We start from the raw sequence: 72,089 nt of genomic DNA, 5'->3' as shown, positions 1-72,089 counted from the left end.
AGGATCATGGCTAGATTAAATGATGGGATACTACACAATAAAAAAAAATTAAAAAAATTAATTATAGAATAAGTTCCTGTGCCCGAAACTGGAGGAACAATAATGAATATGTTGAGTTCCTGTGCCCGAAACTGGAGGAACAAATGCTGTGTAGGGTGCTCTATTCGGAGTAACAGGTTGGACTCATTACAAGTGAGATCCCGTCAGGTGAAAAGGTAGAGTAGCACCTAAAGCATAACTAAAATGAACTTAAGTAGTATCCTTGCATATAAAAATCAAAAAGCCTGTGAGAACAAGAAAAGCGTAGCTTCCCCTCAAGCTGAAATCCGAACTCAAACTCTGAGTTGTAGGAAAGAAAAGACAGCTTAGTATCCTGACTGTGTAGTTTTCAAGAAGGATCATGTCATGACTCTGGTTGACAGTAATAGGCAGTACACACACACACGCAGGGTTATCGTTGACAGCTGATATACAAGAGTTATGTCAATCTTTGAAATACAGTCCACGGTTGGAAGCTTGAATCCTAGAATTTGTTGATTGCTTGTGATGATTGTAGCATGCTTTGGTCTTGAGTTTTGCTCAGGAGAGCAAAAGAATAAGTGTAGGGGAATTTGATCAGTGCATTTTGGCACATATTTTCTAGTATTATAATTTAGCATATTAGTAGTCTTTCTACAATAATATCGAGTTTTTATTATGTTTCTAAGTTTTGGGTCACAATTGAGCCTTAATGAATTTATTTGACCAATTTTCGTATTTAATGACATATTGATCCTTCTCAGTCTGCAGGTCATAACTTGAGCTACGAGTATCAGATTGAGGTGTGCGAATATGCGTTGGAAAGACAAGAGAAAGAGCTACAACTTTCATGTTAAGGCCAGAACCCAGTTCGGAGCGCAACGCAGTCAAATATTTACGTTTATGTTCCAGACTTTATGAAAATAATGTAATTTCGGGTCAAACTTATGTTTTTCGACCCGTAGCTTTTTAAGCCCAATTTTCTCTGAGTACTTAAGCAAAAACACAGCTAGGGTTTTAGGGAATTCTGATTTCATGCAAAAAAATAGAAAAGAAAGGCTGCTACATTCTCATGGAGAACTAGCAACCCTAGGTTGATCCATTGGTATACGGGAACATCGTTCATGACTTCTTGAGGTTCAATTCTTAATAGTAATTCAGTTTATTTATTTATTGTCTTCTCTTATCAATTCATGCTCTTTATTTATTTATGAAACTCGAATATAGTGATGCTTAATCTCTATTTTGAGTTATATATTGTGAGACTTTTCGGATTGATTCATCGCTTGTATGACTAGTTCGAATAGGAATTGATATAGGTTTTTTCGCGCTTAGCAAAAAAGGGTTGGTCGAAATCTGTCATGATACAAACCGTGTTCTAAGTGACGCTTGTTCACTACTCATGGTTAGTTGAACACATTCTTTGCTTAATCGAATGAATTCGTATAAACTGTTTATCGCTTGTATAATCGGTCTTATAAACCAACCAAGGCATGAATATATAAACAATATTTTATGTGAACCGAGGATAGAATCATAACGAAGTTTTCCTAAAACCAATGGATTGATCGTCTTTTTATCAATTGAATTTCTAATACTACTCTTTCGATCTAAACAAACCAAAAACCCCATATTTAATTGTGTTATTCATTGTTCTTATTTTTACTAATTATTAAATTAGAGGTCCTTGTGAGACGACCAAGGTTAACTACCTTGTTACTACTTTTCTTAATTAAAACTTATTTTGATCACGAAACGACAGCGATCAAACACTGATGCATGCTTCAACGAATACAAATTTTACAAATTACACCGGTGTAACATTTGAGTAATGTTACACCGCTCAATAACGCTTCAACGAATACAAATTTTACAAAATCCATCGTTGGATTGAAAGTTTATATCATTTAGATCATCCATGTTCAATTTTACAAAAATCTAAAATCGTTTGATATGTTATTGAGATCGATCAAGATTAACGTTTTATGTGTTTTTATTGAATACTGTTAAGCTTGATCAATCTCAATAGCATATTAAATGATTTTAAATTTTTATAGAATTGAACATGAATGATCTATATGATATAAACTTTCAATCCAACGGTGGATTTTGTAAAATTTGTATTCGTTGAAGCGTTATTGAGCGGTATATATATATAATGTCAAATAACCGATTATCCCAAAACCTTAAGGTGTTAGGATAGAGCCATATCAATGGTTTTATATTATTTCTAACACGCCCCCTCACGCAAGAGCCTACTTAGGCTTGAAGCGTGGATAATGTATAGGCCCACCTACCATATACTTAAATTCCACTTTTTAATTAGAAAGTGAGGGGAGCGGGGATCGAACTCTAGACCACTTAGTCATAGAGGCTCTGATACCATGTAGAAAATAATAAGTGAATACTGTTATATGTTATTCCTCAGCTCAAGGCTGGTTTAAATAGGAAGAGTACAAACATAAAAGGAAATAATAGATAAGCTTAGAATCTCCTAGAAATAACAAACTAGGAAACTAAATATTTTCCAACATATATATATGGGGAGGGATCAAATTACACCGGTGTAACATTTGAGTAATGTTACACCGCTCAATAACGCTTTAACGAATAATTTTTTTACAAAATCCACCGTTGGATTGAAAGCTTATATCGTATATATCATATATGTTGAATTGTATAAAAATCTAAAATCGTTTGATATGTTTTTGAGATAGATCAAGATTAACGGTATTAAATAAAAACGCATAAACCATTAATCTTCATCGGTCTCAATAACATATCAAACGATTTTAGATTTTTGTAAAATTCAACATGGATGATCTATACGATATAAGCTTTCAATCCAACGGTGGATTTTGTAAAATTTGAATTCGTTAAAGCGTTATTGAGCAGTGTAACATCACTCAAATGTTACACCGGTGTAATTTGATCTCTCCCCTATATATATATATATATATATATATATATATATATATATATATATGTGTGTGTGAGTGTATCAGGTGAGAACTGATAATTATGTGAGAAACGAGAACTATTAATAATAATTATCGGATTTAATAGACGCATCAGATTAAAATCTTTTCATTCACTTAAAATCTCATGTGATTATATTTCTGGAGATTGAAAAAATCTTCCTATATATAATCTTTCCTAATTTATTGCAACTCCTCCAAAATTTACTGGAATAAATTTTTACCTCTCTCTTTTCAATTTTTAATACAGCAATGCTATATGTTGCGATACAATTTTCTGGTGAGTTCACAAATATAGTTTTTTTCTTTAAACCAAAAGCATTGTGGTTATTATATACTTCTAGTTCATTTACCAAAATGTATTTAAAATTCATATTTAAAACAAGTTTTATTTTTTTTTCCATGAACGAGGGGATTTTCAATTCGTTTGCATGTATCATTGGAACATATGGTACTAGAGATTCAGTCGCTGGAAACGCAGCTACCTGCGTTTTTGTCTGGTTATAATTTTTGATGCTGAAGTTTGATAAATGATAAGCATTTGTGATGTTTAGCTTTGCACAGTCTCTTCACTTTGAATGCATTTATCATTAGCTGTGTTTGTGTGACAATGGGTTTTGTGACATCTTTTGTATCTTCAGGCATGTGTTATGCCTATATCAATTTAATTTTCCTTTCCAGAAAAACAAAAACAAAAACAAAAGCTTCAACGATATAATAACCGTATTGCCTCTAATCTCTGTTCATTTCTTTATTTAATTTAATTTTTAAATAATTTTTAGTAAAACAATCAATTGTTATAAATTAGGAAAGATTATATATAAGAAGATTTTTCAATCTCCACAAATATAATCACATGAGATTTTAAGTGAGTAGAGAGATTTAATCTGATGCGTCAATTAAATATGATGATTATTAATAGTTCTCGCAATGTTTTAAAAACCGAACCGGACCGGCCGGTCCGACCGGTTCGACCACGAACCGGTGCCCTCGGCGGTCCGGACGACTAGCAAGAACCGCTAGTCAGTGGAACCGGTCAAAAACCGGTGTGAACCGGTATGAACCGGTGTGAACCGGAAAACCGGCCGGTTTTTCTCTCACTTAAAAAAAAAAAAAAAACTGATTTTTTAATTAAAAAAAAGCGATGGATTGAAATTGAAAGGTTAAAAAATCAAAAATCTTTCCTTTCCAACCATAGACTCAAACACGTGAAAAAATTATATGAACGGTTCAATATAAACGGTTCAATAACGGTTGAACCGATCCGACCGGTTGACCCTTGAACCAGTTGTCACAACGGTTCGACCTCCGGTCCGGTTCTTAAAACATTGAGTTCTCGTTTCTCATTAAATGGCGGTTTTTTATTTCGCTGAAAAGTTCGTGGTCGACAATTTATTCCGTGGCAATTTGTTCTTGAAATTTCTAATGAGAATATTTTGATTTTGAGCATTCCGATTGTATAGGATGGAATGTCTTATTGCATTAATTTAAATGATTTAATTTTATTGTATTCAATTAATTAGCACAACAGCTAGTTTTTATGTAGAGAAATAAACAGACGAAAGTAAGCCAAACCACAACTAAGACAATGTTAGTGACAAACTGCAAATGAGACACAACCTTATTTCATATAACCTCTTAGTTTAAATGTTTATTTTGTGAGAGTGTGATTGTACTGTGATATTGAGGTGAGAGTGAGAGAGATCTATATTTTGTAAAAAAATTCAGATGGTAATATTCTTTGGTTGTCGGTTTAAATAACGGTAGTAATTTTTTATCTTGTTTTAGAGTTTTCATGCTATATTCATATATTGTGATTGTATTTTTTTCTTCTTCCGCTCTGTTATTTACTAATTAACAAATTTATCATCCACAAACCTAAAAATATAATTTATAACAATAACAACCTTGTATAAGCCACAGTATGTAAAAAAAATAGTGTTTGTAAGTTTTACCCATAGAAAAGCCACCAAACCAACTTTGAAGAACACAAGATGCAAAGGATACCAATAATGGTTCATAGTATATTTACTATTTATCTTTAAAGATTTACATAAGAGTCCATGCAATAATGGTATAATCAATAGATGACATTTTAGTCAACATTGTTTTTAAAAAATCCTGATCAACAAAGAAATTTAATTTAAAATATAAAAATAAATGAGCCTAAGCACCTTGAATGCCCTTCAAAAGGAGAACCAATATCACCAAAACCCAAAAATGCCCAAAAGAAGAAAAAAAAAAAAACACTTTTTTTATGCTTCATTCCCTTAGGGACATTTCACATTTCTTCCTGGTCCACCATAATAAAAATAATTCCCCCAAACATTATTAATTCCTCCTTGTATGTCATAGCAATTTGGATGATCAGCTAGAACCCTAAGATTTGACAAGGGTATCAAATTATTATCCCAATCCACAACTTGCATATTTCTAAAATATGATGCTTTTCCAAAACCTTCTCTAGCAAAATGGCCACTACCCATTTGAGTTGAAGTATGTGACCCTTCTCTTGAATTCACAATTTCACCACCAAATTGTACCATACTTGCATGATCCCTTAAATGTGTGAACAAAAAAGATGGCCAATATCCGACCAAGATCCCGGATCCGAACTCCAGCCACCAGTTCCCGTGCTTTGGATCCTACACAAAAATAAATAAAGTATAACAAAACATTCAATGACACTCCTTTTGGTACTTTTTTTTTTTTTGTACCAAAGCAAAATAATTCAATTAAAGATAGACATAATTATGAATAGCAACATGCTAGCTTGGTTGGCAAGTGAAAATGAGTCAAAAAGAGGAGTAAAGAAAAATGGTGAATGTGTGAAGGGTATGTAGTACAAAATAATGGGAAATTTTGTTAAAATAATAATAAAAATGATGAACAAAAGAGTGAAGATCGTTCAGAATTAGAAATTCTTTGTTGGGAAAAAGGAAGAGAATCTTTAAAAGAAAGAAAGCATATATAAGAGAAATACAGTTTCATTCATTATTCGAATTCACTAGGCATGCGTGTAATGTCCCAAAGTATATAGTATATATATTAAAGTGAAAAAAGTGGTGCATGTTAATTACGACTAGACATTGTACAACACTATTTACATTTTTGTCTTTTTTCAAAATTACATAGATATAACAAAAAATAAAATAACTTCCCCTATGCTTCTTCTAATATTCTATAGATATCACAAAATTCAATGGTATTTTTTGTTAATTCCAAAATAGTGGAGACCCTACCATTGAGCTTTTTTAATCATTTTTATTTGTTTATTACTACTATTTGTTTTTGAGTTTGAGTTCCTTTAAAGCTTTTGACCATGAAATTTGAAGACTTTTGTGAACATAGTGAAGTATTCAAATCAAAGGGCAGGGATCAATCTTCTAAAATGAAAAACATTTTGTCCTTTAGGTGGGACCATATATGCTTAAAAAGGATTATATAGCAAACTATAGTATGACATAAATGGATTAAGTATTATATATGAACCCTTAATCCCTTTTATAAGAGTTGTGTGACAAAGTTTAACTTTTCTAATCAACAGTAAAAACTGAGATTACCCACCAAAAAGAAAAAGTTAAAAGTAAAAGTAAGCCTTAAAAATATTGAACATTTATTTATAATATAAATTTTCAATAGTTTTCTTATGTCAATTTTGTGATAGAATGGAGAGAAAAAAAATTACCTTCCAAATGAGCAAACTAATATCAAATTGTCCCCCAGTATATGAAGAAGTTGGAGAGATTGCAGCCCCAATTGCAATTTTATTGTTAGTTTGAACAAAGCCTGAACAAAGTAAATTGTAGCATCCAGTTGCTTGATATGCATCACTCTGAAAATAATAAACAATATTATTTTTTTATTGTGTCAATTTTTTTATATTTTTTTTATTATTAATATTTATTTTCATTATTGAAAGTCTTCTTAGTAGCTATTATATTATCTTACACTTCAAGCAAAGGTTCATAATAATAGTATATAATTCCACTACTTTTTCTTTATAGAGTTTACTTACCGTCCAATAAGTAAAGAATCTAGGGTAACTGTCCCCATAGAGCTCAGGGCTGACCTGAAAAAAATTTAATTTAAATTAGTTTTTTGGCTAAGATACAAAAATTAAATACATGAATAAAATTTGTATGGTAGGTAGTTGAGCATGTTAACTGTCTTTGAATGCTAACCAAATATAGTGCATTTAAGAGAATCATTGAAATATAGAGAAAAAAAGTGGAAATCAGGTAACATCTACGCGTAATCGTAAAGACTAAACTCTCGAGTTTTGTAGGACTCAAATGAGCGGTATTAAAGTTGTTGTATACCCAAACCAAAAATCAAACTCAAAACCTTAATTAAATTAAAAGAGATCTGACTCAGCTCATCTAAGCGATTTTAGGTGGAAAAGTGTATTTTAACAAATGAAGAATCAATTAAGATGAAGTAATGGCTGAAATTGAAACTTGCCTGCCAACCAGCTTCAATGGTGTTGAGATCATCTCCAAATGAACCAGAAATGACCCACATTTGGGACAAGCTGAATTCATATTGGTTTGCTACTCGTGGGGCCCACACGTTTATGCTAGCTTTTGCTCCATAATATTGATTTCCAGTCACATACCCAACTGCATGCTGTGAAGCAATTAAAATTTGTCAAGCCATATCTACAAAAGATAACGACAACACACCAGACACAACATTGATACGTATGCGCAGATAGAAGTGATTTAATAAGATTATATGTGAATATATGTTGAATACCGACGCGTCTCATATTCTAGACACACATTCGATCTAAAGTATTCATGCAATATATGGCCATTTTGAATATAACATAAGGTTACTATTGGAAGTTAAATTTCTAAGTTAGATTTATTTTGTAAAACTTTTCCTTACAAGCTTATGATAGTTTAAATTTAAGTAGGATATTTTAGGTTAAATTTTCTTACACAGAGTAATGTGACAGTTGCACCACACAAGAATAGAAGGATCATTTACTTTGGAATAAGTGAAACATTAACTAGCTGAAGAACCATGAATTTCTGCAATCATTATTAATAGGAAAAAAGGTTGAAGTTTCACCATCAATGAAATTCCAACTACTCAAAATTTATTGTTCTTGCTTTCATAAGTACTCATTTTCATACCAAACAAGACAAATGTACATTTAAAACATGAAAGAAGAAAAACATATGCATAGAATGAAAACTAAAACACTAGATTAATTTGTTAATGTGCTTCTTTGATCAACCAAAAGAAAATTGATAAAATTGAAAAATAAACAAGAGCTTAATTTTCTTGGTGTAAATTTTTAGAAGTTCAATTTTACATACCTCATGTCCATTGCTGTTTGTATCCCTTCGAACGCGTTTTCCTAATTTTCTTCCAAATGTATTAATAGAACTAGCTCGTAACATGTCTTGTTCCGTTGTTCTTCTAATTGGAATTGTTCCTTCAGGACACGATTCTCCGGACAAACTCCATAACTGAAAATTCTCGCTCAACACATCCATTTTGTTATGATTCGTCGGCCTTTCCGGAGGATCCTGCACACATGCAAAAAAAAATTAATGTCAACGTTTTAATATAAAAATTTCATTCATAGATTAATTTCAAATAACAAAAATATTGAGATTGTTTTCGACTTAATAAGAATTTACAAGGGGTTTTTGTCCTTTTAATAGAGGATGATCAAAAGCTGGTTGATTATGAGATTCAACACATTGTATGATATCGCCATCAGGACTCTACAAAAAAATGCATTATTACAACAAATATATCAACAACTTATGGTCCAAAAACAGAGCACAAAACAGAGCAAAAACAGAGTAAAAACAGGGGAATTGGAAAAAAAAGAAAAGAATGAAACTTTGACATACCTGAATTGTCTTTATAGAAGGTTTATTGATCTGTTGAAGACGATTTCTTATGATATTCAATTTATGCAACTCATCAATAGGTTTAAAAGTGTTATTAACAACTGGGTTGTTGTCAATTTTTGAGGAAGAAAAAACAGGACAAAGAAAATAAAAAACAAGAAGAAAATGTACAAGATTGTAAATGATTGGAGAAGTCAAACACAAGCTAAAATCCATGGTTGAGAATTTTCCTTTCTTTGTTTCTATTGAAGAATCCGTTTGAATTTGTTTACATTGATCTTGTCTTCTTCTTCTTCCATCAACAAAAACAAAATTGTTTGTTCCTAGATTATGATTATGCCAAGAAAGGAAACACATCTTCCACCAAAACTATACTATACAATATACATAAAATGAGTATTCTAAGAAAGGTTAATTACTTCTTCACTATTTTCAATGCCTTGGAAGCATAGTATAGAAGTGTATAACGTGCTTCTATTCTTTCTTTATCTCTCTCTCTATCTCTCTCTCTCTCTCTCTCTCTCTCTCTCTCTCTCTCAAAATTGGGTTATGTTACTGACAACTTGAGGTTTCAGGCGTTGGCTGGATGATGTATTGAAGTTTTGGCCATGTGGGTTGGAGCCTTATAAATGCCTTGATTAGTGATGAAATCGTGCTAAATTTAAAAATTTCTAGGAGTGTGTACAAGGGGACATGAATTATAGCTTATAAATAATTAGTACTCATGAATTTCAATGGTATCTTTCTGATTGATTATTTAAAGGCCATTATGTCAAAATAAATTATTTAAGGTTATTGATGTAAATCTATAATAAAGGTGGGGGTATTAGCTAAATAAATCACCTCTTTTACATGGATCAGAATTCTCTCATGTCTTTCTTCTCTAGTTTTATCTTCGGTGCAATTCTCAGTTATTGGATTTGATTCAATGGTTGACCGACAAAAAATGGTTTGACATAATTCTCAATTATAGATTAATTGAAAGGTTGAGATTGCATATAATAGAAAACAGGAGACAACAAATTGGAGAAGATCTTAATCCATTTTATATATCTAAAATTTTGCTCACTTATAAACGATGTAACATTAACTATTCACACTTAAATGAGAGATTATTGGATTCAAGTGTATAGTCTCGCATCTCTTATGAAAGCGCAAAATGTTAAATATATAAGTGAGGTGTCCATTTGTCTAATGTCTTACGGTTTTAAATGCATGTGTGGTATTTTACCCTCTTGTGGTTATAGAAAATTGACTCTTTCTTGCTCTTGATGCTCTACCGAACTCCCCAACACCATCGAGGATTGAATCTATGAAAAACGACTAATTTCTCTTAACCGAGAATGATGTTACATTTAGTGTCGAACACTTTATCTAGTGGAGAAACCTATAGAAAAATTAAGATTTTTACTTTTGTCTAAGATAAATATTATTCAAAGGGTTATAATGAGAAAGCAACCATTTGTTTTTCTTAAGCATAATTTAATGATATACTTTTTGTTTACATTGTTTTTCTAATTGTTTATCATCATACTTTTCTTTCAATACATAATTTTATTTGTTGGTGTTTTAACTAAATAAAAATTGGATGTGTAACTATCAATTTATGAAAAGGATTATATATTTTGGACATATATATGTACTTTAAACCATCAATTTAAGGTGTGAAGAAAGAGAAGAAAGAAACAAAAGAGATGGAGAGAGATAACAAAACATGTTTCCAGTCTAGAATACAAAGACTGTAACTTTATTAGCTTTTGTGTCTTTTTTTAGTTTATTATGGCAAAATGAGACTGATGATTTCTGGTAGTATTATTTACTTTGTGTCTGAGGACAGAAAGGAATGAAAATTACTAAAATTGATTCTGGGTTTCCAAAGTTCTATCTATCTTTGCTTTGAGACTCTCTTCCTTTCTCATTTCCCAATATGTTCTATCATGAGTCATCAAAACACATAGCACTCCACTATTTGTTTTTGTATTAATCCTCATTCGGGAAAAATAAGGTTCCGATAATTTAGAGTTCAGATGCGAGATAAGTAAAATTTGATAAAAAATTGTTTTGATTAGGAATCAAACTCGGAATTTTCTAATCAATTAATCTTAGAGAGACCTTATTAACCAATTAAGCTGAATATCCTAGTTTATATTTCTCAAAGCGTTATGTATTTCCTATATTTTTTATATTTCTTGGTCTAGTGGTTAAAAACTTCAATTTTAAGGTGGATAAGTAGAGGGTCTGAATTTTAGCTCCCTACATATATAATGTCTCAGTCAACCGAGCTAAGCCCACGATACTCCTATACTTTTTCTATAATCTTTGGAGGATTTGGATAAGTTAATTACAACTACAAACTTAATAGTACATAATCTTATGCAAAAATAATAGCAATTAAGTGCAAGATTAATTAATTTGTACGTTAATGAACTAGTTAAGATGATAAATTTACGGAGTCATTAAAGTGTCAAATACTCTAATTACAATGATTTCCTAGCCAAATTGTATTGTATTAGTGCCCCCCAATCCAACCTTTTTAATATGCCCATGCTCTATGCACCCTCCATGCGTATCATAGTTGTCTATTGTTTTCTTTAAAGGACACCAATGGAGCTAGAACATGAGACCTCTCTGTTCAAAACTTGTCATTTTACAAACTACTAGATCAAACCCTTAGAGTTTGAGGGGATTAGAATCGGAAGATCGTCTTTTTGTGGGGGGTACATCGTTGGTTAGGTGTTGCCAGAGCGTTTATTTCCCACGTTCAAAGTTTTCTCTCCTCAATTTCAAGGGGGGAGAAGTTTTATAAGGGTGTATTGTTGGTATGACATGCGGTGATTTGGGTCTTGCAACAGATTAGGAACGATAAGGTATTCTCAAATAATCTAATTTCCACTTATCTTAATCTTAATGTGAATAATGATAATACCAACCTCAGTATCTTGATTATGATGTTTACACAAACACCATAAGAAGGCATGCATTGCACTTGAATGCAATTACAAATCAAATCTATTATTTGAATAAAACTTACTTAGGCATCACTATTTTTACATGTATAATACCTATATATATCTACAATCAAAATGATTAGTACCAGCAAATGAGCAATACATTTTGGTAGTCAAAAAAAGCAATACATTGTGAATATGAATAAATATACATAGTACACATAGGAAGGCTTAATTATGAGAGCACCAAAACTAAAGTTGCCTTTATTTCACAGTTGTTCTCTTTTTTGGGTTCAGGCAATGATGCCTACCATTTTGACAGAAGACCCTTTAATTTCTAGCTCAGAATTTTTTAATATAGGTAATTATTTTTCTCACTTCTTATAGGACTAAAAATAGAAACATGTAGAGAATCTGGTCCCCTGTGAGTCACCCTCATTACAGCTAATTGGCCAGCATAAATAAATAAATAAATCAAAAAATCTTGGTGAAACCAGAAATTCATGTATCTTACAATATTCAGAAAGATTCAGCAATGTACTTTTATGTACAAGTAAGTTTGAATGTCAAGGATCATATTCATGGTATGCTTGGATAGCATGCAATAGAAAACAAACACAAAAGGCCAAAAAAACATGTTTTCTTGTTTAATCATCTTATGTTGTTGGAATGAAAATTTGAAAACAAACCAACTAACCAACTCTAGGTTAACTACTTAATTTTAATGTTGGCAGGATGAATGAACAAAACACTCCAAGTGGTTGGCCTCGAGGTAGACCTGCCCCCTTGATTGTGTTTTCAGTTGGGTTGTCGCCTGTCGGAGTACATTTCATAAAAACAAGGTAGTTATTCTCTCTTGCTAGAGCGAAAGGGATACAGATTCTCTCCAACTCATTCTCTCTTGTTGCTTGTGCTGCCATCTTCTCAGCCGTCCATTCATGTTTCTCTCTCTCTCAAACTGTTTCTTTTAATTAATTTATATTTTATAAACCATCAGACAATAAATGAAGAGCAGGAGGGATGGCTAAGCAACTCTCATCATCGAGTCTGTTTTTAAAGGTCATGACAATGTTTAGAATCTCATATTAAATAAATAAAAATATTTAATATAATACTTAAGTCGTGAAACTCTATAGCCTAATAGACCAGTCTTTTGGATTTCATATGCTTAAATCCTAGTAACATCCATCTAATTTTTTTCTTGGTCCTAGATGAAGTGGTAATTCACTGAAATTAAACTCACATATAATTGTGAGGGATCCCGGGTTCGAACCCGAGTCACGACATTCGGCCTAACAATTTTGGCATTTTTACCAATTGAGCTAGGACTTATGGGACAACATCTATCTAATTTTATCTAAGTAAAAAAAAATCCATCTAATTTTATCAACATTGACCCTTTCACAACTAAATTTATTGTGATAGTTTCCCAATTGATAATGCCTTAAAGTTGTCATTTGTCACTCACTATAACTATGGTTTTCATGAATTAAGATGTTACAGTCACTTAATTCTCATCTTTTTTTTTACACAACTTAATTCTTATCTTGACAGGTGGAATATTGAAGTGATGGATGATAGTGCAAAACTTAATTTGACATAAATTTAAGAAAACTATAGTTTAACAACCATGATGTATGTAGCCAATGGTTTAATTGCTAATCATTGTTTTGTTGTGTGTGTATGAAAGAGAAATTTGTGATTTTAAAGCCGTGAGAAAAGGGTGGTCACTATAAAGGCTGTCATATGTCAGCAGTGTTAGGAAACAAAGGAAAGATTTATTGAAAATTTAACAGAATGATACAATTAGATAAATAGAACAATTTTTAAATTAGGATTAGGAGTAAATACTAAATTTCTAGTTGAATTTAAGTTACAAATGTTAATAAGTAGGAAGTAATAGCAATGGTTGGACTTAAGATATAATATGTCTTAATCACGGGTTGAGATTCGCTGCTGTAGCATTTTTACACGATTTAATGCAGTAAATAGTAATCAATTTTTGTCATTAATTTATGATAGAATGATTTATATTTCAACTTAGTTTTATAAAGTGAATTAATCTCAGCCACTTATTTTAATGGGACAGCTAACGGTTATAACAAAGTTATCCCTAATCACGCAATGGTTGAAAGAGTGGAATATAAAATAATTATTAGGACTTAATTAATTCAAGAATGATAGATTGAATAGCAATGAGGAGAGCTGAATATGATTCTATAAGAATGATTGATTACACATTTTGTCAGAGAAGAACGTGTGTGTCTTTGTTTATGATGAAATTTCATTACATTAGTAGTATTTCATACCAACTTCATGTGAGACCACTGAAGAAAAAAAAGAAGGCCTGAATAGCTATAAATTTGAGAAAAATATTGGATACTAAAATTTTGTTCTAAAATACATTGTCAAGTGTTTTTTTTTCTTTTGAAGCAATTTTATGTGTGATTTTAAAATGTGTGTAGGAGAAAAAAAAAATAGAGATAAATATATTCTTTGTCGGTATTTTGATGTTCAAATAATACAGCTAAAGAAATTAAGATTTATATTCATGAATCATGATAATATTTAGAAAATGAATTATTTATTATAACTATGGAAGCAATTACAGTTGTAGACCGTCTGATCTAAATCGACGGATGAGATCATTTGACTGTGTTAATAATTTAGATCATCCAATTTAAAATCAATGACTAAATCAATAACTATAACAAGCTCTTTTTTTCTTGTCAAGTTGTTTAGTGGTTAGAAATTTCACCATTCAGGTGAATTATAAGTAGAGTGTTTGGAATTAAAACTTCAACCCCTACATATATATATATATATATATATATATATATATATATATATATATATATATATATAATGTGATGTCTATACCAACTAAATTTAGTTGGTATAACTATTACAAGGCTTCAAATAATAACATCTTGTACTATTAATTAATTGATGGTCTCTTCTCTTCATCTATATAGGAAAACTATTTCCTTAATTTTTTTATTGTTGATAATATATACATGTTAGTATATCATGCAGCCATTGACATTTCAATAAGCTAACTAACTATAAGAAAATTCTTTTTATTTTGTTTTTTTCTTAACCTCTTGATTCGTCGTTATCCCTCATAGATTTGAAGTCTCAGTTATATGTTACATCAAAATTCTTTCTTCAATATTCATTCCATATAAGGTGCTACATAAGTGGACTTTTCAATCCATTATGTAGTCGGTGACTTATATTCTTCTGACTTTTTTCCTTTAATAGATTCTAATTGGAAATAACAAATTCTTCTATGATCACGAGATTTAGTCACTCTCACAAAATTATATGGGTCATGCTAACACTACAACATTTATTGTCTCTGGCAACACTTTTTTACGCAACACGTTAAAATTGTTGCCTAAATGTGGTTTCTGGCAACGCTTTATACTTGTTGTCAATTACGTTTTTGCAACTCGTCATAATCGTTCCCTAAAATCTATATGGGACGGTTATAAAGTGTACATATGGTATATTGTTTTGGCGATATTTGTTAAACGTCCCCATAGACACTTTAGGGTACGATTTTGAATTGATGCACTATTTCTGATAAAAGGCTACGCTTGTCATATGTTGTCTAAAACACAGAATTAAAGACACAACTTGCAAATTACGCAATTATCCTTACATTATTTTGAAAACACGAATTTGCCCTCCTATAGGTTTCTTTCCTTACACCATCTCCTACATCTTCTCACTCTGATTTCACGAGTCACGACGACGACCCTCATCTTACGCCTTTTCTCTTCAAACAACAGAAAAATCTGAAATCAACAATTTCATCTACTTCGATTGTGACTCACGTTGCTTAGTTTCACTGCTTATATAGTGATTCATGATCCACAATTTCATCTCGCTTCAACTCGTGAGTCAGAGTCACGATCCACAATGTCGTCTTCTTCGTGAGTCACGATTCTCAGTTTCCCCTAAGAACACGTTTCCTCCTCTTTCTACATGCTTCGAATCTTTTAATCGTCGAACCCTAATCCCAAATCTCGAATCTGGCATTAAACTTACAATCGAAACAGAACGTGACCTAGATGAACCCTAATTTGGTTTTTCAGCTTCCAATCGAAGGTTCGTGTTCTTCTTTCAACTCCAACTTTCTTATTCAGTTGATTTGTTTCTACCAAATTGATATATTTTACCTTATTAGCTTATTTAGTTGATTTATTTCTTTATTTCCCTTTTCCATCTCTCTCACCTAATGTGATTCAATTTTGTATATAGCTAATAGGATCAAAAAAGTGTTACAAAAAGGATGAAGAATGTTGCAGCAAAAGGAATTGCTTGATTAATGAAGCTACAGAGATCTATAAATTGAAGTATAAATTTAAGGAGGAGGCAAAGAAGATTGAATATTGAAGCAGCAATGAAAACCAAGACAAATGAGGTAACATGCTGATATTGTGGTGATGTTCCTTTATTTTAAGCCTTTTACAACCGTAAATGTAAGTAATGACCAAGCCCCTATTTGTGAAATCACTAGAGTTGAGCTTTTGATTTTGGTGATTGGTCATATATGTTTATTAGGCATGGAATGGTATTGTGGATGTAATTGATGATTGAGTTCATATTTGTAACAGTGTTGGTATTGGTTTGCAGACATATTATAAATTGTTTGAATTATGAATGATAAAGAATGCTAATTTGCATGATAATTATGAAGGATTTGACAGTGTTGGTATTATTACCCTTATTGGCAAGACTAGGTCAATCTGGTGCTTCAAATAGAATTTCCTAATGACTGTTTTTGGTTATAGTATGATATCATTGAAAAATTAAATTGGGGGTCAAGAAAGTGTAAGGTTGTTCTAAGTGTAATGCAGCCTAATTTGGTGTTATCTTAGGGTAATGTGAAAAGTTTTTATCATGAGCATTTCAGTTAGATTTGTGTGGTGTAGAGAGGTTAAATGCAAATGTCGATATAGACAATTAACCAAAGTTGATTATGCAGGTTCGGCTTATGTGCTGTGTAGAGGCTTATTATATGATGTGAATTATTTTGATTCAAGGAGAATTTACATATGGTGTGTGATGCTGCAAGATGTTTTATGCAGGTTCCAGGGTGAAAATGGTCTTCAGTGGCACAACCTGAATCACCGTTGAGATTGAGAGGTAATCACAGTTAAATAAGTTTATCGTTGTTGGATTGTTTTCTAGATGACTTTGATGTTTTTTACACTTACCATTTTAATATTCAATTACTTTAATATGCTTGACTTGGGTTATCCAAGAGTACTATTCGTGTCCTGCTCACTGTAAATATGCATGTACAAGAAATTAAGAAATTTGTTTTATCCATGAGGTACTAATTGTATTATGCTCACTATTCGTTCCAATCTCTTTTTACTTCTAAGCATTTTACTTTTTTAATGGGCGAGTCCTCTTTTAGGAATGTTTTTGTTTTGTGTAGGCCATAGCCATTTGATGTCATCATGTTGTAGTTATGACCCTGAGATGCAATGTGGGTAACTTTTAAGTTCATCCTGTAAAGAAAAAGAAGTAAAACATGTATAGTGTTTACTTCAAAAATTATCAATTAGTGTTTTCATAAAATTATTACATGGTTTGTAGATTTTAAATGAAGCTATCATAAATTTGAGTACACTATAGTTAATTCATACACATATTATGCTATTTCCTAACATTTGATTTTGAAATTATTTCAGAGAGTTGCATAAACTTTAGTAGAGCCAGAGGAATAGCTAAGAGTTGCTTCACTATATGATGAGGAGAGGGGTCAACATAAACGTTGGTAGAACTGGAAGAATATACAAAAGCTGATACTACTTAATGAAAGAGGGAGGATCAACCCCTTTGCGGCACTTTCATTTTAGAAGAACTGGTAACAATTTTCAGCTGTTGTCAGAGGCAATAAATGTTGTAGTGATAATTGGATTTCTATGACAGTATTCTTGGATGCTCTGCTATTTTGTGTTTGAGTTCAAGTTCCCCTTGGTTTAATTTGGTTTTATGCTATTTTGTATTTTGTGTGGATGCCATTAGCTTCTGTTTCTCTCTGGTGTGCGCCCTTTGTGGCCTTGTGTGGGTGTTGGTAGGTATAATTGGATTGGTTTTAGCGATGTGCTCCCTTCCCCCTTACAATGCTATAAAACCTTGGTTTTAGCGATCAATAAAATTTATAGTTTAAAGAAAAAATAGTAGATTGGCAATTATATTTTAACATATACTAGTTTATTGTTCTTGTGAATATGATCGTTTGTTGTTCTTGTATAGTTAAGAATAAGAGCAAATGCATCAATTATTCGAGAACTCAATTCAATTGGGTTTGAAACGTTCAAAAATAGTTTATAAGTAGGTTTGTGGTAGTATGCTATCTTTGATTGATGTAGTTTTGGGTCTTCATTATGTTTTTGTTCAGCTATTGATCAATTAAGTTGGTGTAGCAGGTTTTGCATTGGAGAAATACGATGAAAAGAAATTACGATCAAAGAGAGGTTGGAATTGATAATGATCATTTAAAGAAAGTAACATAAGGCATGTTGTAGGTGATTCTTCATATGATTAAGTAGCCAAGATTGTGGGGGTATTGAAAGGAAATTTACTATTTTACAGTTTGCTCAATTTTAGTTGTATTTATAGTTTTGAGAAAATATTGTTTTAGTTTGTATTAAAAAGTCATGGGAGCATTAACCATGACTTTAGGTGTTTTATAGTTTTTTATTTGAATAAGTCTTCAGGTGTTTTATAGTAGCAGTACATGTTTGCTACTTTTTAGTACTCATACCATAGAGTGGAGGTACTGCTTGCATATGTAATATACTATACAAATATTTGAATAAAGGAGTTCATGTATTTTTGCCTCATTTTTATTTCAAATGTATAATTTGAATATTAAATTTAGTCAAAATATTTTTAAAAGTATTGTTTATATTAATGCATATTTAAAAATATGTTGCCTTTGTACCCAAAAAAAATAAAAAAAATAAAAAAATATGTTGCCTATATGTAACAGGAACACTTGAAAATTGTTCCCTTTGCTTAATCTTTTGGTAACAGTTGTGAACTGTAAATAAAATCGGCAACGGGTAAAAATTGTTGCCTAAAGTTTGCTGAACAACTGTTCCCTATTTCCGATACCTTTGGCGACGGTTTCTAAAAGTGTGCCCAAAACGCGAAAAAACTGTAACCATAGATAATAGGTAACGCTCGCTTATAAAACGGGTGGAAACTGTTCCCTATACTTTTAGGCAACAATTTTCATGGTTTAGGCTACAATTTTGAACTGTTGTCTAAAAGCGTAAATGTTGTAGTGTAACTAGTGCCCAAGCAATTTTTGTATTGAAAATGACACTTTTTATACTTTACAAACATTGACTACACAAGTTTCAATGTAATTTTACTATAATTAGTATCCTTAACTAGTGCCCCGGGGGCACTAGTTAGCATTTTCCATAATATATTGAAATTTGTGCATTTAACTTCTTAAACATTAAATTTTTTTCGAACATTAAATGCAATTTTCTATATTTAGAAGCTTAACATGTGCCCTTTGTGCACATGTTAACATGACCCTTAAATAATATATATTTTTATGTATATGTGACTAAATTTTATGACCAATTTGTTTGTATCCATTTAAATATTTTTCTTTGGGTACCTAAGTATATAATGATGATGTCTTCTACTTGATATTGGATTCTCTCTCTCCAGTTAATTTTTCACCGGAGGCAGTGCAGTATACATCTCAACCATCCAACTTATTTTTGTTCAATAAACAGTGGTAAGAAAAATGAAATGTGTGGCTGTAACGTAACTGGAGGAAATTTACGCATGAGAGGTCCTTCTACTCATAGTTGAAGATGTGAGATTAACATTGAGGCATATGGAAAAAGAGAAATTTGAGAGCCACTTGTGTGGTATTTTAGTGTGGGAGCCCAATTTCTCTTTTTTGAAATTATTATCAGCTAGGGTGGAATGCATTGACTCTAGATTATATAATATATATGGTTAAATGAGTTTCACATCACTGTTTATTTGTACCAAGAAAGTTAAGGTCACCCAATTAGAGCCTTTTTAGTTGCTAAAGTAATAATCGCATTCCTACATACTAGTTTTTTTTAATCGGTATTTTGATTAGAATGTAACTTTAAAATTGAATAAGTGGATATATTATGGTATATATATATATATATATATATATATATATATATATATATATATATAATGTTCCTATTAATTGAGTTATGTTCATGAGATCATGTCTATGTAATATTTTATTATATCATATAAGTTGTATGTAATAAATAATTTATATCACTTGAATCATATCACTTGATTAGTTGCATGTATCATTTATGACATAAGTAAAATATAAATTGTTTTGTCTCTAAGACTTATCACTCGACAAACTCAATATTGCTAGTCTAAACAGTTTTACCAACTTACATTTATACATATGACTTTTAGGTGTTGTTTGTCACTTCTACGTGTGCACACACACTTTTGCGCGCACACATTTGTAAATAATTTATCAAAAAATTGTACTATTATTAAAATTAGGTGATAAACGGTAAAAAAAAAAAACAGTTACTAATAAAGATCCAAAATGGTGATAGAACTGAAAAAGTAAAACAACAAAAGAGATTATTTGAGAGAATTATTTGTCGCCAATGACCCGACCTTTGAGACACTTTTGTCTAAACAAAGGACTCCATATGGGCTTGACAAGTAGCTATTAAGGGTCATGCATTGTTCAGTTCATTCCAAAAAGTTCAACAGAATTTCAGGTCAGCTAAGACCCATAACCCCTAAAGAGTAAGGCCATTTGACCATATTTTGCAAACAATAATAATGAATCAATTTATATGTAACATTGACTATGACGTCCCCTTCTGTTTGTTCTTATGATCATCCAGCCAATTACTTCAATCTAACACCACAACTAAGAATGAACTTTTCATGACTCTCGTTTCCTATATAACTCAAAAAGGGATTGACACATTTATATTTATATAATGTGAATATATTTGTGATAGTGAATTAATATTTTGGGATTATGTTTATGTGAGTACATACAACTCAGTTGATTATAGAAACATTGCACGTAATATATGACGATAAAGTGTGATGTCCCTACCAATTAAGTTAAACTCACAGAAACAATTAATCATGATTTTGATGGTCAATAATAACGATTTTCAAATGTTTAAATATACATATATTTATTGTGTTATTTAATTATTAAGAAATATGTTCTTATACCATAATCAATTGGTTCAAATAATAAAAAAAATTAGACCTCTTAAACAAGTTCATTCTTTGACTATTACCTATTGAAAAAATCGTTTAGATGGAGATAACCCACCTTGGTACATATATCATAATTTTAAAAATTTCCTTATAAGGTGCTAGACGTAGTTAATTAGCTTGTGGGACTTATTCAATTCAAAGTCTAAAAGAACTTACACATTCTTCAACATAATTATATCTGATGCACCAAAAATATAAAATGCTTTAAGATAGGTTAGGGAGTGTAATATTTTAGAACAAGTTGCATAGATTTCAACGAAAGATTTTCTTTATCCTTTACTTACTTTGCCGTCAAAATTATTAGAATAATCCACTTCTTAATTACCTTTAAATTATTGTAAAAAAAAAAAGTTCCTTTGAATTGAAGTGGTATACTACTATATAATGATAGACAAGAAATTTCAGCATTTAATTTCTTCCATACTCTAAGCTACCAAGCAAATCAGTCACCAAATTGTATATGAACCTAAAACAAAGAATACATCTTAGACCTATATATCTTATACATGAAAGTAACATTTTATTATATGTTCTCTCATTCCTTTCAATATAGCAATTATATTCCATGCATGCTAGATTAGTAGCATCAAATTAAGGCATCTAATTACTTTAGGAATTTAAAAAGTGGGATATTGGCAAAGTGGTTATAAAAAGAAGAGAATAGAATCATGAGAAAGTAGGTGCTAGAATTTAAATGATGGATCTCTCCCAAAAATAAAGCTACTTAATCTATTCTCTACATGTTTGTGTATAGTATAATATTTAAACGCCAAAAGCTTAATGAAGTGAGGCCCAAAGAAACATATATTAAGATTTTAGAAGCATGGAATGGTGATGCTAAGCAATGATTTTGTCTCTAATGAGCTTAAGTGTCATGACCAACTTTCCATATATTCAAAATGAAAACACAAGTAAATCCTAAAAGGGTATGAAATAATGAAACATGTCAATTGAAAATGTTGTGAACTATTTCCTAAACATTGTTTGCATAAATTAACATGATTTAGGAGAGTGGAAATTTTAGGAAAGAATGTTTCTTTGTCCTTCGATTTAAACTTGTGGTACATGTATTGCATGCTAGCATCATCTCTTGGGCCATGCCTTTCTAATACTGTATACATCATCATTTACATCATCATGATGTTTCTTCAACCATTTACATGATTTATAGGGTAAGGTCTTTATATTGTTAGTTATGGGAACAAATAATTATGATTACTGATGTGTTTTTATAATCCAGACACATGCACACATAGGTAAACCTAATGTTTTTGCAAAATGTTGTTCCGAGATGTTGGATAAAAAAGATTTTAGATGGCAATATATAAAAATAAATGAAATCAAATTCTACTATTTTCTTCTTTTTGTTGTTGAAAATTCTATTATTTTCTCAACCAACAGAATATATTAAATTTTATATTTCAATAATTTGTAAGATTTACTAATGATTGATCAAATTAAATTTTGACGAATCGAATTGTTGGCCGATGGTATTCTGACTACTAGCGGTGCTGTCGTAGTCAACACTAAATCACTATATTACATAGGTAAAATTACAATACTTAGAATTTTTTTTTCGATAAAATTTTACACTATCAAACAATATCTTACATTAGAATTTATAATATTGAAAAAATATATTTTGATGAATTTGGGAGATTCAAAACAATTACCAATTGTTATTGAATGGTAACGCCAATGATCCCAGATGAGTAGCAGATGTTTGTGAATATAATAATTAATAAAAAAAAGAAAGAGCATTTGAAACTTTTATAGTAAGTGTTTGTTTAATTACCATAACATAATATTATTTTTCAATGATAATTGGTAAATATTATATAATGATTGACGTTGAATGAAAAATTTAGAAATTAATCAACTAAATTAAAGAAATTAAAATATTATATATTTTAATAAGTAATTAAAGAAAAAAATTATTTATTTAATTCGATGGAAAAATCATAAATATAAATCATAAAATGATGAGAACATAAAGATAAATATATATATGTCAGCTAAACAGTGAGGCCCTCAGGCCCATATTGGAAATCCTGTCTGACCATGGAGTGGGTAGGCTGGGAATAGGAAAAATCCTCTGCCCATTCCCTGAATTTTTGTTTTCGCACGGAAAAATTCGAAAAAAGTTTTCTGAAATTTTTTAGTGTAAATTTCAGTAAAAAAATTATACTAGAAAAATACTTCAAAACGTATTTTCCAAAATTTTTTGCATGCTAGAGGGTGAAAAAGAAACCTGAGAAGTGGATTGAGAATTTTTCCAGAATAGTGCTTAGGTATTGCTGGCCCAATGGACGAAATAATAGAGATTAGATTAGGCTTTAATATAAAATTTACCGATAGTTTCTCTTCCGGCCCCCATGTTTTTTTTATACCTCAAAAATCTCATTTTGCCCTTAAAAATATTCGGAACGCAGAAATCAAAAAATTTTCGAGTGCAAATTCAAGAAAAAAATCCGGAAAACAAAAACCGAAGTTTTTTTTTCAAGGCAAACAAAATTCGGTAAATAGAAACCGAAGTTTTTATTGAAGAGCAGAAAAGGAAATCTAGGGGGAAAGAAACATGGGGCCGAAAGAAAAGCCTCTAAAGAAGACTCGTCAATTGACTTTTTAAATTATTGAATGGATCCTAAACAAATTTTGTTTCCCTTTGTTATAGTAAGTTAGGTTAGAATTTATTTGAATGGGTAGGATTATTTGAGTGCGAATGAACCAAACACGTCAATTTATATAAGTTTTGGTGCATTGTAGACCACAAAAATCATCGGTATATATATTCTAAACCACACAAATTGTCGGCACATTCTAAACCACATATAAAAAATTCAAGTGATTTACATATTCGGATTCTATAATTCAGACATGTAATTCATTTATCATCGAGTTTATATTGTGACAGACTCTTTAATTTCAAATGTGTTCGAACTTTATATTGTAGGGTAGAATTAAATTCAACTCAAATTCTAAAATTGTATTAGAGCTTCCTCTAAGATCTTGACCATCTAATAAAATGTTTCCGCGATTACCCATGCAATCAGTTACCCACCATGTATATTCGGCACAAAACCTAATGGTATTGGATGTGAGAGTGTGAAAAATCTTACATTGAATGAGAAACAACTTAAAAAATATGCTTATAACTTATAAATACAAACACTTCTCACCTTACAAATACTTGAGTTTTATAGAACTTGGTTAAGTTGAACCCAAACTCTAAACCAATAAAAAGGGAAAATAAAATTAACTAAAATTTACACCACCATCACCTCCACAAAGTTAAAAAGCATATGGAGAAGGGAAGCTACTTAACAAAAACACAAAACTAGTTGAAAATATCATTTAAAACAATTTATAACACACACTATCATGTGACTTTGCTATCTTCTTTATTAATCCACCACCACTTCTCAAACAATAATCAATACTTGAAGGTACCAATTGACCTTGTGATTTTCCATAAGAATTCCAACACATAGCTTGTTGGTAACCTCTATATTTAAGGGAAGGCCTTAACTGAATGTCAGTTAAATCAACATCTGTACATGGTATGGAATTGCTGCAAGCTAGGTGGACTGGCTGCACTGAATAACTACCACTTATTTGATCAAATTTAACACCAGAAATTACCACTGTTCCTGTTTGGTTCTTGCAGATTTGTTTGTCACAATAGTATTGGTCTATCATTATTGGAAACATAACATCATACACTTTAATTCTTGAAAATGTTACATTTTTTACCATACCATTGCCTCCCTATATAAAGATCAAAATTACTCAAGTTAATGTCCATGAAATTGTATACTACTCCGGTTACTATTGTAAGAAGAAAAACAGATGTATTTGACCTATATAATAGTGACTGGAGGAAGTACTACTTTAAAAAATAACACCTAAAACAAAAAATTTGACACCTAAAACTTTTTGTCCAAGTCAAATTTAAAAAATTTCAAATGACATCTAAAACCAGAAATTTGACATTCCTTTCTCAAATTGACCCTATAAATTTTCAAAAATATTACAAATTGATCCCTAAAATATTTCGAAAATTGCAAATTGGCCCTAAAATTTTCCAAAAAATACAAATTGGTCCCTTTAAATATCCAAAATTTGCAAACTGGCCTCTATTTTTCAAATTCAAAATTACGTTCATATACCTGCCATGTTATGATCATAAAATTAACTTAAATGTATTAAACAGGATTAGTTGTAGAAGTAATTAGGTTCATATACCTGCCATGTTTTGATCCTTGCTCCATACAGAGTATTTTTCATAGAAATGTCCTCAACAATGATGTCAGATACGCATGCCACACTCTTGTCTTTTCCTAATCCTCCTAAACTATATATTCACCAAATTAATTTTGTATAATGATCAGTGATTTTGTATAATGAGTAATGCAACTTGTACTGCTAGGATTTAGTATTATTTTTTTATTACCTTATGCCATGACCAGGGCCACATTTAATGTGGTGGACATGAATATTAGAACAACCAGTTTGGATGGACACACAGTCATCTCCTGATAATAATAGTATAAAATAACAATATTATAAGCTTCTCATAAGAAAATAACTTTAATATATGTAATATGATGCGCATAATGTTATAAAAGTTGAAGTTATTTTAACTTTATAAACTGCACGTTTCAAAAGTTAGTTGCTGTGACAGTTTACCGTTTAAACTTGAAAAATGGTATTTCAACCAATCATTTTTTGTCAATTTTAAGGTCTACAATTCTAAGTGGACAATGCACCACTATATTGGCTATGATTTAACAATTTACTAGATTCTACTTTTTCAGGTACAAATGGAATGTACATAAATCTTTGAATCGGACACGGACATGACATGATATTGACCTATTGATATCAGTAATAATTTGAGAAAATAGAAGCAATTGAATGTAACTATATATGTTAGTGTCGTGTTGATGTTGGAAACCAGATACGTTTTCAATCTGAAATGTTGGTGTTACATAGACAGAAATATAAAATAAATTACTTTAATTTAATGCATGTCTTACCAGTTCCAATATTAGAATGTTGAATTTCTACATCATGTGTGTTTTGCAAGTGAATTCCATCAGTGTTTGGGCTATTTTCAGGGGAAGATATTGTAATATTATCAACTTTGATTCCCTTTGAATTGTCAAATTTAAGATGACATAGAGGACTGTTTATGATTTTGATATCTATAATCTTTATAAGGTTGCTAGAGTAGAATCTTATAGCCTGGATATAGAAAGTGCCAAACAAGAGTAATGAGAAATTGTTAGACTAGAGTTTGGATAAACAGCTTATCATATAAATAAGTGATTGTGTATACGCTATTTTTCTTGGAAAAAAAAATCAAATTGTTTTCATGAGCTATTCTAGAGAGCCTATGGAAATAAGTTAAAAATAGTTTAAAGACATCATTAGTTATTTTCATAAGCTCTCCTCATGAAGCACGGCCACAACACTAACACCGACACCAATAATACTATGAGAAAATGTCATAATTAAAATGTAAATATATGTGTTTGTGTAGGACCGGGGAATGTTTGTGCTTCATAAAACTCACAAGTGGTCATGTCAGTTGATAATAAGCTCAAATAAGCCATCCAAACAAGCCTCAAAATAAAACTACACAAGAATTATGTTACTCCGTAATGGGAAAAAGGAAAATCTTACGGTTGGCTTCATGCTTGGAATTTGCTTAGAGTGAGTTTTTTTCTGCAAGAATTTATGATTATAAAATGAGACTTTTGTACTGAAAATTCTAAGAACTTTGTCTAAGATATATTTGAATATGTTTTCAGTAGTCTTACTTTTACCTGTATATCATAAAGTTCTGAGGAGGTCCACCAATTAGAGCCTTGACCATTAATAGTGCCATAACCTTTGATAGTAAAGTTCTGCAACCATTTGAAATTTATCCACTGAAACAAACTGGATTTTGGCCATGAAGATACTTCTGAAGGAGCCAATATTGTTCCATCTATCTGTCATAATTCAGTTTGCATTAGACAATATTGTTCCTTTGATAGTAAAGTTCTGCACCCATTAGACATTTCACATTGAAAATGTCACATAATATCAATTTTACAAAAAATAATGACATGTATTTCTGTTTAGTCATGTTGCTAAAAATACAGATTTCTGAAAATTTCAATGATGATTTTCTTTTTAGAGACTAAAAGCATAAATTCATTTTCAGGGGTTAAAAACATATTTAATCATATTAATATTAATATATTATGTTATACAAAAATAAAATAGCTCTGTAATTATTGTAAACTAGTGTTTCAAAAACCGCACCAGACGGTCAACCAGTTGCACCTTAAACTATTTGATTATTTTCGCAATTCAATTGTGATTTTGTCTTGGTTTAGTGGTATAAGGCGTTTGAACCATGACCTTGATGTCTTGCTAGTTCGATGTCTGATTCGGTTTTTAAAACATTGTTGTAAACTTGTAATTGTAAACTACTATACTGAGACCAATTTAAAAAAAAGGGTAAATGAAAGTAAATTACCTGAAGTGTAAGATCAGGCATACAAGGGCCTTGTAAAGTAATAGGCTTAATGAGGAAGTTGAATTTTGCTGGAACTTTGATTGTTGCACCAGAAACTTTGCATGCACATTTCCATGCAGCTAGAAATGCCTGCTCAATGAACATTATCAACTTTATGTTATATTAAATGCTTTTGAAGCTCATCTTTATATGAAGAACATTAATACTACTTCCGATCATTTTTATAAGAGTCAACTCACTCAACAAAAGTTGACGTATCTGGTTCATAATATTGTCCAGATAAGATACATCAATTTTTATTGACCAAATTGTCTCCTATATATAAAAAGGACCGGAGGGAGTACATTACAGTAGTTGAGAATAATTTTAATCTTTAAATTCTGAATGCTTTTGATTACCTCTGAATCATCAGAAACGCCATTGCCTTTTGCACCAAAAGACATAACATCAAAAGTGTTTAGTTGTGTTGGATGAGGATCAAAATGAGGAAGAGGATGTGATTCTTTGGGATGTTTGTGAAGTTTTTTCTTCATGTTAGTCTTCCTTGCATCCACATAAACCATAAGCATTAATAAGGACATGAAAAAGAGTTGAGAAAAACTTTTGTTTTGCTTCATTGTTTAAGTAGAGTATTTGTTTTGACACTTTTTGCAATAGTGTTAGCAAAGAAAATTCTAGGAATTTCAGGTGGTTTTGAAGTTATATGGAAGTTATAGATAGCTTATATAGTGGAAGTATGGTGTAAACAATGTTGTAATCTCTAAATTTTTAAGGGCTTGCTTTTAATTAAAAAATTGTTATATCACTAGTGCATAAAATTAGGTCCATTTAGAGGAGGTGGATTCCCTTATTACATGGTATGGAGATTCCTATATAAGTTTGTGATGGGGCTGTGAACTTTACAAAAGTTGTAATTTTTTTTATGAATTTGCTGCTTTTGGCTGCTTTTTGCAATAAGTTGATGAAGCTTTATCAAGTATTTTTGTACTTATGTGGTGAATATTCATATGCTGGTTGACCGTGAAAAATAACTTAAAAAGGAACAAGTATTAGAATAAATTACGAGGCTCAAATTTACCTTGGTTAATATTCATAATAGTAAATCGATTTAGTCGTTGAACATAAATCAGATGACTGGCTTGCAGGGACGGAGGCACCTTAAGCACTATGGGGGCACTAGCCTACACAAAGTTTTGAGGATTTTTTTTATAGTATATATATATATATATATATATATATATATATATATGTGTGTGTGTGTGTGTGTGTTGCCACTTTTACCAGTTACTCACATTCATATGATCCATTTATCAACGTTACTAATAAAACTATCAATGGAGGATATGGTTTTTTCTGCAAGTGGACACAAAGATTTCCATTACCCACCACGTAAACCACCAGATGAGACAAAAGATACCATGCCTGGATCTACTAGTCACGTTTCGTTTCGTGATAAGTTGATGGGGGAAGGACAGCAAGCTCCCATGATTCGAGAGAAAAGAGATCTGATTCAGCAGAAGCTTGTGCGGATTGAGCATGAAGACGGTAACCGTCTTCTGCCGAAGGTTTACCTTGATGACAGTGTGTTTGAAGGCTTATGTTCTTCTTGGAAGGATGCTTTGGTGGTTAGTCTACTAGGAAAGCGCATAGGCTACAGAGTCATGATGGATCGCCTCCAAAAAATTTGGAGACCATCCGGAGGCTTTCAAATTCGAGATGTTGATAATGGATTCTTTATAGTTAAGTTCGATTTGGCGGTTGATAAAGAAAAAGTAACATCTCAGGGACCGTGGATGATCTATGATCGCTACTTGGCGGTGTCTCATTGGAGTCCGGAATTTTTATCGCCAGAGGCTAAAATCAATCGTACTTTGGTATGGATACGCTTTCCGGGTTTGAATTTGGTTTACTATGATGAAAGCTTCCTTCTAGCTATGGCCTCAGCAGTGGGTAAACCAATTAAGGTGGATACCAACACCTTAAATGTTGAACGTGGTAAGTTTGCCCGCGTTTGCATTGAAATTGATCTTAATGAACCAGTGGTTGGAAAGGTCTGGCTCAAAGGCTATTGGTATAAAGTAGAGTATGAAGGACTTCATATTATTTGTGCTTCTTGTGGACGTTACGGTCACCATGCAAGAAACTGCACGATCAAGCCGTTGCAAATTCCAGCCGCGGCGGACATGAGACATGACAGACCTACGACAACAAAAGAAGGTGCAATTAATATGGTGGCAGATACGGTGGCGAAAATCAAGGTTGCTGAAAATATTCAACAAGGTAATAATAATGAACAATTATTGAAAATTGATGGAAAAATTAAGGAGCATAACGTTCAATCAGATATTCATGGGAAATGGATGGTGGTGACTAGGAAAAAACGGAACACACCAGCCAATAAGGGGATGAGTCAGATGAATATAAATGGTAATAACAATAAAGAACCATCAATGAGTAATAAAGAGCAGTTAATGGATCCTTTTAAGTCAAAGGGAAAGGAAGTTGTTATTGGGTCTTCTCAACATGGAGAAGCCCAATTCCAGATGGGCTTGGAACATAAGCCACCAAGACTTTGGAGGAAGCCAAAGAAAAGAAAGCATGACGTGGGCCAAACTTCAAAATTAAGAGTTCCAGCCCAAGGCAATTCAAGTGGCAGGAACACAGACTCTCCTCCCGTAACAATAATGTCACGCCAAGCTTTGCCTAATTCGACCCCTTCTCCGACGCCGGGGAACTCAACGGCTAAAGGAAATTCGGCGACGGTAATAGGTGGCCCTATTCTTATGGTGGTGAATACCAATTCTGGTGGGAAGGGCAAGGTCCAAGAGGATGCTAATGGCCAAGATGGAATTAACAGAGAAATTCAAATTTCATCTAATGAAGAGGAAGAAACAATGGTACCAGAAACCCAACTATTGGAGGATGATTCCATGGACAATTAGCTTCTATAAGGCTAAGAATTTTCACTTCTGCATAGTTTAAATGATTATGTTCCAAGATGTAAGTATTCTTTCCTGGAATGTGAGGGGTGCCAATAACCCCAAGACTAAAAGGTACTTGAAAGAATTGATAAGTAAGTATCACCCTACTTTTTTTATTGTTATAGAAACCCATTCACCCTACTGTAATATGAAGTCTTTCTGGAATTCCCAAAATTATAGTGAGGTGGCTGTGGTTGATGCTCAAGGTCAGTCTGGAGGGGTTTGGATTCTTAAACAGATTGGGGTTAATTTTGATGTTCATGTTGTGGATGTTTATTTGAACACTATTACTATTAGCATAGCTACAGGTAACAATAAATGGTTTTTCACCGGCATTTACGCCAGTCCTACGCCATCCAGTAGAATGAACTATTGGAATTATCTGTGTAATTTGAATAATGATATTTTAGGTCCCTGGTGCATTATGGGGGATTTTAATGAGATTATAGCGCCGGGGGAACAAAGAGGTGGTAATTTCCATCCAAATAGGGCTGCTGGCTTGAGTTCGGTTATGAATCACTGCAATCTTTTAGACCTCAACAGTGTTGGAGGAAAATTTACATGGCATAGAAATTGTAGAGGGCAGAGAAGTATCTCTAAAAAATTAGATAGAGGCATGGCTAATGTTACTTGGAGACTTAATTTTCCTGAAGCCTTCTTGGAAACTTTATGTAGAGTTAATTCTGACCATAATCCTATTCTTTTACGGTGTGGCGGGTTACCTATTGCTAGAGGAGCTAGACCTTTTCGATTTGAAGCGGCGTGGATAAGTCACTCTGACTATGAACAACTGGTTAAAAATGCTTGGACTAGAGAGCGAGGTCTTCCAATTGCTGGCCTCAACACTATTAGGGAAGACTCCATCCTTTTTAATAAAGAAGTTTTTGGTAATATCTTTAAGAAGAAGAGGAAACTTGAAAATAGGCTGAATGGTATTCAACGAGTCATGGAGAGAGTGGATTCTACTCGCCTTATTCTCCTAGAGCAGCAACTTCAGAAGGAACTGGATGACGTCCTTTATCAGGAAGAATTACTTTGGTTCCAAAAATCACGAGAAAAATGGATTAAATTTGGAGACAGAAACACCAAGTTCTTTCATGCTCAAACAGTCATTCGACGGAAACGAAATAAAATTCATGGTATCACACTCCCATGCGGCGCTTGGTGCACAGATGATACAATCCTCCAAGAAGAGGCCAAAAAATTTTTCAAAAATTTATTCGCCCCTCCCAATAATTCTCCGCATTGCTCCTTTGATGTGGCTGTTGTACCTAAGTTAGATGCGGAACAGGTGCAGACCTTACTCCATCATGTTTCTAAAGAGGAGGTGTTCATTGCTTTAAATCAAATGCATCCTCTTAAAGCTCCCGGACCAGATGGGTTTCAAGGTGTTTTCTTCCGTCAATATTGGCATATTCTAGGAAACGATATTTGTGATATGGTCAGCGAGGCTTTTGCTACAGGTCAGTTTAATCCCTCTTTGGCTGAAACTCTCATTTGTTTGATCCCGAAAGAGGACTGTCCGAAACACTTTAAGGACTTTAGACCGATAAGCCTGTGTAACACTCTTTATAAACTTATTACTAAGATTTTAGTAAATAGATTGAGACCTATGCTGGATAGTATTGTTGGCCCATTTCAAAGTAGTTTTCTCCCTGGTAGGGGGACGAGTGATAATGCCATCATTCTTCAAGAAGTTATTTATAATATGAACAAGTCCAAATCTAAGAAAGGAGATGTTGCTTATAAGATCGACCTTGAGAAAGCATATGATAATGTGGATTGGAATTATCTTAGGTCTTGCTTACATGATTTCGGTTTCCCACCTTTGACTATAAAGTTGATTATGCATTGCGTGTGTTCATCTACCTTATCTTTGATTTGGAATGGTCAGAGACTTCCCAGTTTCTCTCCAACTAGAGGTTTAAGGCAGGGCGATCCCCTCTCCCCATACCTCTTTGTTCTTTGTATGGAGAAGTTGTCTTTGGCTATCTCTGAGGCTGTGCAAAATAATTCTTGGAAACCCATTCAAATTTCTAAAAATGGGCCTAGATTTTCTCACCTCTTTTTCGCAGATGACGTTCTTCTCTTCTCTAAGGCTACGTGTAGTCAAGGAAGGATTATGGCTAACTTGTTCAACAACTTTAGCAAAGCTTCGGGACTAAAGATCAATTGTGCTAAATCTCGGGCTCTTTTTTCTAAGGGTGTGCCTAGAAGGAAAATGGATAAGCTTACTTCTCTCTCCGGTATTCGTAGTACTAATGCATTAGGTAAATACCTAGGCTTCCCAATGATCACTGGTAGAGTTCGGAAGGATGATTATCATTTTATTTTGGACAAGTTGAACAGTAGATTAGCTTCTTGGAAGAACAAATTCCTCAACAAACCAGGCCGTGTTACTTTAGCCAAATCGGTGTTGAATTCCATCCCTACTTATTACATGCAAATCAGTTGGCTCCCCTCATCAATTTGCTCTCAAATTGATCAATTGACCAGGAACTTCATTTGGAAGGGTAACTCTAATAATGGAATTCATTTGGTTGGTTGGCAGTCGATTACACAAACTAAGAAAGATGGAGGGCTTGGTGTGAGACTTGCTAGGGAAACTAATACCGCTATGTTGGGCAAGCTTGTTTGGGATATCCAACAGAATTCCAATAAACCTTGGGTTCTTATGATTCAAGATAAATATCTCAGCAACAAGATTTTTTTCAGCACTCCAAGAAGTTATGGTTCCCCCATTTGGAACTCTATCTCAAAAGCTAAACTCGCTCTTCAAGACGGGTATCAATATCGTATCGGCGATGGTAATTCTTCTCTTTGGTATTCTCCTTGGCTGTTGAAGGAACCTTTGTGTAGAAAAGTGAATTATGTGGCAATACAAGATAGCCATCTCCGAGTCAGAGATATTTTCATAAATGATGGCTGGAATTTAAATATTTTATACACAATTTTGCCGCCTAACATTATTGATCTAGTTATGAATAATCATCTTACTCTTAATAATGGCACAACAGATTGTTTTATTTGGAACCATGATTTGAATGGTGTTTATTCTGTGGCATCTGGTTATAACTGGCTGCGCCAACAACGAGGATCTGATCATAACAATGCTTCTTGGTCTTGGATTTGGAAACTTGCTGCTCCTGAGAAAATTAAGTTTTTCATCTGGTGTGTTTGCCATCATGCGATTCCCACCCTATCTTTGCTTCGTCGTCGGAATCTAGCACCTTATGATATCTGCCCGAGATGTTCTACTAGTGAGGAAACCATTCTACATTGCATGCGAGATTGTAATACTGCTAAAAGAATTTGGAATTCCTTGGGTTTTCAATCTGCTGCTTTCTTTCATTCTTCTGACCCAGAGGTTTGGATGCGTAATTATTCTAGTGGAAATGAAGCTCCCATTTTTCTGGCTGGTCTTTGGTGGAATTGGAGGGCTAGAAATATTGTTTGTGTTGGTAATGAAAATATTCAGTTGTTCCGCATTGTGGCTGAATCTCATAAACTTGCTAACCTTATTAGGGCGTGTTTGCATAAGACTCTTATTAATATCCCTCCTAAACTGACTTCATGGCACCCTTGTCGGACCAATTGCATGGTCCTAAATGTGGATGGTAGTTGTCTAGGTAGTCCGGGAAGGGCCGGCTTTGGTGGCCTTATCCGAAAAGGAAGTGGTGAATGGATAATTGGTTTTAGTGGTTTCTTGGGTATTGCTAATGTGATTTTAGCTGAGCTTATGGCTCTTTATCATGGGCTCAAGATTGCGAGAGCATCCGGCTACAACCATCTTTTTTGCTATTCTGACTCACAAACTGTGTTGGATCTAGTTCTCAAAGGGTATAATAGCTACCACTGCTATGCTGCTGTTATAGCTAACATACAAGATCTTCTTAAATTACATTGGGAAGTTTCTTTATCTCACACTTTGAGGGAAGGAAATGCTTGTGCTGACTTTTTCGCTAAGTTGGGCTCGACTAATGACTCGAAGCTTACCATGTGGGAAGCTCCGCCCAATGATTTGAAAGATCTACTCTTGTCTGATGCTCTAAGGGTGGCTTACCCTAGAGCCTAATTTTCTTGCTTTTTCTTTTTTTTTCTTTTGTTCCCTTCTATTTTATCTATTGTACCAAAAAAAATATGATCCATTTATCATCTAATAAAAAGTTGCTATGTGAGTCTAAAGTTACAATCCACTCCAGCAAGTATCAACTACACAAACACACACGTGATAGTAGTACCTCTTTAAAATACAATTAAAAGAATCTTTTATTAAAACAAACAACAATTTAACAAAGGAAAATGTTAAATAGTCTCTATGTGACACTAATAAGGAACAATATATGATAAATTTATTTTAGAATATATGTAGTTAGTTTTTTCAAAATAAAAAAATGTTATTTCCAATAAAAAAATCAACTTTTTTATTCTGTTTAGAATTTCAGTAACACTTATTAGCATGAACCTTTAACAAATTCACTCTAGAATGATACAAACACCCCCTTGAAAATTAAAGGGGAGGGGTGTATGCTCTCAAGATGTATTTTCAGAATTATAGGAGATTAGTGATCTTTGAATAAAATTAGTTGAGACAAAAAAACATATTGTGGCAACTATAATAGTTGAAAGAGTTTTCTCTGCTACGAAGATTATCAAGAATGAGTTGTGAAATTGCATAAGGGATCATTTGAGAGAGATGTTTTTTTGTCAAGCAGTCTAATGACTAAAATTTCGCCTATTAAGGTGAATAATTGGGGCGTTCATGGTTCGAACTCTGACCCTTGCATATTACAATATTCCTATCAAATGGACTATGTTCAAGGGAACATAGAGATGTTTTTTATTGAGATTGAAAATGAGAAAGTCATGCATTATTTTTAAAATATGGCGGTAGAGAACATTTATGTTGTATTTTTATACTATAAAAATGAAATATAGTATATATAGTGCCCCCTCTATTCAAAATTTCTGGCTCCGTCACTGCTGGCTTGTGTTGTAATTTTTACAAATGAAATATTGAAATCTTAATTGTTTGATTTTCATCAACGGTCGAGATCATTTACCAGTCAAATTTATTTCCATGTACATTGAGGAAGATGTGACTTTGCCGTTTCAAGCAAGGCAATGGATCTTAGTGTATACTAGGTATGTTCGGAACTAGACCTCGACCTACAAAGCTGGTGGCTTTCACCTCCGTTCGGAGCATTGTCTCCATCTTTGTTTTGGTGCCGATATTGAATGTCATTCAATATGAAATTATGTGTTAAGTTTTATTCGTGTCCGAAGTAGGCACGCTAAAAATGTTTGATGATGGATTCATTATTGGGTTGAATGATCCTTTCAATGTGAGCTTCCTTGTTGGGATGCTTATGAGGTAAGTGGACTAGGCCTTTTTAGCCGTTATGGTAACATTTTATATATTCCCTCCGTTTCAAATTACTTATCTTTTTAAAAGAAAAAAAAATAAGAAATTAAGAAAGTGTATTTTTGCACCTTATTTTTTTGTTATATCCTTATTTTAATTCACCAATGTTTTTTTTTTGCACACGCTTTCTCTTTCCAATAAATTTAATATGTTATATATTAATTTTTTTTTAAAAAAAAACAAACTTTTTTTTAAAGCAAAACAAAAACAATAAAAAAATTATACAAAGAAGTTTAGTAAAAAAATACAATAAAAAGATTTAAAATAAAAAGATTTAACATAAGAAGAGTATAATAGACAAAATATAACATAAATTATCAAAAAGACAAGTAATTTGAAAAAAATAAAATTTTCTAAAAAATCAAGTATTTTGAAACGGAGGAAGTTTAATTTAAAAGATTATTTTAATTAGTTTGAAGATCGACTATGGTTAACAAAATTGAATTGTGGTTTTTATTGTCCCTTATATGTTTATAATTCCTTATAAACATGAATATATAATGGTATATTAGCATGGGAAGTCTCTTTGTTGTGCCAACAATGATTAGTGTATGATTGATGGTAAATCGGTAATGTTATAGAGATTCTAAAATTTAACTGACTTGCTGTGATTAATGTAAGATTATTAATGGAATAAACATATGGTTAGACTTAATTAGATTCTTGTCTTATATATTCTGTTTTGGTGGGCGTTGATGGGGAAAAAAAAATCGTTTCAAGGATAACATAATTTAACATTAGCTTTATAGTTTTTAATCCGCAAACTCCTTTTCCAGCAATTGCATAATCTAGCCGTAATTATAAGTTTGATAATTAAGGATAAGGTCGATCATTTTAATAAGGTTAAACATAAACATACTAAAATATTAATAATTTATGAAGAAAACACTTGTAATATAAAACAGAAAAAGTAGTTAACTAACTGAAAATACACAAAGGTGATTGTTATTACACCATTTATTATGTAACTATTATCTATGTTACAGACAAATAACAGTGTGCCACCAAAGCACTCACTATTAGAAGTACTAATCAGACAATTATTCTAACAAAAATTATAGGGATAGTTTATGTGGTTATGAAGAAAGCAAGGCCCTATCAGAAAATTAAAGATATCTTTATTTGTGGTATTATAAGTGAGAAGGTGGTTTACACGTGCTAGATTTAATTTTCTTTTTTATTGTTAACCCTAATCTTCTCAATTTCGAGAGGAATTAGGCTCTATAACTCAGAATTTTGCTACGAGATAAATAAATTTTGATTATAAATTATTTTTACCAAAAATTAAACTTGCATTATTTCGAATGATTTGTCTTTAGTGAAATCATTAACGACTTAAATTTAATATCATGATTACACTTACTATATTTTAGTTATGGCTGAAAATTTCAGAATTAGAATAACCCTAAATTGGAGACATATTTAGGCACTGTTTGGTAAGTCCAATAAGCTAGCTTATAGTTATAGCTTATTGGACTAGCTTATAAGCTTATTTGATAAAAATGTAAAGTGTTTGACAACGAGCTTCTCTAACTAGCTTATAACATTTTTTGAGATGTTATTTCAAGTAGCATATGAGCTTATAGCTTTTTACATTTTATTTCATATTTACCCATATTATTTTATTTTTTAAAAAAATATTATAATAACTACCCACTAACACTTACCAAAAAAAAAAACTCACTAACCCTATACTTTTATGTCATTTTAAACTTACGACAACTAAATTTGTTAAACACTTTAATTTTATTCTACTAGCTTTTCAGCTATAAACTACCAACTATCAACTATTAATTATCGGCTAGCTTATAGCTTAATTTTATCGAATAGAATTAAGTTTACTAAGACCGTGTTTGTTGTATTGTATTGTAGCACGCGGGTGGGGTTGGCATAATGGGACAGGTCACAGGTCGGTGCAACTCTGGCGGAATGTGCTCTTTATGTTATCCACCTTATTGGAGGGCAAGTGCCACTTCCGGTAGTCAAAGAGGTGTTATAAATTTTCTTAAAATATACTAGTACTAGATTCTAGGAATTAATCAGAGATTCAAGTTTCACATTTTGTTTCAAATTACTCTCTCATATTCAATTAAGATTACTCCTTCTATCTCATAAAACATTGTTAGCTTAACTTTCACATGGGTTGATTTAGTCGTGAAAGTTTGAATATTTCCGGTTTCATTTTTTATGTTGAGTCAGTCTATATTTCCACTAATGGATAATGAAATTTGTGTCGGTCGGATTAGTCTGTTATTATATCGGATATTGAGTCCTAGTTGCTTTGATCTGCAGAAAATTTAGGGACTTGTTGACATTGGTGTAATTTTTCGCTCCAACATAATGAATCCAATGGATAATCTAGGACATGGATTAGATCTTACATAGATTCTTCGGTTAAGATGCTTACGATTGATCAAATGTGTTATTTTTAGTGCCCTTCAAACATCAATCGAGATTTATAGCCATATAAGAAATGTATCATTGTGTGTTTTGTGTGTTAGCGTCAGGGACGGAGCCATGTATATGGCTGTGTGGGCTGGAGCCCCCACTTCAGTTTGAATTTGCTACTACTACTATGTAATATGTGCATGTGCCTGGGACTTGCAATGCTTAGATTTGTCAAAAAAAATTAATTATTACCACAACAACGTACTTGTGTAAAATTTAATATCTAAAAGTTGATATTTTTGCACAATTTTCTTTTTTACATTTTAAATAAGGGTATTGCTAACAAGTATCCATTATTAAGAATCTAAAAAAGAAAATAGAAGAGGATTTTCTCTTGAAAAGATTTTTTTTTTACTTTTAAGGTGTTAGAATACACACTTTTTTAAAGGATTTTTTTTATATTTAGTTTCTTAATAAATATCTCTATGGCACTTATTAGCATTTGCCTTCAAATAATAACAATAAAATAAAAAATGGCGGAACAATTATTAGTCAGACTTTAGTTACATCGCAACCGAATGACTCCTTCTCCCGAGAATCAAAGGATTAATTAAAAAAAATTATTGTTAATATATTTTTGAAACACTTATTTAATTTTGGTAATGTTTGGAATAATAAAACTAAAAAAGATATTTACGATACATATTAGTGTATACATATTAAAAATAATAGGTTATATTTTTAATATTGTATTTTTATTTTGTTAAGTATTGCCCCCACTTCTCAAAGTTTCTGGCTCCATCACTGGTTAGCGTGCGAATGTATTTCTGTTTTAGGCAGTGTTTTTCTCAATTGAAAATTGACTCCCTAAAACAGCCCAAGATTCTCCTATATAAGAGAAATGTGAAAACTGAATATCCAATCTTTGTTTGTTGTTTAAATTTGAATTTTTTTGTGGGAAATTCCTTCTTTGCCACTTTTTCTCTTATGTCTTTTGTATCCCCTTGATGTATTTCTAACTCACCCAATTAAGTTATATAACTTTTGAAACTCAGCTAGTTTTCGAAACTTGTTAAAATTATTATACATATAATAGGACTAGTCGACTAAAAACTCAGCTAGTTTTCGAAACTTATTAAAATTATACATATAATAGGACTAGACAAACAACTTCAGTTGTATTGTGTTTGATTTTAAAACTATTTATAGGATTGGACAACTTAAGGGCCAAGAAACTAGACAAACAATAAAAATTTTGTTCCTCATTAAATCACAATACAATTTTTTGTCCCTACACAAATTGTCTAAAATATCAAAATAACTCATTGTCAACGAAACATCGTATATGATAACATTTGTTTAATATCTTAAATTTTGTTGTGTTGTTCTATCTTGAATTGTTCTTTTCAATACTTGCATATCAAAGAGACTTTCAATAGACCATTACACTTTTTTTTTGAAATTGTACCCTCAATTTTAATTTATTATTCTTCAAAATACCCATATATATTATTCTCTTTCTTTTATTTATCTTTCTTTTTCAAATACAGCAATTATTGTGGGACAAAAGAAGGGCTATTTTGGAATAGTGTGCAATATCTCATATCATCTCAATCAAATCTAACCTTCAATTGAATCACAGATAATATGATCTAGTTGAGTGATTTGTAGTTTAAGAAATTAGAAGAAAACTAGTTGTATATAGTTGTTTATGATCTAGTTGAGTGTTTTTGCATGTTGTTTCTACACCGTAAATCTAATCAAAAGAGTTATGATCTTAGGTCTTGTAGCTTTGTAAAAAATGATAACCTTCTTAAATGTGTCGCCGCTTTTTATATGAGAAAGTTATCATCTTAGGTCTTGTAGGTTTCATGCCTTAGATTTTTCAGACTTCCTCATTTTGAGATTTTAAAATGAGTTAAAACCACCATTTATCAAGATACTTACGAACTAGTAGGTGCAGTCGTGCAGAGTACTTCTTGTATCTTCTGAAAGTTACTTAATTGAATATTTAATTTTGGGTTCATAGAAACATTTTGAATCCAAAACAACTCAATCTCATAGCAAATTCAAAGCTCTTTTAAAAGTTTCTTCAGACAAAAGTATCAAATTCTATGAATGTATAAATAGAACAGACTGTTTCACACAAAACCGGTTACTATTGTAAATGCCTCCAACATTGTAATAGATTTGATGATAAAAAAAATCCATGAAAATGCAAAGTAATAAGCAAATTATAGACAATTACTATTTCACCTGGACAAGCAAAATGGCAGTTAATATTAGTTTTGATACAGTGCTAAGTGGAAGGAGAAGTCGTTATAAGCATGTTGTTTCCCTAACTACCATGTGTCTCACAAACAAGGAAGCCAACCAAATAAGAATGTGGTCGATCCATCTGATGTTGGGGCTTCTCTATTTTGTAAAACATATGTTAACATAATTTCATAGAAAAAACATACTTATAAATTAATCCAAACCATTAGTTGTATTAATAGACATACTACTTGGCATAAAAGTAACAGCTGTTGTAAATTCCTTCGAAATTGTAATAGATGCAAAAAGTACCTATAAAAGACACCATGAAAATGCAAGCAATAAGCAATTAATAGACAACAATTATTTCAGTGATAAAAAAAAAAAAATGACTGTAAATATCAATATAGTGCTCAGTGGAAGGAGAAGTCGTTTATAAAAAAGGCTCACGGCAAAACCTGATGGTAATGTCCACTGCCCAAAAACACTTATGTGTTTTCATCACATCATTGCACCAATTAACATAAAAATTGACAAAGTAAAAACTTAGTAATCAACACAACTAGAACATAAAACATACAATGAAAAATTAAACATTGGCCTCAGTGTGTGTAACAATAAGATCATTGATAGAAATCTCACTGAAATCCGCTAAGATAATTCAATTATCATCATAAGCCAACAAGATTATAAACAACTAGCAGAACAAGTAAAAATCAATGAGAAAAAACCAGAAGTTAAAAAGATAATTTTTTAGGTAATCAAAACTCTGATTTTCATAGAATTGAGGTAATTAATTGTGCTCAGACAGCCAAGGGTTTGTAATCAACTTCTGAGAGAACTCAGATCAGAAACTTAAACCACAAATTGTATCGTCACAGCAAACAAACAAAAAAAAATCAAAAGAAAACATTCATAGCACAAATATCAAATCAAAGTGCAGAAAAAACACTTCAAAAAGGACGCAAACTTGTTGAATATAGATTTTCTTCATTTTTTTCCCTCGTGTTCATTCACTTTTCTTCTCTCTTAGTTATTATGACACAAGAGGACAAAAATGAAGAGAATCTAAATCCAAACTTGTTAAGCTTTCAGGCTTTATAGCGTCAAACTGTAAGAACCCTAAAACTGAATTTGACTGAAGACTAAGCAAAGGGGGTGAAAGAAAAGTTGTTGCTTAGAAAGAGAGGCAATAGATTTGGATTTATAGTGAACACCGAATTAGGGTTTATGGAGGTTGGGCTTACACGAATGGTCATGGCCCAACTACTTTTGCAAAGCAAATAGGAATTCTTCTTTTTCTCCCTTCCAGAAAAATTCGGTGCGCAGAAATCAAATTTTTTCTAGTGCAAATTCAAAGTAAATTTTGGTTTTTAGAAACCGAGATTTGTTTTCAAGGCAAAAGAAAACTTCGGTTTCTACAAATCGAAATTTTTTTGCAAGGGCAAAATTAGAAATTCATGCGGTATAAAAGAAACATGAGGTCGGAAGAGAAAACATCTTTTTTCCTCCTTGAGTTGTCAATTTTACTCTCCTGGTTGGTTGTCAATTTTACTCTCCTGGTTGGTTAGATAGAGATGGTTGAAGGGTGCAAAATTTTAAAAAAAAGCTTAAATGCATGACTTCGCACTTTAATTAGTGAATCTTATAAAAATACTTTCATATGGGTGAAAGAAAGGTGGAGAGAGCAAAAATATTACTTTTTATAAGGTTCGGTACTTAGGTAGCAAATTGTGTTTTTCCAGATTTGGCACCCCCTGAATTCGCTACTTAAGTAGCAAACTATGTGTTTTCAAATTTTTACTCCCTTTTAGCACTCACTACTTAAGTAGCGAAAGAGGTATTTTTCGAATTTCTGGGGGCTCAAAAAGAAGACTTGGCATATAGAAAATATGATTTTTTTTCTCGTATTGCTCACTCTGAAGAAAAAATTATAGGAAGTTTTTTTTGTTAAAATGTATGAATATTACTTTTGGCGTCCTCTGTGCTTCTCGTGTGCTCTACTACTTTCTATTTTTTCTCTTCTGCTACTTAAGCAGCAAACGTTAGACAAATGAGAAATTTAAAATCCGCTACTTAAATCGTGATCGGTCGATATTCAAGTTTGTTGCATCAGTCAAAGGTTTGTCAAGTGGTCACTTGTGCGATCATGACATTGCACTTTCCAATGGGTAGCTAACATAAAATCTATATAAACCCCCCTCACTCACTTGTTCCTCACTCACTCGGCTTCTCTTGTCTTCTTCTGTTTGTTTTCATTGTTATTTTGTTTAGTTTTTTTTAGTTTTTGTCATTTCGTACGTAAACGGACGCATAGTCCGTTGTCGGTTAGTTATAAATATATCTTTGATGTTCGTGAGAGACTTTTGAGGTCAATTTGGAAACAAGATTTTCGTGGAAATTGATGTTTTTGAAAGGGTTTGGAGTAGAAGCAAAAAGTTGGTGGAGATGAAAAGTGTTTGTGTTTGACTGTCATTGTCTATACATAGACATATTTTGTTACTTAAGTAGTGAACTGGGTCTAACAGTACACCACCAGTTAGGCGCCTAAATAACGGATGACAAAAATTCAAAAAATTTCCAAGGAATCTCTGGGAGGCATAGAATCTTAAAACGTTGATTAAATTGAAGAAAAATAAAACTTCATCCGCTACCTAACTAGCAAATATCATCCGTTGCCTAAGTAACGGACAGTGGTATGTTGGAAATTTAACAAGGCACGCAAAAACAAAACAAGGGATATTAAAAGAAGTTCTCAAAATTTATACAATTAAAATATATTTTTTGGTAGATGACAGACATTTTTAAACAATGCATAGAAAAGAAGAGCAACTATCAATAGAAAAAAAAATGAATTAGATATGTTTTGTATCCCTGTAAAATTAACAAATTTTGTTTTATAAGAAAAAATAATAGGCATTAGATGGTAGAGACCAAAACGATGCACAAAGCTAATGTTCAATAAAATATACCATTAACCTGTATATAATCTTGTGTAAATTAAAATATATATAAAGCTCAAAGCTCAATAAAGTTAATGAAAAAATATTTACTAATGAAATAGTCATGGAAAATTCAGTAAATGTTTAATGATATTGAGAGTATTAAATACATGATATGAACTCACACCACAGGCCAGTTGAACAGAAACAAAGGAAGAGAAACACTTCTCTACCACATGTATATTATGTGGATTAAATTTTGTAACAAGTATCCATTACACACTTACAGTGGCGTCCCTGAGTTTTTTGGGGCTCTGTGCGAAATATGAAAGTGGGCCTTTAATAAAAAAAAAACGTAACTTTTTTTTATAAAAAAATCATCATCGATTTAAATTGCAAATAACATAAAATTATAATCATTCTTGTAATAACATAAAAAAGATCCATAGTCTAACAATAACAACAAAATACATTATAGTTACTTTGCTTATAAAAAAAAATTCTCTTGCTACTTAAATCGACTCATTCTTGCTGCATTTTTTGAAGCAAATTCATCAATCAAGTCTTCATATTGTATGTCATCCAAGAGATTATTCTCAATTGCTATCAATGCTAAGCCGTTAAGTCTTTCTTGTAACATGGTATCATTACTAGAATAGCAAAATTAACTTTGGGAGAAAAAGAATGATGGGAATTGGGAATTGGGAATTGAGAAACACAATTAAAATAGCAAAATTGTGATTTTACATTGCAAATTTTAGAAACCCTAACTTGTAAAATTTAGTTTTTACCTTTGAGAATAGAAGGAAGGAGGTTAAGTGGTTAACCGTCGCCTGGTGATGGTGGCAGGAGGCAGGTCGACGCCGGCCTGGTGGTGAATTAATGGAGGCAGGTCGTAGGTTCTGAAAGTGAAAGAACTTGCGAACGCAGAACGCAGAAAGAAGGCAAAAACACATAACGCAAAAAGCTGGCTTCTTCTATTGCTGCTTTTTTTTTTTTGTTAGGAAAACATTGTTGGGTTGGGCCTTTACAACAGTTTCTAACATACATAATTAATTTTTACACCCCCTAACTTACTAATACTACTACCCTATAAATTTTTTTTTGAGGCCCTCGATTTTAAGAGACCTTGTGCCACGGCCCATGTCGCACATGGGCCTAGGCCGCCCCTGCACACTTATTGAAAATGCTCTTAGCATGCCAAATATTCAACAGTAGGGTCTGGTGTCTTTAATAGGTTTATTGAAGTCAAGGATAAATCGGTGATCCAACTACACAACCATAATCTGCATTCATACTATCATGAAAAAAGTTATTTTGGAAATTTCATGGATTGCAACAAAAAATATACTAGTTAGTGTACTTGGATTATAGATATTGTAAACAATAGATAGAATCATAAATAAGAGAATAACCATTTTATATGTTGTAAAATCTGAGATACCGAGTTCGATTTTTACTGATAAAATTCACCCAGAGATTCTAAATTCTCCTCTTTTTTCAACAGTTCCTTGTGAATAGTCAGCCAACCAAAGAAACTGATTCAGATTGGATCATTCAGAAAATGAAGAAAGCAGTCCCTCTCATCTTTTCTCAATGTCTCAAACTTCTTCTCATCAAGTTTGTATTACTATCAGAAACTATAATGGCAGAACCAAGAACCAAGACAGTTATGATCACATGTGGCCATCAAATAGAGCACAACACAAGCATCTTTGTTTCAAATTTTGTTGCAACCATGGAGAAGATTAGCGAGCAGATGCGCAGTACTGGCTTCGGCACAGCAGTTACAGGGACAGGACCTGATGATAACTATGGCCTAGCACAATGCTATGGAGATCTTTCGTTACTTGACTGTGTGTTGTGTTATGCTGAGGCGCGCACGGTTCTTCCTCAGTGCTTCCCTTATAATTCTGGTCGGATTTACCTTGACGGTTGTTTCATGAGGTCTGGGAATTATAGTTTCTTTAATGAGTATAAAGGACCTGAAGATAGAGCTGTATGTGCAAACACAACTAAGAAGAACTCAGATTTTCAAGCAGCGGCAAAACAAGCAGTGTTGAGAGTAGTTCAAGATGCGTCGAACAATAAAGGGTATGCTAGGGGGGAAGTTTCTGTATCAGGAACAGCAAATGAATCTGCTTATGTTCTGGCTGATTGTTGGAGGACCTTGGATTCTAGGTCTTGCAAAGCATGTCTTGAGCATGCATCTTCTTCTATATTGGGATGCTTGCCCTTCTCAGAAGGACGAGCGCTCAACACCGGATGCTTCATGAGGTACTCTGACACTGATTTTCTTAACAAGGAAGTAGAAACTGAGAGTTCAAGAGGTAAATAAATTGCAGTTTTTAACCATTTTTAGTGGACTACAATAATTATAGTAGCATGCATCTTCCTGCATTGATAAATATTAACAAACTTAGCAGTGGTAAATCTTGTGTATGAATCCAATTTGTTGATTTGTGCAGGTAATGTGGTAGTGGTAGTGGTTGCAGTAGTCAGTTCGGTGGTCGTTGCAGTGGTTGGAGTGGTCATTGGAGCATATATCTGGAAACAGAGATACATTCAAAAGAAAAGAAGAGGTACTTGAATTTATAGCTTATCTCTATTTGTTCATGATCAATAGTTATATCATAGATATAAATGCCAAAAAAATTTAAAGAGCTAAACCTTGTCTTGCAAACAAATTATGGAATCATTAGCAGTCATAAAACAAGTACATTAAGAATGTTTACTGATCCAAATGGTCATTCTGGTTGACAGGATCAAATGATGCAGAAAAGTTAGCAAAGACTCTTGAACAAAAAAGCTTGAACTTCAAGTACTCTACATTGGAAAAAGCTACTGAGTCTTTTAATGACAATAACAAGTTAGGCCATGGAGGATTTGGCACGGTTTATAGAGTATTTCTCTTACCTGAAAAGACCTATAACCTCGCCATTTTATATATCATGCAATTCTTAACAATTTTGTTGTTGTAGGGAGTTCTACTTGATGGAAGAGAGATTGCTATCAAGAGGTTATATTACAATAACAGACATAGAGCAGCAGATTTCTACAACGAAGTTAACATGATTAGTGGCGTTGAACACAAGAATCTAGTTAGACTATTAGGTTGCTGTTGTTCAGGACCTGAAAGCCTGCTTGTTTACGAATATATGCACAACAGAAGTCTCGATCACTTCATTTTTGGTAATTTTCTGAACCCATGTAGTAATGTAGACAATTAATTCATGCTTGTTTAAGCTATTACATATCATGCCTCACTTTGACCATTAAGGGATTATTAATTCAAAATCATCTGAACTAAATATAATGTTTCTTATGCATGACAGATAAAAACAAGGGCAGAGAACTAAATTGGGAAAAGAGTGTTGGGAAAATTGTTGGAGTCGCAGCGGAAATTTGACTTCTAATAATGATATGAAATATCACCCTCACTAAAGTTGAACATAAAATAATGTAGCTAGAACAATAAACTTGTATAAAGAAATATGTCTAAGAAGAAAAGATTGAACTTATGAGATAATACTACTTTGTATATATGTTGTTACTCTTTGTTGTTATAACAAAACAATATAGGCTTAGTTTAAATAGTAGACTACATGCTATAAATTGATAGAACAGAATTAAACGTAAACATAAGCCTCAACTTTCTTTCCTTCCTATTTTTCCTGTTTCCATATTTAGCTTCTGCTGAATATTTCCACAATTATACCTTTCAAAGAGATATGAAATAATTATTGGGACAGCTGAAGGATTAGTTTACCTTCACGAGAACTCCAAAATCAGGATAATTCATAGAGATATAAAAGCCAGCAACATTCTATTGGATTCAAAGCTTCGAGCTAAAATTGCAGATTTTGGTTTGGCCAGATCCTTTCAAGAAGACAAGAGCCACATAAGTACAGCTATTGCAGGAACTTTGTAAGTATTGTGTTTTTTGGTAAATGCAAAACAGCTTTAAACAAATCAAAATAAGAGATAAAGAGCAAATTTCTTTTGCAAGAAAGAACAATGTATTATATCTGCAATAATAATGTACTCTTTCATTCGTGGACCTGCAGGGGGTATATGGCTCCAGAATATCTTGCTCATGGTCAGTTAACAGAAAAAGCAGATGTATATAGTTTTGGAGTATTACTGCTAGAGATAGTTACCGGAAGACAGAACAACAGGAGCAAAGCATCAGAATATTCAGACAGCTTAATTATAGTGGTCAGTTGCAGATTCCATAGTTGTTTTGTTCTGATTGTTGTTCAACTAAGGAACTCTTTCTTCTATTTTTTATCTGACATACATTCTTGCAACATCAGGCATGGAAGCATTTTCAGTCAGGGACTGCCGAACAATTATTTGATCCAAATATAGCATTGCACGACGACCTCAATAGTGATGTTAAGAATGAGATTTTAAGAGTGTTTCATATAGGACTTCTATGCATCCAAGAGGTCGTTTCGTTACGACCAACTATGTCAAAGACGTTACAGATGCTAACTGAAAATGAGGAGTGTCTTGTTGCTCCATCTAATCCACCCTTCTTAGATGAGAGTACCATGGAACTCCATGAGACAAGTGGTGACCCATTTTACCTCCCCAAAACAGCTGATTCAGTTGCTACTATGTCCCATAGCTCTTTCTATCCCAGGTGACCATTAAAATGTAGAGAAAAGAAAATCATTGCACACAGCAAGTCTGTCGCACCGCAAGTAAATTGGCTTGGCTCAGAACTATGATATTGAAGGTTGCTAACAATGTATCCGATCAATTAATATTTCAATTATGGGACGCAAACAATGTAAACCGTATAGTTCCATGATTAACAACTTCCTATAGAATTTAGAATTGATCTTATATGTAGCAACTCATAATTACAAGTTTCCAATTTTGAACAATCATGACAGTACCATCATTTGAGAAAGATACTATGAAGTAATATAAAAACATGACGTTGCAAATAAAATTATTTAACAGAAGAACTTTAGGCAATAAAAGAGCTGCGCGCATTTGAATTAGCAGCATAGTTTATATTTATACAGCTTGAACACAGTCCACACCAGAAAAAAAAAATGGTGGTGGGAATCTATTGGTACACAAAGATGATCCCTTAACTAATCTAATTTTTGGCTACCAAGCACCCCATGAGGCCTCCACCAATCTCATAATGTCGGGCCGTAGAAAATCCTACTTCTAAAGCAAGTTTCTCCAATTCCTTCCCTGCATCATAGGAGGATTATTAAATTAGGTGATCAGCATGACAAAGTTCTAATATCAACAAACATGATATAGCTTATTTTCCCGATGTCTTTGCCAAGCAGTTTTAGCCAAGTGTGTACTGAAACTCCTCTCACTCTTATAACAGTGAAATGAAATTACTAACAAATATTTGGGGTTTTTATTTGACGTGTGGGTACATGCCTTTACGCTGAGTTTTGCTACTATTAAGTTTTTAAATTCAGCTTAAACCATGCTTATAAAATCAGCATATAAAGTCAATGACGCGTCCTACTTACAAACACAATTTCATATCATATCTCAAACAATGCAGGGAACTCAATACACACCCTTCACACACAAATGCAAGACTGTGCCTCTAGAGTGTGACCTGAGGTACCCAAAAGTGGGTGGCCCAATGGGTCTTGGATAATCTGATACCATCTTAGGTTTTCAAATTGGGCCTACCTCATCTTTACAACATCGGCTTAGAAGACGAATGACGCCTCCTACTTATGCAAATATTTTTAGGCCTAATCTCTTTTCAATGCAAGACTAGTGTTTTTCATGATGACAGTTATTTATTCGGTGAGAGCTACCATCCTCTCAAGCTCTCTGTATCAAACAAGAGTACCAATAACTCACAACATCTTTTCGGTACTCAATATCACTAGCTATGACTCACTTAACAAAATAGGTTTCTCATTATCTCTCAGGTGCAGAGAAGACAGGGAGGTAAGGTAACACAATAGAACAACCCTACCAAAAAAAACTTTTTGAGAATATAACCAAGCATCTTCAATTAAAAGAGTGATCAGATAAATGCCTTTCAATTGAAAACAAACAAACCTGTTAAAAATTCTCTTATTGACCTCTTGAGATATCTGTAGTCTTCTGAAAGGCCATAAACAGAGGCAGCAGGGACAACAATATTGTCAATCATCCACTCCTAGCAGGAGAAAAAAATGCAGGGTTAGCCTTCCGTTCACACCATAAGAGAAAAATAAAAAAAAGAGACAAAAGCAAGGTAATGAAAATTGTTATTATAATTTAATTTACTATATAAATACACAATGGCCAGTAAACTTTTCTTTGAATAGGCTATTTTTCTCTAAACTTAAGCAGTACGAAGCATAAATATTGCTAGGGTATACCGTAATTGAAGAAGTTAGTAGCTCATTGCTTTTATTGAAGTCAAGGATCGACACATTGGAACCTGGAAAGCAAAAAGAAAGCATAGCATGTGTCAAATTTTATATGAACACCAATCAATATATTATCAAGTAGAGATGAAAAGCTACCAGGTTTAAGCACTCGTAAAATTTCCTGCATGGCTTTACGCTTATCAACAACATTTCGTAGACCATAGCCCATAGTGATTGCATCAAAGTAATTATCAGCAAATGGTAAGTCAAGAGCATCGCCTTCAACCCACCTACGATGCAACAAAGGATTAAGATCTTTGTACTATATTATATTATCACCAATGATAGTATGATACTAAGATACAAGTTGATCACAAAAGTACCGTTCGCTATAATTACTGTTTTAGCATTATATATATAAAAAAGAACGTGGAAAATAATGAATGATTAAATGTGGACAGAGCATTTTTCTCTTTTATAAATACTTTCAAGCTGTTATCAAATCTAATGTCAGCAGTATACTGCAAAAGTTACCCGTGCTCACTCAATATTCTTGAAGCAATTCTTTGAAAACGACCGTGATGAGGCGACCATTAACTGTTCCTTTGAGAAATCAAGACCAATCACCTGCAGCCCAAAACATTCATGAAACAGTCATTTCACCACAAAAACTTGAGTAATTCATATGTAAACACAATGTTCATCCATAAATACATGGCCAATTAAAACCTCCAGATAATGTAAACTTCAATCGAGCAAGGATAGGTTGTCATTTTTGGTACCATGTTAATGTCTCTTGAACATTTGATTAGTTGTAAATTGCTTTTATGCTATAAATAATTTTAAAAAATTCACAAAACATTGCATTGCCATATGGAAAAGACAGGAAACAGTCGCAACAGACTCTCACAGACCACACATCAAGGCCATGAAGAGTTCATAAATGAATCACACTTACACCCGCAGCAAGGTCCTCTAATGGGAGGTTAGATTTTGAAGATTGAAGACTTAAATGTAAAGAAGAGTGAGGGACTAAATTCAGCTGAAAATTATAGGGACTAATTTGGTTGTCTTAGAGGAATGCAAATAGGGACTGATTCGGCCTGAAAAATCACACATGTTAATCAATTTACAAAGTGGCATTAGTTCATTGTAGACATTGTGTTAATCAATTTACAAAATAGCATTAGTTCATAGGTACGCATTGACAGTTAACAGTGATTTTTGGATGAAGATAAAGGGAATGACTAATTTGACCCTCCTCGTTTGTAATTCTCAAGATTCAAGAACAATTTCAGGGATTTTCTTAAGGAACTAAATTTGATCGCGCATATTTTGTTAGGGACAAATGAGTCTTTAACAAAAATTTATCCATACAACTAGGCAACTAGCAGTCTTATACTATCTAAGAATGATAATTTCACTTGCAGACTAGCATGCTTTTTTTCAAAAGAAGAAAGGTTACTGCATAGGACTGCTAATAAAACATGTAATACAATTGGGGAACGTCATAAAAAAACCATAAAGATAGTCACTCCTACTAAAGTGCGAGCTACTACATTAGCCTAATAGCATCTTATGAAGTGAACTCTACCGAAGTGTTGAAAAATGGAAAAACAAAAATTGCATGCACTATCTTCACAGACTTACATAAAGCTCAAAATTTAGGATTCATTAAACCAAGTTATCTAACCCAATTGAAAACAAATAAAAGGCCTCTAGAGCCTCCTCCCCTTCCTTCCCCTCAAGAGATTGACAAAGAATTCTAGCTCTGGCAAATTGGCCATTCTCATCACAAATACAAAAGACCTATTACCACTGAATCTTGATGTCCTCGAAATGAAGCATCAATATTCTACTTAACGATCTATCACATTTGAAAAATCCTAAAACAAACACTAATGGGCTAGCACAATAAGCAAGTTTATAGCTGATAACTTATAGTTATAAGCTCGTATGACTAAAAATAACTTGTTTGGTAACCTTCATTTTCTCACGAGCTTGTAGCTTATTTTACTAGCTTATAACTTTTTTCTGATAAGCTTCTTCAAATAGCTTATAGTTTATCATTTTCTCTCAATTTTACCCCTACTATCTTTATTGAAAAAAAAAATTAAATATATTTATTTTATATCATTTCATACTTATAAGGTAGTTCAACTGCGAATTTAATCATCAAACACTATGCATTCAATTAGCTAACTTATCATTTATTCTCTATAAACTAGCTTATTTGCTAATTTAATCAAACACTGCGCATTCAATTAGCTAACTTACCATTTATTGACTATAAACTAGCTTATTAGTTATTTGGTATATTTTACCAAACCAAGCAGAGTGATAGAGAGAACCTTGCCATTGGAGGCAACTTTGTTGGACAAGAGAAAAGCTAAATCACCACTTCCACAGCACACATCCAACACACGATCACCCATTTTTGCTCTGTTCCCAAAATTCACACAAAAAAACAATCAAATTAATCACATTTTCATTATTATTAATTAATTAATAATAAAAGCTAGTAAAAATTTAGTAGTAATGTTTTGAAGGAAAGTGAAGTGAAGAATAGAGAAATACATACTGAGTCCATGAAACTGCCATTCGCTTCCAAATTCGGTGCTGACCTAAGCTCAGCAAATCATTCAGCTATAACAAAATTAACGAAAGGTAAGAATGAGAAGAGAAAACAACAAGAGAGAGAGATAGCGAGAGAAGAGTGGCGCACGTTATCATAGACAGGAGCGATGCGGTTAAAAAGCGCCTGGCGGTCGTTGGAGCAGCGGATGGACGGTGGTCGGAATGTTGAGGAAGGAAACACCGTCGTCGACATCTCTGTAGCAACACAACACAACACAACACAACAGAGATAAATGTGACGTGTCAAAAGAACCAAACCAATCCGGATTTAGTAAGAGATTCTCAAATACTAGTAGTAATTTATCTGACTATTTTAAAAAGATTATTGACTATATTAGATTATACTACTTTGTTCTTTAAAAATACTTATGTAGAGGAATATAAATTAATAATAGGTCAAAAAAATTATAATATTGTAGCAAATTGTAGTAATGTTAGATTAGATTTTCCAATTCTCTAATTTGAGTGAAGGCATCTTCACAATCAACTTTCTATTTGTTAAAATCCAAATGACATGACTTATAGCTTAAGTAATTAATCAAGTTGGTTATAACAAACTTGTAACTAACTTGTTAGTGTTAGTTAGAACTTATTTTTTCCTCTTTAGATTCTAGCTTAGCTTAGCACATGTACATATAAGATCATTGTAATCAATAATCATTCATTCAATGAATCATTTTACTCTTTTCATTCTTTCTTTCATTATGAATTTTCTCTCTTTCTTGATACTTCAACACTATCAAAGGCTACCTCTTTTTCTCACGAGGTTGTAGAATGGAAGAGTGTGTTGAGCAAAACATGATATAGATTTGTTCAGTGTTGTGAGCATTTAGTTGAGCTACATGGTTCATTCCTTTAAAGACGGTGTTTTCATTTTGAGGATAGTATCGCACTAGTCTGCAATTCCTTTTTTTGAGATAGAAACCGATAAATTTCCCTACTTTGATACCAATAGTACATTTTTCTAGGTTAAGTCTCATATTATATTTTCTCACCTTGTTGAACACCGCAAATAAGCAAGTCTCGTGTTGGCCTTCCTCTGAAGATATTACTATCATATCGTTCATATATACTTCCAACATATCTCCTATTTCATCTTTGAAGATTTTGTTCATCTTACGCAGGCATGTGACACCAGCACTTTTAAGACCAAATGGCATTACATTGTCATGAAGCGGTCTTGTCTCGGTCTCCTTCAAACATAGGGATTTGATTGTAGCCGGAGTAGGCATTCATGAATGATAGGAGTTTGTACCATTATGAACTATCCACCAATTTGTCAGTGTTGGGGGAGAGGATACGAGTCTTTGGGGCATACTTTATTCAAATATGTGTGATTAACGCACATTCGCCACTTTCCACCGGACTTTTTCATTAGGACTGCATTCTAAAGCCACTCAATGTAGTTAATCTTTGAAATAAATTTGGCTTGTACCAATCCTTCCACAATTGTCCTTATGAAAGGTGGACAATTTTATATATATATATAAAGAAAATTGAAAGGAGGACAATTTTATATTGTGTGTCCAACATGTTCTCCAATTAAGATTGTCATTGTTAAATAATGGTTGAAATTTCGTACCTATAGCTATAATATAATAATTCATTAGATGGTGGTTAAAATTTCGTACCTATAACATGATAACCTAAAAAGTAACGGTCATTTTAGAAATTTGAATTATAAGTAATATTAATTCTTAACTATACAATATGAGATATAATTGGAGTTTAGCGGAGGTGTCTTGACGGTATAAAATGGTTTTACAATGTCATTACACTTTATAATGCATGTCCCCTTTTTTCATATAATTAAGATAATTTATTTTTAGAAAACTATTTATAGTGGAGTATTTAAGCCTTTGCTTTGGAATTTATATTAAGAAAAAAACGCTGTTTGATCCTATACAACATCACGTTGACATGGGCTAAGATTATCAAAAAAAAAAAACATTGACATGGGCTAAGGCCCAATCTCACACAAACACAAGCTCTCTTTTTTTATATGATTGCTCTTCGCCCCTCCTAAATTGATTAGGATCCTCCATGTCCTCTCATTTACCAGAAGATATTTCCAGGTAATATAAATTTCATCGGAAGATATGTTTTAAATTTAATGGTGTATATTTTATCGAGTCCGGTAATGTATTTTTCATGTGAGCAATTCAGTGGGTCAAACAACAACCATCATTTTTCTTCTTTGGCTTTCTTTTAATTTGTGTGTAGGCTCTCACTTGAAAAGAACCCATCTAGTACAATTGTTTTTGTATGTTTTAACTTCAGTGACTATCTGCATAGAAGAAACATCGCATCGCATACACTTTAAATTTTAGATTTAGATTAAACATGTTTACCAAATAATATACGTTATACCACATTGTTCCTGTGAGTTTAACTCGATTGGTAGGGACATCACATTATATATACAGAATTGTAAGAAGTTCGAATCTTAGATACCCCACTTATTTATTTTAAGCGTTGAATTTCTAGTTACTAAACTACATGACAAAAATAGGTGTGTCTTGTTGAATTCTTGAGAGAAACCACAAAACATAAAAGTGGATGTTAATACTAAGGGAGAACTCTTCAACAAAGAAGAGTATGACAAACTGGTGCTTTCTCTAAAAGCAATCGAGGATATAGATTTAAGGAAAAGTTTAAATATGTTTTAAGCTTAGCTTACTATTGAAAATTATTGAGCCTACCCTGGATAAATTGTCATGAGAAGATAATGATCTTAAGTGTGGAATCAAACCCTTCCAAACTTTTGTTCGGATTTAGAGTTAGCAAGTGATATAAACTCCCTCTGTCCCTAATTAGCTATGTTTTCTCTCTATGTCTCTCATGTACCTTTTATACTCCAAATATTTCAATTTTGCCCTTGCTAAAAACTTCGGTTCGCAGAAACCGAAGTTTTTTCTAGTTCAAATTCAGGAAAACTTTGGTTAACAGAAACCGATTTTTTTTTCAAGGCAAAAAAATTCGGTTCGTAGAAACCGAAGTTTTTATTGAAGGGCAAAAAAGTAAATTTAAGGGAAGAAAAAAGAACCATGGGGACCTAAAGAGAAAACATCCTAATTAGCATATATTGGAGAGAGAGAGACTCAAGTGAAATAAACTACCAACTTTTTTTGACGAATTATTATACTACCGACTTTTCTTAATATATATATATATATGGGGCTGCTAACTTAGACCCAGTTGGGTTTAAGTTAGCAAGATGCACCTTTTCAGTTGGACCAAAATATCCATTCTTTTTAATTAATTAACCAAATTACCATCAATGGACGCGGATCCAGCGTCGCGCGCGTACCGCAGTACCATGGTTACAGGCCGTTGATTTTCATCAGACAGCCAAGATCTGATCTCATCAAGACTGTCTGATCAATCTGACAGCCCAGATCATCCGAATCCATCAGATTCCAGCGCGTGCACCACACTGGATTACACCCTGGAGAGAGAAGAATCTACTTTTTAAAAGCAGGACACGTGTCGCTGTCTGATTGGCTGGGCGTGATTTTTTTCCATTTAATACTTTGAACTCAATTATTTCGTTGTAAATTAATTTTTTATTTATTTTTTTTATACCAAAATTCATAATTTTTTTTTCTCTACAAATAGAGACTTGGTTCGTTTGATTTGGACACAGAAAAAAAAACCCAATTTTTCACTACCTTAATCTCATTTTTCACTACCTTACATCAACTCACTGAAACCATTCTACCAGCAAAATGGTTTCAGATTACAACTCTCTGAAACCATTGTACCAGATAAATGGTTTCATAAGCAAACACAATTAATAAATTACTCATTGAAACCATTCTACCAGTAAAATGGTTTCAGAATACAACTATGTGCAACCATTCTACCAGTAAAATGGTTTTAGAAGCAAACATTAGTTTTTAATTACCGTTTTATCTCATTTAATTAACTAAAAATAGTTTCAGGTCTCCAAAAATTTCATAAAATATACCAAAAGTTCCAGAATATTATCTATTATTTTCCTGGTATAATGGTTTCAGTGAGTTGGTTGAGTGGTGCGTGTTAAATTACAACACACAAGTAACGTATTTAGTAGACAAAAAATGAGATTAAGGTAGTGAAAAATTGCGTTTTTTTTTCGGTGTCCAAATCAAACGAACCAAGTCTCTATTTGTAGACAAAAAAAAATTATGAATTTTGGTATAAAAATAAAAAAATAAAAAATTAATTTACAACGAAATAATTGAGTTCAAAGTATTAAATGAACAAAAATCACGCCCAGCCAACCATTGTGTGACACGTGTCCTACTTGTAAAAAGCAAATTTTTCTCTCTCCAGGTTGTAATCCAGTGTGGCGCAGGCGCTGGAATCTGATGGATCAGGATGATCTGGGCTGTCTGATTGATCAGACAGTCTTGATGAGATCAGATCTTGGCTGTCTGATGGAAATCAACGGTCTGTAACCATGGTCCTTCGGTACACGCGCGACACTGGAGCTGCGTCTACTAATGGGTATTTTGGTTAATTAATTAAAAAGAATGAGTATTTTGGTCCAATTGAAAAGGTGCACCTTGCTGACTTAGACCTAACTAGGGTCTAAGTTAGAAAACCCCATATATATATATATATATATATATATATATATATATATGGAACATTCTACCGACTTTTCTTAATATATATATATATATATATATGGAACTACGTACTCTCAAATGGTACATTTAATGTGTCAATGAGTATGATTGACAAGTTTTTGTTTTATGAAGAATGGTTTTTGAATATGTAAACGAAGAAAGAAAAAAAAAAATAATGGTTATTGAAGTGGCCAAACTACCGTTAATGGTGTCTAGATCGATCACTATTGGACCACAACCAAATTATGCTTAGTAATAAAGTGGAAGGATTTGTATTTTGAATGTTGGAATGGTTATGTCCTTAAGGGGTTGAAAAAAGCGTTAAAAGAATTGGCAAAAAAATCATTGCAAAAATCTTAAGGTGCAAACTGAGAAAACTCAATACTAGAAGCTTAATGGTTTGGATATCAGGAGGTAGGTTTGCAGGAGGCCAGGAGTGTGATATTAAAGATCGAAGACAATTGAGGCTTTGCATAAACAACAATATTCAGTGAAAATTTGGTAAACAACCGCTAGTTTAAGTATTTAAAATCGCGAGACCAACTAGAAATCTCAGGACAATTTTGTGTTTTGTTTACTTAGAAAAATGTTTGAATGTTCGTTTTCAGAGAAAAACAAACACTTGAGAATTAAATCGATTTCAAACAACAAGAGAAAATGCTAGTTCGAATCGCCTCGAAAATAACAGTTTCTTAAGAAAACGCTTAAATTAAACTAAAGAACATTGCTGAAAAGTAAATTGCATTGAAAGTAAAGCAATTACAAGTAAATGGTTCACAAAACATACATTTCTCCTCAAATATTCCTTTCGTTCGAACGCTGACTACTCAGAATTTCAGAGAGAGTTTTGTGTAAAATTTTGTGACCCCTGTTCTGAATGAAAAACTGCTATAAATACTAAAACAAAGTGGTAACTGCTTCTTGATCATCTGGACGCTCTTCGATTTGCCACGTCCACCCATGTTCTCCACTTTCGTCTTTCACTTCTTCAGCGCGCGCCAATGTTTATTGGGCCGTTGTTGTTTCTTTTTGGGCCTGACCCAACTAGCCCTTCGACTCGATCTGTACTTTCGACAGGTTCTTGACAAAACTAAACCCAAACGTGCCTTTCAAAGCTTTCGAGACGCTCTTCCGCTTCGACATAATTAGAACTTCGACACAACATTTGAAAGTTATATTTTGACAATATAACCTTCAAATAAATGTTGGACCCACCAATTATATTTAATTGATAAATACCAAATTTATATCCAACAGTTACATAATTTTATGTAAAAAAAATTTACAAAGAATTTTTTTATAAAAGCTTCAAATGAAAATTTGGTTTGAATAGTTATTTTAAGTGTATGATCGTTTTATTGAAAAAAAAAATTGGATATCAAAATTTCGAAAAAAATCACTTAATTTTGAAGCTATTTCAAATAGATTTTCATAAAAATTATTTTTAAAATACAACTTTTTGAAAAAATTGTAATTTTAAATATGTTTTGATCTTCAATAATGTGTGTTTATGTTATATGGTGTCAAAATTAGTGTTTCCATTTACAAAAAACATATAAAAAATTTGTAATATTTTGAAAAACAATTTCAAAAAATCTATTTTCAAAAATACAAAAAAAAATCTATTTTTTAAAGCTGAAACAAACAGACCCTATATTTGCTATGGTGTATGGAGAATGGGAATGAATTACAGTAAAACAAAGTTCAAGAGTTCACCAATCGTTAGTCGGTTCAGTGGTGATTGACGCTGAACTTGGTAGGGATAACCGCGGTTCGATCCCCCGCAACTTGCGATCGGGAGGAGGCTGAAACCACTTGATGTCAGAACTGACCTCCGGACCAAGATTAAATTGGTGGTGAAAACAAAAAAAAATTCAAGAGTTCAATTTCCACTCTTAGCATACTCCCTCCGTCCCAAAATATAAGCAACAATGAGTCAACAAAAATTAATATATTTGGTCCAAATTTTACACCAAATACATCAACTTTTATTGACCAATTTTTGGTTATATTATGGGACGGAGGGAGTATAATACTAACAAATTAAACTTTTCAGTGTGAGAATAATTCGGTTGCTATAGACATTCCAATATGCAGGACCGAAGTTGAAACTTGATAGAATATTGTGTAATTAAGTTGAAACTCAAATTCTCAACTTACTAATTTTAAGGCTTATAAAAAAAATAAAAAATAAAACTTACTAATTTTAAGAGGTAACATTTTGACCACCAACTTGAACAATAAAAAAAAAAATAAATAAATAATCTTTCTTACTAAAAAAATTAAGATAAGATACATAAAAAAAAAAAAAAAACAAGATAAGATAACAAGCTATTTATGAATGTCTCTAAAAATATCCAGCAAAGTTGTTATTCTTCAGTTCCACCTCAAATATATTAAAGAAAACTATAAATGGTAAAAAAGACATAGTAATATTACAAAATAAGTCTTAACACCTATTTTAGCCAGGACCATGAATAATTAAAATTGAATTAAAAGTTGAAAGTGAGACTAATTTTAGGACCATGAAGCAAAGTATATATGCATTCATTGACAATGTCAAGTAGTAGTTATTCATCAAGGGTACAAATGAAGCAAATTACTATGACCATTTCCCTTTTATATTTGTGGGAAAATAAGCATTTTACTGTCAGTAATCTGCTTTTTAATTTAGAATTTACAAAAGAAAATAGCATCAATAATTAATTACCTAGTAGGATATACATTTGGGATTGAGAAATGCACCTCATTCTTCAGAAAGGAAACGTCCGGTAAAATTTTCCATCATAGAAAATTGCATATTTTCAGATGGTTTCCAATGACGTTTTCTTTGATTAATAAACCAATTGTTAATTTGCTTCTGGTCTAATCCTGTTGTCTTAGCCAGTTCAATCTTATCTGCTTCCTGGATAATTAAGAAAATTACAAGAATATTTAGTATGAAATTTGGAAATTGCTTGCTGGTATATGTAAAATCACATAAAATTAAGATGAAAAAACTAAAATTAATCTCCAATTTTAATTAGCATCACTGTTTTGGAGAGTATAAGAATAAAAATCCTTAAGCATCTTGTGTGATCTAAAATTTTGTCCACCAAACATTGGTAAAAGAATAAAAATTGTTCAATACTTAAGTTTGTGTGGTCTAATATTTCCGTCCCAAAATATAAGTAAAAATTGGTCTAAAAAATGAATGTATTTGGTCCAAATCTTTAACCAAATACAAAGTTTTTTTTTGACTTATTTTTGCTTATATTTTGAAACATGTAACTTTTACAAATTAAAAGGACCATAAATGTTTATTCAATATTTTTCTATATCACCAACTTTGTCTAATATGAACCAGTATTGGTAAGACATGTCTTTCACTATGCACAAATTTATTTTCACCGTTACACTAAATTCTCACCGTTAGATTAATATATTACATTACATCTCATTTGATCTGACCGTAGAAACAAATTTGTATATAATGAAAGACTAGTCTAACTTTTACATTATATCATTAATTAAACTCTTTAGAGTTCATGATTTCACTAGTTTCCATAAACAAGAAAGAGAAGGAATGAAATATTTACCGTTGGGTAAGGCCATTTGTAGTGGAGATTCCACCATTGAAGTAGTGTTTGTCTTGCTTCTTTTGGAAGCTTACCCTTCTTTTTCTTCTTTGAAAATTCCAATTTCAAAGTACCAATATGACTTCCAAACTTGCGTAGAAGCCTATCTTTGAGCTCACGATCTTCTCCTCTTGATTGTCCATCTTGAACTTCACCATCTCCCGTACTAAGATCTTCATCCGAAGACGCACCATCATCTACCCAAATAAACACAATATCAAAAACATTTAGATCATCAATGTTATAAACACTACATGTTGATAAAATGCAAATACAATATCAAAATCGGTAAGTATAATGTAATATTTTTTTGGTTTTAACCCCTGGTTTCATAAAATGAGACTAGTAACTCAGAGTTCGGCCGCGAAATAAGAAAAGTTTCGTAAAAAATTGTTCCCACAAAAAATTGAACCCAAATTCTTCAAAACAATTCATCTTAGAAGAAACACATTAACTATTTTAACTATTTGAGTTTAATATCTTTGATTCGTGCCAATGTAATATAAGATTTAGATCAATGATGTACAAATGATATACACCAAAAACACCATTTGTTTGGTAAAATACAAAATGAACGATATAGTGCTAACAATTCACGAAAAAATAATATATGTAAAAAAATCAAACCTTAAAGTTTATTTCATAATAATTAAAAGCATATGAAAAATATAAAATTATTTTTTTTATGAGAATATACTCGTCAAAACAAATTAAACAAGATCTTATATGCTAATATTTACATCTATATTTTATTAAAAAATTACGATCAAAACAAGATAAATGAATAGTACGTTTTAGTCAAAGTAACTCTTGTAAAAAGAGACGGATGGAGTAAATATAAATCTAATTTAATTTTTATGTAGTAACGTTATAAAACTTTTTTACAACTTTTCCGATATTGACGTTACATTCTTATTCTCTGACTTTTTTCTCTCTAATGTTTTTATCCAATAAGAAATTGAGAAATAAAAAATGTCCCAAAGTTGTCAACAAATCATGCTTCAAATAACACTCTTCATAGTCATTAACTAACATGTGTCCTTAACATTTATCAGTGTATATAGATAGAAATTTTGTATTAGAAATTATGCGTTATGGGTTTTGCTAAGAAATACCTCGGATCCTCTTTAAGATTCCAATTAAAACAAACATTTATTTAAAAAGTTAAATATTTTCATTTTAATACATTGACTTTACACCTTTCCATAATTTTTTTTTAAAAAAACTTACGTTTAAAGTCCTTAAAGATAATTACTATTTAAATTATCCTTAACTTATACTCTTAAAACACATGTTAGCACGACCCAATAAATTAAATCACATGGTAAAAAAAATTGAACAATCTTAATCTAAATGATATTAATAATTTAGACAATACTATATTTAATAATGCACCCAAATTGAGTGAACAAATTTTAATAGAATAAAATAATATATTTACCTTTATTATTGTTAAATTTATTTTCACCTGTGATTATTTATGTTACCTTTATTAGCGTTCAAAATTTTACCCCTTAAAATAAAGGAAAATATTAACATGTGCATATATGACACATGTTAAGGTTGTAAAAATAGAAATTATGCCTTAAAATTTGTGCATTTTAACTTTTCAAGCATTAAATATCTTGTATCATTAAATGTTAAATTTCTATATTAAGATACCTTAGAGCATCCACAATGCAGAAATCTAATTTTGGGTACTTAAGTGGGTCCCGCATGTACACATCACTCATTTATAATTTTTTAATAATAGTACCTAATAAGTACTCAATCTCTCCAACCCAGCACCTCTTAAAAAATTCTAAACCGGTCCCACAAATAACTACACATTTCATCAATAACTCTACATATTTATAAATGGGTCCCACAAATTATATTAAGTACTATGAGAGAGAGGGTGCTTATTTGAGAAGTGGTACCTATTTAGTACTAAAATGTGTTGTGCTCCAATGGTAGTACCTAATAAGTACCATGAGTACCTAATAGGTACTATACCATTGGAGATGGTCTAATCATGTACCCTATATGCACGTATTAACAACACCCTAAAATAAATAAGAGCAAGTAGAAAATTCTCAATTAAATCATGACCCCTTTATATATTGCAATATCTTCAATCCCTATTAATTAATTGAGGTGAATATTTTTTCAAAGTTGATTAGAAAGCCATGTGAACAAAACATTTCCAAAGTAAATTTACATATGTCCAGTCAGTTTTATTTTTTGTAAAAGTTATGTCCAGTCAAATCATACTATACGAATATTTGTATATAAATCTATAAAAATAAGTTTGTGTAACAAAAATTAAAAATTATTATTAGTATATAAAAATAAGTTTTCTTTTTCTTAGTCAAAAGATATTACTAGTGGATAGTATCTAAAAAATACAAATTTAAAAACATAATTAATTAATTAATTAATCTATGGAGGAAGTTTGGCCACTCATAATTTCTGACCAGCTAACTTAAATGGAGGAAATAAGAATAATGTTTTATACTATAGGGCTAGTAGCCCACGAGTAGCCATAAGTTGCTTCTGACACCCACCTAATCCGACAAGGATTTGACCGTCGCATGAGGGTACACTGTACACGTCAGATCATAGCAGACCTAGGTTGGAAAGAAATAAAGAAAAAAGAAAAGAAAGTGTAATGAAAAAGAAAACATCAGTGTCAGTGCCTGGTTCCATCCATTGTCACTATGTCCCAATCCAGAAAAACTCCAAGTTTATTCACATTCATTCAAAGCTATGTATATGTACGGCTATCATCAAAACCCAATTTACTAGTATCACCCACCACTTGCCCTTCAGGCCTAAGGCCACAACTCAGTCATTACAGGGTGTTTCTCTCTTTAATTCACCCATTAACTTTGTTCAATTTTCTTTTTTATTTTTACAGACTTACCGGACCATCTAATCTGGTTTAGAGACTAGTTCTTACATCAAGTTGTTCAAATTTATTTTCTACTGCTGTTAGTGGATAGACTCATATTTTTAAATGTAAAATTAAAGGTTTGAATTTTTTTTGTCAATAATTATTAGAATTTCACATAAAATAAACGAGATCTCAAATTTAAAATCCAAATTTATATATACAATATAATATTTGTGCCAATTAAATTATACTTAGAGGGACTGATTCAAACTTAAACCACTGCATATCGTTTTAATGTTATGAATTGAGTTGAACTTGCTGAACAAATTTAAGAAAAGTAAATAAAATATAATAAAAGTATCTAAAAAATTAAATAAAAGTATCTAAAAATTTAAAATCTCATGGACACTGGTTAAAATATTAAATAAAAGTATCTAAAAATTTGTGAGAAATAAAAAATCTTAAAATGCTTATTATCAACTTATTAAAAATGTAAAAAAAAATATCTTTTAAATGCACAACTTATTTTTTTGTTTTCTTATTAACGTGACTCTAGTATTTATTTTAAAAATATAAAAAAAAACTTTACATTAAAATTGTGAAATGAAGACCTAGAAACATGGCAGTAGTGGGGATGAGTACGAAATATTTTCCCAAAAGCAAAACTATACTACTCTGAGAGAAGAAAAGTAACAGCTTTAACAATGCACAGGAGAATAAGATAGCTTTCTTTTCCAAAGAGAGGGGGACCTAACCAGTAAAATATAAATAAAAGAAAGGAGAATGTTAACTTGTGCCCTTAAGGGCACATGTTAAGGAAGCAAATATAGAAATTATTTATGGGAACTTGTGCATTTTTACTTTTATGCATTAAATTTCTTACATTATTAAATGCAGTATTTCTATATTAAGATACCTTATCATGTGCCCTTAGGGCACACGTTAACATAACCCTAAAAGAAATTGCATTTGAAAATCGACAAGTGTTATGGAACCTCCAATGATCTAAAGGGTAATGAAAGAAACTCATAATGGACCGCAAGAGAACAAAATATCGAAAAATAGCAAAGACAGAAAGAAGCAGAGTGCGTGGGGAAGATATTCATGTATATCATATCATATGGCATTGAACGTTCTTTTCTCTCAAACAAAAAAGCTGCAGCTTAAACTCCGGGAGTGCATGTGAAAGTTTTAATTATTAGATTTAGATCACCCGCTATACACGGGATTTTTTTTGTAAAAGCTTCTAATCAGTATTCACCAGAATCACTTCCTCTTCTCATGAATAATTATACCACGTCCCAAGGTTTTCCTTCTTGTTTCATTCCATGTTTCTGAAGAGTCCATCCAAGTTATTTTCGAGATCCGAGAAGTATTAGAGGGGGTAGAAAATTTCTATTTTAATGTCAGTTAGCACTTTACTTAACTGTTTAATACTACTGTTTAACATAATAACAAGATCACTCTAATTCAGGCACACATCAAGACTTCTAGTAAAACCTAGGGTTTATATATTCCTAAATTTGAGTCCCATAGGAATAGAATAGACAAAGAATTTAAACACAAAAAAGACAATGTTGCAAAACGTATAAAGACAGACTGCACATAATAAACCAGTCTACTCTTTATTATGATCTAAACAGTAAATATTAACAGCTGGTTTTTTGGTACATTAAACATTAACATATTTAGGGGTAAGGATCTCTTCATCGGTTAATGTCCATTACTATAATTTTAAAGGGAATAATTTTTTTTTCTTTCCGCCACCAATATCCAGTCTATAGTCCACTAGACCGCCTAATTTGGTGTAGGGTCAATTCTGGTTATGAAAGAAGTTTAATGAAGTTGAAACCTAGGGTTGCACCTTCATTTCAAAATTCTTTTTTTTGAAGCACCTTTCATTTCACAATTCTATATGCCACACATGGGATCATTTTTCAAATTTTGATCATCTCGGATTCAGATTTGCTGCCTTAGAAAAGCACACGATTTTTCTACAGTTTTAAATCTCATCTGTTAATGATACATTGAACGGTGCAAAATAATGAACTTTTAACCATACGTTTTAGGTCGGACAATCGGATGGTTGTGATGTAAAACAATGTAAAAACTGTTCGGATCATCTCAAGTCCTTGAGAGATACATTTAGAGAGAGAAAAAGTAAGAGATCTAGTGGAATATTGAGGGCAGACAAAATTTTACTTCTTAAATTTATAGAATAACTGATTTATTTTGTTTATATTAACTCAAATAGATTAATTATTCAATTAACCTAAAAAGTAGTAACTGTTTTCATTAAAATAAGAACCGAAGGGAGTATTCAATGCAACAAATTTTAGATCATCTCAAGTCTCAAGTTCAATGCAACAAATTTTAGATCCTCTCAAGCCTCAAGTACCTATCAAAGACAAACTAGGACCAGGGTTTAGCGAAGGCACAAGTCAGTGGCCGCATGCAATCATGAAGTTGATCATGGCCAGATTGAGTCCATATTTTAACATCAAAATTTTATATTATGAATAAAACTAAAAAACTGTCTTAAAAGTTAAAATGTGAACCATTTGATCAAAATCCGAGGATTCTAATCTATTGAATACACCTAACTACATTGCAAATTGACATCTTCTAATCTAATTCCATCATGGACTTTGAGAGTATCCACTATCCAAATTCTCATTTTCAACAAAGACAGCGCAAAGTTAATCAAATGGATTTGGATTCTCTCCTTCACTCTCCTCTCCATCTCTCTCCATCATCTCTATCTCTCTCTTAATCTCACTCTCATCATTATTTTAAAACTTTTTATTGAAGAGAGAGATCGAAATTAAGAGAGAAATAGAGAGCAAGGAAAGAGATGGAGAGAAAAGTGAAGGAGAGGATTCAACCACATTAGATCTATTCAGAACAACATAAAGTAATGAATGAACAGCCAAGGGAAGTACAAAGTAAGACATGACACATGTTTACATTCAAGTGTGGTTAGCAAAGAACTTTAATTGTTTTTTATTTTGACTAAGCAAATAACTTTAATGTTATTTCTTTTAATATATTTCTAATTTTCTATTGAGAAGGTGACTCCAACATTATATTGGCACTATCACTACCAGCATTTAATGTTAATTCCTTTGTCAAAAACAATCATTAATCTTAATCTCAAGCAAGTGAGCAACATTTTATATATGGCCTGGATGTAATACACTTTATTGTACTTCAACAGGCCTTCACTCATAAAGGAAAAAGAGAACAACACTTTAGGATTCAAATTTAGGCGATTTTAGTTTTATTTTAAAATAGAGTTTTGTTCGCTTTATTTTTATTCACTCATGAAATTGGTACCCCATTTTGAAATTACATAGTTTTAATCCCTCTATCATATTTTTATATTTAAAAAAAGTAATTTAATATAAATACAGCATGATGATGTAAGTTCATCCATATAAATTAATTATTTACATTTCATTAATTAATGTATGAAAATGAATAATTCTTGAAATTGAAACCAAAGTGTTTAATCGTTCTTGAAATTGAAACCAATCTCATTTCATGATTTTAATCGTTCAAATACCATTAATTTATATGACACTTATTTAAAATATATTAAATCATCATTTTTAAGTACAAAAATTTAATGGAGGGATCAAAACAAAATGATTTTAAAATAGGAGAACCAATTTTGTGGGTGAAAATAAAGAGTCGAAAACTATAATTAAGGTTTTATTTTAGTATAAACATAATATAATTATGTTTGTAAGTGTAGCTCACTTGAGAGCTACCAAGGAGCTACCAAGAATATTATTGGCAAAGATCGAGATTTGAATCTCAAGATTTGAATCTCGGATTCCTCACTTTTTCTTGACACTTTTTTTTTTATTGATAAGGTTCTTCTTGACACTTAAAAGTGTGCATGTTTAGCCACTAAACTATTACAAGACATTCAATACCAAAGACTAATATTGACTCATGTGAATCTTAAATCGTGCTTATGATAAACACAAGATCCAATTTATCGCTTGTTAGTGTGGTTGAAGCAGGACCACAAGAACAAAAGAAAGAACAAACTATAAACAAATGAATTCAAATCCTATCAGCAATTTTTTTTGAAGCAAAGAATACGAATTAGTTTTATTTGTAAAAGTATGGAGAATCCGTCTATGATGCAGTATAAAGTACTAATTTACAAATTAAAACATCACAGCTAAAGCTAATAACTGAAAAGGTAATTTGTACTTTCAAACGATAAACAACAATATTTTTCAAACATAACTAATATGACCAGTGACCATGCTTTACAACATAATAAAATATTCTTTCAAAATTTATACTTATATTTAATATTGTGCCAGCTACAATAACCAGCAAATCGGTATGGGAATTGTAACTTATATTCTTGAAATTGATAAAACCAAAACAAAATCTGAAGAAATAAAGTTGACAAACCACAATAAATATACCCCATATAGTAGTGTACCAAAATGCATGTGTAAGTTTTTATTATACTAACTAAAGTAGTGTACAAAATGCATGTGTAAGTTTTTATTATACTACTATATAAGAAATCCAATCTAATCATAGATTAAATAGACAATGCGAAAGATTAAGAACTGAAAGAAGAAGGAAGAAGCAAACCATCACATTCTAAATCAGCCGAGTCCTTATCGTGTGTTTGGTTTTAGGAAAGAAAAGAGGAAACGAAGGAAAACACGGAAACCAATAAATAAACTTTGATTTCTGACCTATTGTAAAAAAAACTTGGTTTTTGAGCTAACGACAATAACTTTTGGGCTTATTGTGCTAATTTTACACATGGTTTTAAATTGCCGCACAATATAGCAAATTTTGAGATCTCTTCAACGGCGTCATATACCCATTTTCAAATTGCATTTTGCCGCAATATAACGGTTCGCAGCAACAACTTAAAACCATGATTTGACCAACCAAAAACTGCTTTGCATTCAATTTATTTAAAGAAATCAGACATTACTTTAACTACAGACAGACTATCAGCCCTTTAGACAATTCCCAATGACCATTTTTTTTCTTCCTACCAACAGCATGGCCACGGATCACTTGTGCTCTATTGGAACTCGATACTACATTATATAATTAAAGTACTAAGGGAGAATCATTGCATGCCATTACTGTCAGATCATGTTGTGTTCATCTAATCCAAAATGCAGTTGCTTTGGAAGGATATTATTATATTTATGAATGAAATTACAATGTAGGTTTCATGCAAAATAGATTTTTTCATACTAAAATTCGATATAAAAATTCATACTAGTAGTAAATACTATTTGTGTTGGTAGACAGAAAATCAGCAAAATCCTATCAAAATTTGTGAGTATTTTAGTGAAAAATAAATATAAATTTTAAATGAGAAGATTTGTTGGGACAATAAGAAAGTTGAAAGTATAAATGAAGCTGGCACACACCTTAAAAATGGTGTTTCTTAAATGTTGATGTTCCAATTGAAGAACATGTAACTTTGAAGTTTTCATTACAACAAATTCAAGCATGAGCATCTGCTCTTTCTTTTCATGATAAAAAATGTTTTACTTTGAGTCTTCTCACAGAAGATTATCACAATAATTTGATTTTAACTTACCCATAACTAAATCTTAGTCACTTTAAGCTAGTACCAATAAAAAACAATGTCATCTTGAAAATAAATACTCACTGTAACATTTGTTTCTTTGAGTTACATAGAAAACCAACAAAAGATAAACAATTCAGAAGAAGTTTTTTTTGAACGGTATTCAGAAGAAGTCATGCATATCATTTAATATCATGCATATCATTTAATACATTGTTGGTATGTCAAAATTTATTAACCGAAACCAAGTTACTACTACTACTACATTGAATGAATTTTCTGTATAAAATTTGTTACCAGAAACTTTATCAGATTAAGCATGAGATGTGTCTCAATGAGTTGGAAAGCATAAGAAAATAGAACTATATTAAAATTAAAACTATACTACAACGAAATAAAAGTAGGAACGGTGATTGATTTGTCCATAAGCCCTAGCTAAACTGACACATGTCAATATTGTTATGTTAGACGCTTTCACCAAGTTTGAACTCAAGACCTCGCAGTTGTGTGTGAGTTTAAGTAGTTTTTGCCTCTTTATCTTAAAAAAAAAAAAAAACAATTTGATAGGTAGTAGATGGGAGAATCAATAGGCCTATTTAAGAATATAGGATATCATCATCTACTAATATTTGGTCAGTGTATAGAATCGAGGTTACTATTAACAACCTTTGTAATGTCCTTGTTGTTCATAACAATAATCACAAGGAGTAATAAAACAAAAAAAAATTGAAAACTATGAAGAAAATGAAGTATGAGGGTGATGCTAACCACTCAAAACTCAAAAGTACAAACAAGACAAAAATCTCTAGAGTAGAGACGCTAGAAACTGAAAAAGGCACAAGGTTTGAATGACCAAACAACACAAACTTTTCATTTTCTCCTATAATCAAACATCATCACAAATTTCAGTTTAACAGTGAAAAACTGAAAAGCATTCCAAAAAACACACACGTTATAACTGCACAGACATAGAAAGAGAGTATGTTGATGTGTATAATAATCATTTGATGCGGAAGTTTTTAGGGTTTTACCTTTCTTCTTCTACTATTGTTAATTATTTTTCCTAATTAATTACTTCGAAATCTGTGTAGTCCATGTTTAATACAGTTTCTCAAATCTCAACAACCAAAATTAGTTAAAGTTAAACAAAATCACTAATCCACAAAAGGATAACAAACAAAAACAAAACAAAATCAAACCATAGACATTACTACAGACAGTTATAGCAGAAATTAGCACAGTTATCAACAAACATCGAGTTCCAAAAACAACCACTAACAGATAGAGAGAGAGAGAAGAAGAAGAAGAAGAAGAAGAAGAAGAAGAAGAAGAAGAACAAACCAGAAGCTGTTGGAACTGAAGCACCAGTGCAGAGATGGCTAAGTTGAGTTTCGATCTTGTTTAGAAAAGTTGTAGCTTCATCAAAAGGTCGAGTAAGGTCTGATTTATACTTCACAAGCATATCACAGTAAGTTTCCTGAAAAAAGAAAAAAAAATCAGCACACAAAAATTCACAATCAAAAACAAAAGTAGCATTTTATTTTAATTTTTTTTTTCAATTTTTGAATTAAATAAATAAATAAATATTTTGTGTGCGTGCGGAAAAGAGACAGTTGAAGAACAAAGAAAAGGATTAAAGGGGGGACCATAAATTCATCAAGCTCGGGATCGGCTCCAAAACACGTGGAAACAACTACGTCTCTTTTAACTTGATCATTTTCTTGACGAATTTCCTCTAACAAACGCGCTATTTCAGGAGGAGCACCAACCTACAAAATCGTAACAGAATTTTGTTATAGAAACAGTTACAGTTACGATTCCGGTGACGGTGAAGATGAATTAATTTATTAATTTACCTTTTGACAATCGATGTAAGCTTGAAGGAGGCGAGGGTAGTAAGGATGAGAAGCGATTTTGGATTTCATAACAGTAGATGGTGGGACGTGATGATGAATTGCGGCGGAAGAAGGTTCAGCTGCGGCGGTGAAGATATCGTCGGATCCGAACATAGGAATTCGGGTTGTGGATGAAGTGGACATGAGGAAGGTGTTGTAGTCATTAGGAAAAATTAGATTCTCCGGTGTCATAAGTGATTTGTCACCGCCGTATTCAACCGTTGATGGTACTCCGTACATTTCCTCCATGACCGCGACGCCAAAACGCGCTTATGTAACTTCTTCTTCTCTTGTTAGAGATAGCCACTACTAATCTTCAAAGAAAAAGATAAAGGTCACACACAATACAAATACTACTACTGGTAGTTAAGTAATCAACAATTCCGTATCTTCTTTTTTTTTATTTAAAAAAAATTAATTTTGTTTTATTTTAGAAAAATGAACATCTCGCCGCACTCACTTGAATAATTTTATATTTAGTATTATTACTGAATGTAGTATGTATTTATATGAACATATAATGTGATGGTGATGGTGATGTTTAAAATTATCTAGTTTTATAACAATTTAATGAAGAGTAGCTTTTTCAAAGGGCACAATAATAATAATAATAATAATAATAATAATAATAATAATAATAATAAGGTTTTAATTTGCTTGGGTTGAGACTTTTAGCTGTGAAGTTGGAGAGGAAAAATGAGAAAATGTGTGGACTTACCTATTCAAGGGTCAAGTGCTTTCTGGTTTTCTTTAGTTCTTTTCCGGTCTTTCATACTCCTTTTTTCTTTTGACACATTTTTAGAATTTTTTTATGGACATTAATAGTTGTTATGTAATG

The 72,089-nt window shown here is 32.0% G+C and overlaps 5 protein-coding genes, 1 long non-coding RNA gene and 2 other non-coding genes across 11 annotated transcripts; 2 read left to right on the top strand and 6 right to left on the bottom strand.

Annotated features, from left to right (window-relative positions):
• Positions 1-4,991: 4,991 nt before the first annotated feature.
• On the bottom strand, positions 4,992-9,669 carry LOC123906875. The gene is made up of 7 exons (XM_045956890.1): positions 8,873-9,669; positions 8,654-8,740; positions 8,327-8,539; positions 7,461-7,625; positions 7,015-7,068; positions 6,685-6,831; positions 4,992-5,641 (listed from the first exon to the last, which is right to left on the bottom strand). Exons 1-7 carry the CDS (start codon positions 9,227-9,229, stop codon positions 5,267-5,269), a joined length of 1,398 nt encoding a protein of 465 aa, XP_045812846.1. The 5' UTR covers positions 9,230-9,669; the 3' UTR covers positions 4,992-5,266.
• A 5,863-nt stretch (positions 9,670-15,532) lies between these two features.
• Positions 15,533-18,595, top strand: LOC123906874. Of its 3 annotated transcripts, none has more exons than XR_006809048.1 (5): positions 15,533-15,936; positions 16,090-16,252; positions 16,817-16,977; positions 17,532-17,707; positions 18,273-18,595. It is a non-coding gene; the product is annotated as an uncharacterized LOC123906874 (long non-coding RNA). The 3 variants fall into 3 exon arrangements; XR_006809049.1 differs by having other exon boundaries at positions 15,534-15,936; positions 16,920-16,977; positions 18,270-18,595; XR_006809047.1 differs by having other exon boundaries at positions 15,540-15,936; positions 16,920-16,977.
• Positions 18,596-24,279: 5,684 nt separating this feature from the next.
• Positions 24,280-28,343, bottom strand: LOC123906873 (polygalacturonase At1g48100). Of its 2 annotated transcripts, none has more exons than XM_045956887.1 (8): positions 28,066-28,343; positions 27,668-27,796; positions 26,961-27,134; positions 26,824-26,865; positions 26,175-26,382; positions 25,589-25,670; positions 25,381-25,489; positions 24,280-24,903 (listed from the first exon to the last, which is right to left on the bottom strand). In XM_045956887.1, the coding sequence occupies exons 1-8, from the start codon at positions 28,282-28,284 to the stop codon at positions 24,490-24,492; spliced, it is 1,377 nt and encodes a 458-aa protein (XP_045812843.1). In that variant the 5' UTR covers positions 28,285-28,343; the 3' UTR covers positions 24,280-24,489. The 2 variants fall into 2 exon arrangements, with proteins under 2 accessions (XP_045812843.1, XP_045812844.1); XM_045956888.1 differs by having other exon boundaries at positions 26,967-27,134.
• A 12,782-nt stretch (positions 28,344-41,125) lies between these two features.
• LOC123912038 lies at positions 41,126-41,233 on the bottom strand. The gene has a single exon (XR_006810896.1). It is a non-coding gene; the product is annotated as a small nucleolar RNA Z152/R70/R12 (small nucleolar RNA).
• An 81-nt stretch (positions 41,234-41,314) lies between these two features.
• On the bottom strand, positions 41,315-41,398 carry LOC123912037. The gene has a single exon (XR_006810895.1). It is a non-coding gene; the product is annotated as a small nucleolar RNA R11/Z151 (small nucleolar RNA).
• A 3,442-nt stretch (positions 41,399-44,840) lies between these two features.
• Positions 44,841-48,605, top strand: LOC123906870 (cysteine-rich receptor-like protein kinase 2). The gene is made up of 8 exons (XM_045956885.1): positions 44,841-45,989; positions 46,128-46,241; positions 46,423-46,562; positions 46,641-46,851; positions 46,995-47,025; positions 47,383-47,586; positions 47,727-47,877; positions 47,976-48,605. Exons 1-8 carry the CDS (start codon positions 45,224-45,226, stop codon positions 48,309-48,311), a joined length of 1,953 nt encoding a protein of 650 aa, XP_045812841.1. The 5' UTR covers positions 44,841-45,223; the 3' UTR covers positions 48,312-48,605.
• LOC123906871 (2-phytyl-1,4-beta-naphthoquinone methyltransferase, chloroplastic) lies at positions 48,606-52,927 on the bottom strand. The gene is made up of 8 exons (XM_045956886.1): positions 52,744-52,927; positions 52,600-52,664; positions 52,370-52,460; positions 50,563-50,645; positions 50,175-50,308; positions 50,028-50,089; positions 49,723-49,822; positions 48,606-48,876 (listed from the first exon to the last, which is right to left on the bottom strand). Exons 1-8 carry the CDS (start codon positions 52,846-52,848, stop codon positions 48,776-48,778), a joined length of 741 nt encoding a protein of 246 aa, XP_045812842.1. The 5' UTR covers positions 52,849-52,927; the 3' UTR covers positions 48,606-48,775.
• Positions 52,928-59,797: 6,870 nt separating this feature from the next.
• LOC123906869 (homeobox protein knotted-1-like 6) lies at positions 59,798-71,787 on the bottom strand. The gene is made up of 5 exons (XM_045956884.1): positions 71,213-71,787; positions 71,003-71,125; positions 70,698-70,833; positions 60,850-61,085; positions 59,798-60,176 (listed from the first exon to the last, which is right to left on the bottom strand). The coding sequence occupies exons 1-5, from the start codon at positions 71,498-71,500 to the stop codon at positions 60,018-60,020; spliced, it is 942 nt and encodes a 313-aa protein (XP_045812840.1). The 5' UTR covers positions 71,501-71,787; the 3' UTR covers positions 59,798-60,017.
• Positions 71,788-72,089: the final 302 nt, after the last annotated feature.

The sequence above is a fragment of the Trifolium pratense genome, linkage group LG2, assembly GCF_020283565.1.
Source record: "Trifolium pratense cultivar HEN17-A07 linkage group LG2, ARS_RC_1.1, whole genome shotgun sequence".
Lineage (NCBI taxonomy): Eukaryota > Viridiplantae > Streptophyta > Magnoliopsida > Fabales > Fabaceae > Trifolium > Trifolium pratense.
The sequence above is the reverse complement of the archived record's forward strand: the minus strand, read 5'-3'. Positions and strand labels throughout refer to the sequence as shown.

Bases quoted from the DNA above. Each gene is read 5' to 3' on its own strand.
- LOC123906869 (XM_045956884.1), bottom strand. From the start codon at position 71,500: ATGGAGGAAATGTACGGAGTACCATCAACGGTTGAATACGGCGGTGAC. The intron at 71,126-71,212 runs GTAAATTAATAA...ACGATTTTGTAG, and splicing joins CTTACATCGATTGTCAAAAG to GTTGGTGCTCCTCCTGAAAT. The intron at 60,177-60,849 runs GTAAATATTTCA...TTAATTATCCAG, and splicing joins ACAAATGGCCTTACCCAACG to GAAGCAGATAAGATTGAACT.
- LOC123906875 (XM_045956890.1), bottom strand. From the start codon at position 9,229: ATGTGTTTCCTTTCTTGGCATAATCATAATCTAGGAACAAACAATTTT. The intron at 7,626-8,326 runs GTATGTAAAATT...ATTGCTTCACAG, and splicing joins CAAACAGCAATGGACATGAG to CATGCAGTTGGGTATGTGAC. The intron at 5,642-6,684 runs GTAATTTTTTTT...ATTTTTGTGTAG, and splicing joins TTAGTTTGCTCATTTGGAAG to GATCCAAAGCACGGGAACTG.
- LOC123906873 (XM_045956887.1), bottom strand. From the start codon at position 28,284: ATGAAGCAAAACAAAAGTTTTTCTCAACTCTTTTTCATGTCCTTATTA. The intron at 27,797-28,065 runs GTAATCAAAAGC...TTCATTGAGCAG, and splicing joins GCGTTTCTGATGATTCAGAG to GCATTTCTAGCTGCATGGAA. The intron at 26,383-26,823 runs GTAAGATTTTCC...TTCTATATCCAG, and splicing joins TTCCAAGCATGAAGCCAACC to GCTATAAGATTCTACTCTAG.
- LOC123906871 (XM_045956886.1), bottom strand. From the start codon at position 52,848: ATGTCGACGACGGTGTTTCCTTCCTCAACATTCCGACCACCGTCCATC. The intron at 50,646-52,369 runs GTTCTCTCTATC...TTTGGGCTGCAG, and splicing joins AAGTTGCCTCCAATGGCAAG to GTGATTGGTCTTGATTTCTC. The intron at 50,090-50,174 runs GTAGCTTTTCAT...TTTGCTTTCCAG, and splicing joins TTTACGAGTGCTTAAACCTG to GTTCCAATGTGTCGATCCTT.
- LOC123906870 (XM_045956885.1), top strand. From the start codon at position 45,224: ATGAAGAAAGCAGTCCCTCTCATCTTTTCTCAATGTCTCAAACTTCTT. The intron at 46,852-46,994 runs GTAATTTTCTGA...TATGCATGACAG, and splicing joins TCTCGATCACTTCATTTTTG to ATAAAAACAAGGGCAGAGAA. The intron at 47,878-47,975 runs GTCAGTTGCAGA...TTGCAACATCAG, and splicing joins CAGACAGCTTAATTATAGTG to GCATGGAAGCATTTTCAGTC.